A 72,089-nucleotide genomic window follows, 5' to 3' on the forward strand; every position below is an offset into this window, starting at 1 on the left:
TAGTAAAAGGTTGGGGTTTGTAAAGAAGAAAAAAAAAGAATAATAATCTAGAACTTTGTTCAATTCATATTACAAATATAAATGTTTTAACCAATTAATATAACATTGTAATAAAAATGATGGTTACATTAGAATACAGTAATAAAAAAGGAAAATACCAAAAATATGCGCTTTTTTACGAAGATGGAATGGTAAATTAGGCGCATATCTAATAATATAGTTGAGATTTATCATTCATACGCCGCATCTCAACTTTGGAAAACAGCGGTATAATACGACCAGTTTTTTGATAAATATTGGGGCACAGGTGCGCCTCACAGAGGGCGAGCTGCGGAGAACTTATAGGAGAACTGAAAGTCGGATTTCTCCAAATAATGATAAATGGAGCCCTAAGAGTGTGTGTATATATATATACAGTATATATATATTTACAGTATATATATATATATATATATATATATATATAAATCAATGTAAAGATTTGCATAGGAAATTAGCACAACTAGGCAAGAATCCTCGCTTACTTTTCCCCAGAAATACCTCATATACAACGTCACCAATGCACAACAGAATTCTGGGTAAGTTATGCAAATTAGATATGCAAATTCTCATTTTTTTTGCTTCAAAAATACTGTTTTAACATAGCTATCCTTTTAACAGGATTATTGCAGCAAATCAGAAATCACTCACTAGACAGCCTGTTTCGTTCTATTTGGAACTCATCAGTAGGAGATAGATTTCTGGTTGCTGCATTGATAAAGCTATTTTCAAGGTTAAACCAAAATTCATTAAAATTATGGGGGGAGATAAAAAACTGAAATTAAAATCCCCTATGTCTCAAAATTAAATCAATGTAAATATTTGCATAGGAAATTAGCACATCTAGGCAAGAATCCCCGCTTGCTTTTCCCCAGAAATACCTCATATACAATGTTACCAATGCACAAGAGAATTCTGGGTAAGTTATGCAAATTAGATATGCAAATTCTCAGTTTTTTTGCTTCAAAAATACTGTTTTAACACAGCTATCCTTTTAACAGGATTATTGCAGCAAATCAGAAATCAGAAATCACTCACTAGACAGCCTGTTTTGTTCTATTTGGAACTCATCAGTAGGAGATAGATTTCTGGTTGCTGCATTGATAAAGCTATTTTCAAGGTTAAACCAAAATTCATTAAAATTATGGGGTTGATAAAAATATATATATACTGTATATATAGATGTGTGTGTGTATATATATATGATGTGTGTGTGTGTATATATATATATATATATATATATATATATATGTGTGTGTGTTTGTGGTGTGTGTATATGAATGTTGGTGTGTGAGTGTGTTTGTGTTTTTCCATTTTCCAAACAGGCTTATTACCTAAGATAAGACTTTAAATGTAACCATATTTGTTTTTTTGCCTATGACCTATTTATTTCCCTTAAGGGTTTATTTATGTTGTGTATGGTCTAAATGCAGATTTGTTATTGTATTTTACCTCTGGAACGTTTTCCCGTTCACTTTATATATTATTAAATAAAAAAAATAAAAAAAATAAAAACGATTGTATCAGAAATATTTATCTTGTTAGAATAAACATACTATATTGTTTCTAGACAGTGGGGCGTAGTTAGTATATTTGTTCCAGTTGCAGCTGGTTAATACAATGTTATGCAATTTGAGTACAATCTGATGTCCCTAAACTTCATTATCATTTACTCAATTGACAACTCTATGCCTGGGGAAATGTTTCCACAAAAATGTCCTCAATTATCAAGAGTCAAAAATAACTGCAGTATATTAGTAAGGCAAAAAGGAAAACTTACACAGCCTTGCTGGCATCAGAAACATTTTCTGCTCTGAATATTACATACTTAATTAAGATTATTTATTTGCTCTTTTGTGTATGTGTGTGTAATGTATGTGTGTGTATATATATATATATAATTATGTGTGTGTGTGTGCATGTATGTATGTATGCACAGTATATGTGTGTGTATGTATATGTGTGTATGAGTGTGTATATATATATATATATATATATATATATATGTGTGTGTGTGTGTGTGTATGTATATATATATATATATATATATATATATATAAACTTCAAAGATGATGCACTCACAGGTCTTTGTGAAAAAAAAGCTTCAGTTTAATGAAACGTTTTCGGGGACAACCTCCCCTTTATCAGCATAACAGCAAGTGATTGAATTTAAACTTAAATACCTAAGTGAACAAACAAACAATAATACACACCTGTGGTGAAACTCAGTGTTAACAACATTACCTCGTGTGAACCGCACGCCATGCGTGTCATTAGCATACCCCAACCGGAAGTAATTACATATTCACTTACTTACGACCTCTATCTGTGATTAGCCTGTCCCAACCGGAAGTGAATTCCTATTCACCCACTTCCGGTACTCGTCTGTGTACTTTGCTATTTAAAATAAATTACCCCAAACAATGTGTGTCATCCCCACAAAATAAAATGTGAATAAAGTCAGCATGTGTTCAGGGATATTCCCCATCGTGTACTCACTAGAGCCACTATTGTGTCCTGCACCACATTTGGTATGTCTACCTTCACGTTCCAAACTGAGAGATTTCCGGTAGTGACGTAATACGTCACTTCCGGTTTCGGGCACAATATACTTAATGTAATTAATATATAAAATTAACCCCATGGACCTGCCAGATGCGTTCACCTCAATTTTTATGCCTGGTGTGACAAATCCCATCTTGTGAGTTATCTGTGTGTGTGTCACGTCTAAGCAATACCTGTAAACGTCTACCGTGAATATATAGTGCTGAGTTCTAACATTTAACCCCTTTGTGAGGTATCCCTAAAACAATACCTTTACATCTCAAATTAAAATACACACATTGATATAGGAAAAGGATTTAGGTATTTTGTATTGCAACTCAGTTGCTACTATGTAGTAAGTAACTATTCCTTTATGTATACATTTTATGGGGTGTACCGCTAAGGTGACATTGTTACAGTTGCCAAACGTATCCGATATACAACTGTAATATTTTAATTTGAGATGTAAAGGTATTGTTTTAGGGATACCTCACGAAGGGGTTAAATGTTAGAACTCAGCACTATATATTCACGGTAGACGTTTACAGGTATTGCTTAGACGATGGGATTTGTCACACCAGGCATAGAAATTGAGGTGAACGCATCTGGCAGCTCCATGGGGTTAATTTTATATATTAATTACATTAAGTATATTGTGCCCAAAACCGGAAGTGACGTATTACGTCACTTCCGGAAATCTCTCAATTTGGAACGTGAAGGTAGACATACCAAATGTGGTGCAGGACACAATAGTGGCTCTAGTGAGTACGCGATGGGGAATATCCCTTAACATATACTGACTTTATTCGCATTTTATTTTGTGGGGATGACACACATTGTTTGGGGTAATTTATTTTAAACAGCAAAGTACACAGAAGAGTACCGGAAGTGGGTGAATAGGAATTCACTTCCGGTTGGGACAGGCTATTGTTTGTTTGTTCACTTAGATATTTAAGTTTGAATTCAATCAAAGTAAACCGCAACACATCATACGTGGTACAACAGGTCAGATAAATCCTACGCGTTTCATGCCCGCAGGCACTTCGTCAGGAATAGTGAGAACACTCCTCCTCCTTTACTTTATACATTAGAAACACTCCACAATTACATTCAGGTGGTGTAGTGATTATACATTAAAGTGATACATACGCTAAATTAATATCGACCATAAGTGCCATTATTTCTACTATTATTACACTGTACTACACTACTAGTACAGAGATACAAAGTTGCCATGAACTGAATAAAAATGATTGCTATCCTTAGTCACACTTATATCGCAATGTATTATATTATATAGCAGTGTGATACATATTCACCCATCTTATATTTTTAGTATATGTAATTAAAATTTGTATATTGGGGGGGAACTTCCGGGCGGCAGGCCATGATAGGTCGTGTTGTTGTGAGCTGCTCCAGTATTCCCATAATATCTACAAATTATCTCTGGAACCAGCAGCCATCCAGGCTTTAATCAGCAGATATTTGTTTATAGATAAACACAGCACCTAAATGATGTTCTTTTATTAGGGTTTGCTGCCTGCTTCAACAATCCGGAGCTAACTCTGAGGTTACGGCCTCATTCTAAACCCCCCCAGTGGTATACCCTCGGGATACTGCTGCTGCATAGGGCCTGAGTGCTCTACAATCACCTAAGATTCTACACACAGCTAACTTCTTCTCAACAGTCACAGCCAGCATAGAGGTACAGTTTCTTAGAGAACTAGAGAATCTCCTACACTATCATCTCACTCGAATTGACGATCATCTAAGTGGATCTATGTTTGAGGTCTCTCACAAAACCTCACACGCCATTTCTAATCCGGCGGCACACGCAAGCGATCTTGAGGTGAAACCAGCTGATTTACCCTCAAATCGCTCACCACAGAGGACCCCTCCGAAAAAAGATTACCCAGTCTCAGATCCAATCGCTGGAAGTGAGACGGAGACAATCCTCTGCCGCGACGCATCCGCAACCAGTTCCAGCATAGTAAGCCGTGAAAGTGAGGATCCACCCAATGACCCGACACCTGCTATAAGGGAAAAACCCGGAGCCGCTTACACTCGACAGGTCTCCACACACTTCCCAGGCCCAGAAGTAGTGAAGCTCCGGTCTGCAGTAAAAGCTTTTTTATGTCAGCCCTCCACTAGCATCTACGGATGCCGCTATATCTGCTGCTCCTTACCTCTACACCCTTGAGAAGGGCTCCATCTGCAACGCTCCTGAGTATCTGGGGGCAGCAACCAGCTTCCCGTTAGGCCATACAACCGGACTGGCGATCACAGCAATCTTCGGGGAATGCTACATTACTCCCCAGCCCTGTGGAGGACTAACTGCGAAAAGCATGCACACTACTCGCCAAAGTCAGGATCCAGTACATACCCCCAAGGCATGCACGCTACTCGCCAAAGTCAGGATCCAATACAGTCATCATTAAAATATATTGCTCCTTTTACTTTGAAGACAGGAGTGGGGTAAAGTGTGCCAGATTAATGAACGTTCTGGGTCTTGATTATTGCTATGTCTCTCCATATGACGATTGCTTTTGAATCTGAGAAACACTTGTGTACCCTACTGAGATAATTGCCCAAGTTTATATGTCCATTTCATTGTACATTTTATTTTTTTATTTTTTTTATGCTGAAAATTCTCTTCCTATTAGAACTTACAATATGGTCAGTGACTCTTATATTTTAGTCAATTGCTAGTTTTTTCAAGTGCTGTGAATCGTGGAGATAACTCTGTTTATTCAGTTTTGAGTTCACCCTCTACTACTATGTAAAAATGCTGAAGGTATTAGGGGATCTCATCCATATTTTTATATAATACTGCCTGTACATAATACCATGTGGGGTTCATAAATGTGCTAACTGTAATGTAGTGAGTCACCTCCCTACCTCTAGTTTTTCCTATACTGCCTACCCACAATGGAGTTGCCCTCTATCACTTAGATAGCTATATGACTGATTCTAGCTCCATGACATAACAATGTAAGTAAACGCACTCATTACTTAATTAGTTTTTACCAAATATGTAATGGTGCTATACTATATTTGGGTAACTCTAGAGGATTGCTTAATATCATAGGTTTACGGTTTGGGACTGAGGCTGTTATGACTTATAGAGTTAAGGCTCTTATTACATAGGGTTCCAGCAATTCATAGGTACGGTACCTAGTTGATATAACAAACTCACTCCAAACATGATGTGTCCTCTTAAGCCGTAATCAAAGCCCAGTAAGACATACTGTATGTGCTTATGTATGGGCTATAGCAGTGAGATACTCTTGAGCCTAACTCTCCAAGCTTATCATCATTGTCTTGTCTATCTAAATATAATATATTTTAGTGGTTGCTTCTATAAGTCTTAATATTGCCCACACACCGCAAATAGAAAAATAACTCGTACCCATTTCTGAGCCATCTTCACTATTTATGTAATATATATCCGGTATTAGCCCCCTAAGTCCTCCAATGTAATCTCTCTACTCCAATAGAGTGCCTTTGAAAGAGCTATGGCCCCCTAGGGGAGGCATTCCCTGTATTATTATTGCTGTTTCTTTGTTGGGGGATCCTCAGTTGTATTTCTTTAATTTTAAGTTAAGTATTAAGGTTTGTTAAGTTTGAGGCCCAAAAGTGGTCTCCTGAGGAGCATCCTGGTGAGCTTCCAATCTTATAATCCCTCCTCTGAATCATTTAAGCCTTTATGGGTCCATGAGTGGCCCTTTCAAGCTGTGGAGGTACATATATTCCTGACAATAAGAAAAAAGAAAAAAAAAAGAGGTTTCATTCATATTGTACATCAGCACTAAGGTAGATAGTGTTGCTCTGATTCTCAGATGTCTCATAGTTTTGTATATCTTCCTTTATTATATTGTATAAGCTTGTACTAACAAAACAATGGATGTACTCAGTGTATATAATATTGACAAATTGTTTACTGTGGATTTTATTTTGTTATTCTGAAACAACCTCAATAAAAAAGATTTCAAATTTTTTTTTTTGTATATTATAAAGTATCTCTTAAGTAAACATATACAACTGGTGAAACAATCTACAATTGCCAAATAAATTGCAAAACACGTGTGGTGAAACTAAACTGTGATACAAAGTAGCATTTTTTAAAAGATACACACTACTCTTGTTCAAAATTACATATGTATAATTATATATAAATATAAACCTTTGAAATGTATTTATCTTAAAGGACAAAAGATAGATACTTTCATTGTTCTAACAGGACTAGGAACTAATTTAAAATAGTTTATGTGTAGGTACATTGAGAAGAACGCATATAGCAATGATATATTAACTATCAACCTTTAACTATTTGTTTTCTGCAATATATAATATAATTTGCTGACATTTGTTAAGATTTATTATCATACGCTTTTCATTAGAGAACAAACACTGGTCCTAGATTGTACACATTAATGGCAACAAAACTAGATTATGGTAACGCTTAGGAAAGTGCAGGGCTGCAGATTAGCCAGGAACGTCTTAAGGGTTAAGGAAGCAGGGAGGAGGAGTGTATGTGGGCTGTGTGAGTGAGGTTTGCAACAATGTTGCAGGCTAAGGGAGGGATCTGTACTTACCAATAAAAAGGGGCTTCTGGGAGTTTCAGGCCCTCTTTTCTGTTCCTGGCCATTGCAGATCTTCTCGTGTAGAAGCTGTTTTGCTATCAATCGGTCACGCAGGTCTTCTTTGCCTCCTCTCCGGTTCAGAGACGTGGGCCCTCAGTGTGGACACATGGAACCTGCAGAAAAAGAGATGAGTGGCGTTGATATTATCCCCCCTTCCCCTGGGTCCCAGGGCCCAACCCTTAGGCTGGGCTGAAACACTCTGCAGGCTATTAGCTCAGGGGGGGGGGAGCGGGGGATGGTTTACACCCAGCAGAGGCCTCTGCAGGGGTTGAGGTGGGGCATAGGGAGAGTAGTAGGATGGGATTAGGAGGCAGGTTGGAGCAGCAGGGTGTGATTAAGGCGAATTTAGGCCTGGCTCAGGGCCAGGTTGAGACTGCGGCCTATGTGGGTGGTCGGGGGGGGGGGGGAGCGAGCTAGTGGGCCAGGTTGGGCACCTAGATGTTGCGGCTATTCCGCAGGGACAACTGGCGACCGTGTGGTCGCTAATCCAGTCCCTTTCAGCAGTATTGGGCCCTGTGTTAGGAGGGCAAGGGAACCCCTCCTTGTCTGCTGCTACATTCCCCCAGCAGCTTAGCGTGGGGCCGACCGCGACCGGGGGGGTTTCCCCTCCTACGCGGCCTCCCCTTCTACCGCCACACAGCCAGGGCCTACTGCCGGCCCGACACGTGGCCCATCCGCCAGCTTGGGTGGACCCGTTATGGCCGCAGGGCCTTCTACCGCCACACCACCTGGGCTTACTACCGGACCGCCACGTGGCCCATCCGTCTGCTTGGAGGGACCCGTGGCGGCTGCCGGGCCTTCTACCGCCACACCACCGGCGCTTACTACCGGACCGCCACGTGGCCCATCCGCTTGCTTGGAGGGACCTGTGGAGGCTGCCAGGACTTCTACCACCACACCACCTGCTCTAACCACCGGGCCGCCACGTGGCCCATCCGCCATCTTGGGTGGTCCCGTGGTGGCTGCATCCGGTGCAACTGAGGTTCAGGGTATCCCTCTTACCTCCGCGAGCAGTCCGGTTGACGCACCCGCCGAGTGTGGGCCAGGTCCATCAGGCCTCTCTAGGCCTCTGCAGGCCTTGGAGCCTGCCGTGATCACTGTGCGCGTGCCCGGAGCCCCGCCCCCTGACGTACATCTGGTGGGAGGGACTTTCGGTCGCGGGCACAGTCGGGCTACAAACGCAGCCAGGAGAGGAGCAAAACGGACAGATCTCTCTGCATCCCTCTCACCGGAAGGTAGGAGGGGGGTGCCGGCTGCGGGGGGGGGGACGGGATGGAGAGTGCGCGGCGAGGGGTTGATGCGCTCGCGAAGGGCCTCAGTGTGTAATGCATTGGGAGACAGGGGAGACGCATTTGTGGGGATGGGGGATGACATTGGGTTATACCACACTATGAGCCCTGGGCAGTTAGGCCCACGGGACAGGGGTGCACCTTGGTAGGAACAGCATAGGGAAGGGGTGCAATTAAGCAATGTACGGAGGAGTCAGCAGGGAAGGGAGCAACAGGCTGATTTTGTCACAGAGCCCCGTGAATGGGGGGCAGCAGGGGGAATGTATGATGGTGTTCCACATTTGATGCAGGGGAGGCAGCAGCAGAGGGCTGATAATTTAGGCTATGGGATGAATGCTGGGGGTGTGAATGGTGCCTTGCCTCCCCAGGCAGCCGGTACTCCTCTCCTCTCTCTCTTCCCACAGATGGAGTCGCAGCAGGTGTTAGTCCAAGGAGCAGGGATGCACTCAGACAACCCCAGGGCAGCAGCAACATCTTCAGTACCGCAGGCATTGTTGGCTGAGAGGGGCCAAGGAGGCGCAGATGCAGTTGAGCAGTCCCTTGCACCACAGACACTGGAGGAGGGGGACACTAGTTCTTTGGGGTCAGGGTCAGAAAGTGACACCAAGCTAGGCTTACATAAGAAGAGGGAGAAGCGCATGTACAAGATGCTAAGGACACTAATGGCAGATAGGAAAAAAGCGTGCAGCCAGGGCTCAGGGCCGCAAGCCGAAAGGGGCGGTAGTGAGGACATGGGTGTGACTGTGGACCCCGGGGCCAGCCAGGAGGGTAATAGAAAATCTGCCCTAGAAGGGGATTCTATCACGGTCAAGGTGCATTGCTTGCACGAGCACCTGAAGTAAAAAACAGTTAGGAAAATACATAACAGAAAATATGTGAACATATTTGAGCTCTCGGCTGAAAAAGCAGAAAGAAATGGCGGAGGATGGCACAGGCCCTAAGAAGTTAAAAAGGCCAGACACCTACGAAGAGTGGGTGAGCTGCTTTAGGGTGCTGGGGTCTTGTTTTTTGGCTAAATGGCCTACGCAAGGGGCGGATATCCTCAAATATTAGAGCACGATAGAGAGGATCTATAGATGTCATAAGGAGGGGATATGGAGGGATTATGATATCGCATATCGCAGGAAGATGGCGGCGGATCCCTCCTTGTTGTTTGGTTCCATTGAGTTACTCTTATGGAACAAACTCGGGCCAGAGGTGCAGGCGTCACCTACCGTGGCCTCAGGCAGCCAGCCCTTTCGGGCAGGCGCGCGGGCACGACGAAAGGGCTGGGAATGATGGAAATTCCAAGATAAACAGTGCGACAGGGAGCAAAGTTGTTCCTTTCGCCACGTGTGCTGCTACTGCGGCGGCCAGCACCCAGGAGTCGAATGCACCCGAAAGCGCGAGCAGGCAGGGGATCGCAGTGGTGGCAAGCTGCCACCAGCTGGGAAGGCAACCACCCCGCTGAGGGTGGACGCCCTTGAAAGATGGCTCGCAGTGTACCCGGACCGGATGGCGGCAGGCTTGCTGCTGTCTGGCCTGAGGGAGGGGTTTATCATACCCGTGCGGGGCGTGGTAACGGGGTCCATACTTTGGCGGAACTAAAAATCGCCAGATCAGTTCCCGGGGGTTGTCCGCGAAAAAATTGGGAAGGAGGTGCAGTATCAATCCTTTGAATCTGCGGTTGATATTGTATGAAAATCGGGGGTGGGATCGCTGATGGCGAAGCTGGATATTGAATCAGCATTCCGGCTACTCCCTATTAACCCGGTATCATTCAGGTTAATGGGCTGCTATTTAGAGGGAAACTACTACGTTGACAGGTGCCTCCCGATGGGTTGCTCCATTTCATGCGCATATTTCAAGGCATTCAGCACTTTCCTGCATTGGGCGTTGGCAAAGTTTGCACGATCGGAGTCGAATGCACCCGAAAGCGCGAGCAGGCAGGGGATCATAGTGGTGGCAAGCTGCCGCCAGCTGGGAAGGGCAACCACCCCGCTGAGGGTGGACGCCCTTGAAAGATGGCTCGCAGTGTACCCGGACTGGAGGGCAACAGGCTTGCTGCTGTCCGGCCTGAGGGAGGGGTTTATCATACCCGTGCGGGGCGTGGTAACGGGGTCCATACTTCGGCGGAACTAAAAATCGGCACGTGTGCTTCGCCACGTGTGCTTCTACTGCGGCGGCCAGCACCCAGGAGTCGAATGCACCCGAAAGCGCGAGCAGGCAGGGGATCGTAGTGGTGGCAAGCTGCCGCCAGCTGGGAAGGGCAACCACCCCGCTGAGGGTGGATGCCCTTGAAAGATGGCTCGCAGTGTACCCGGACTGGAGGGCAACAGGCTTGCTGCTGTCCGGGGGTGGGATCGCTGATGGCGAAGCTGGATATCGAATCGGCATTCCGGCTACTCCCTATTAACCCGGTATCGTTCAGGTTAATGGGCTGCTATTTCGAGGGAAACTACTACGTTGACAGGTGCCTCCCGATGGGTTGCTCCATTTCATGCGCATATTTCGAGGCATTGGGCGTTGGCAAAGTTTGCACGATCGGAGCGGATCGCCCATTACCTGGATGATTTCTTGCTTGTGGGGGAACCAGATTCCCCCAATGTAGGGAACTAATGCAGAGCATGACCTCCTTAATGGAGGCGTTTGGGGTCCCCCTGGCAGCCGATAAAACGGAGGGTCCCTGCACGCGTCTCACCTTTTTGGGGATAGAAATAGATTCAGTAGCGAAGCTGTGTCGGCTTCCGGAGGACAAGCTGAGATGCCTGCTGGACATGGTGCGGGGCACCAGATCTGCAAGATCTGTAAAGGTGAAGGAGCTTGCTTGGCCTCCTGAACTTCGCGGGGCGGGTCATCCCGATGGGGCGCGTTTTTAATCACAGATTGGAGGCGCAGCTGGGTGGCATTAAGCCACAGCGGACGAGGATATATATCTCAGAAGGGATGCGTGATGATCTGTGGGTTTGGGAGGAGTTCCTCGCAAACTTCAATGGGGTCTGTATATGGAGAACACCCGCGGAGTCCAATCAATCCATGCATCTGTTTACCGATGCAGCGGGCTCCGGGGGGTACGGAGCAATGCTAGGCTCAGAGTGGAGCGCAGAGGCATGGCCTACATCGTGGGCTCAGGCGGGTTTGACAAGGAACCTATGCTTCCTTGAACTATTCCCCATATTACCCATAATAGTGGCAGTTTAATTATGGGCATAGAGGTTGGTGAATCGAACGGTTATCTTTTGGTGCGACAATCAGAGAGTGGTTTTCTCCATCAACCACTTGTCAGCAACCTCGACGGTGGTAGTCAGGCTCCTTAGGCAGCTGGTCCTTAGATGCCTCCAACATAATATAAGGTTTTCAGCCAAGCATGTGCCAGGGGTTAAGAATATCATGGCCGATGCGCTGTCTAGAGGGAAATGGGAGGTGTTCAGGAAGGTTGCTCCTTGTGCTTCACCTCACGGCTTGCCCTGCCCGTCTTATATCTGGCAGCTGGCATTCCCTGGGAGTTCGTGTTCCCCTTAGTTAAAGCGTCATTTTCTCTGGCGACCTGGACATCATATGTGAGGCACTGGAACGAATGGCAGGCGCTCTGTGGGAGCAAGCATCTCTCTTACTACGACACTTCTCAGGTAACCCTGTTAGAGTGGATGAGGGACCTTGAGAGTAGGGGTACCAGAAAATCTCTGGTGCAGGGTAAGCTGGCAGCCCTATCTTTCTTTAGCAAACTATTTAGGGTGCGAGACTTCACGTGTACTTTCCTCGTTAAGCAATCTATGCGGGGTTGGGGTCGCAGGGAGCCCCCTAGGGCAGACATGAGGGAACCCATTACAGTGGCGCGACTGGTAGATCTGATGCACGCCTTAGAGTCGGTATGTGCGGGGAAATACGAAGTAGCGCTATTTAGAGCGGCATTCGCGCTGGCGTTTCACGGGGCTCTGCGAGTAAGCGAATTAGTACCGCCATCCAAAAATTGTCCGCTGTCGGGTGTTCAGGCGCACCATGTAAGATGGATTAGGGATGCGGTGTTGTTGCTTATCCCAGGTCCAAGACGGACCAGGAGGGGAAAGGGGTATGGTTACATCTACCAAAGGTAGGGGATGCCAGGATTTGCCCCGTTTCGTTGTTGACAGGTTTTGAGGGTTTATGCCCTCAAGGGACAGGCCCGTATCTGATACATCAGGATGGGTCGGTGCTCTCCAGATTCCAATTCCGCAGGGTTTTGGCAAGGGCAGCGGTGCAGGCTGGCTTGGACGCATCACGCATAGCGCCGCATTCCTTTCGGGTGGGAGCAGCAACCAGCGTGGCGGCGTTGGGGTGGTCAGCAGACAGAATCAAAGCGCTGGGGCGATGGAGTTCGCAGCGCTATAGGACGTATGTTAGACCTTCTGGGAAACCGGGGAATTGAGTAAGAAGGGGTGCGTAGGATTGGGGGGGTGGCTCCCTCACATGAGGTAGGGGGTCACTGGGGAGATCATGTATCTCTTTTGCAAAGTTTAACGATGTGTTGTGTTTTTTCAGGAAGGGACCGAGGTTCTTGTAAAGTCTGGATTGTCGGGCACTCTTTCGTACACTGGGCCTCCATCCGAGCGTCAGCACTCCCGGCTGGGAGCCGCATGGGCTTTCACCCATCCCGGGCGCAGAGGCCTATGTTGGCACAATATGCCCACGCTTATACAGGAGGCCTACCGAAGGTGGGGTCGTCCTGATGTGATAGTTCTACATCTGGGGGGCAACGATCTAGGTGCAATGCCTACCCTAGAGTTAATTCAGGTTATGTGCGCTGACATTAGGTGGTTGCACGCATGGTTGCCTGGGGTAAGAGTAGGGTGGTCACAGGTGATTCCCAGGTTACATTGGCGGCATATGGTCTGTCACAAGGCCGCCTTTGGGGTAAGGAAGAAAGTCAACAGGGACATAGGAAAGGTAATTTGGGAATTGGGAGGTTTTGTGGTGAGGTACCCCGACATCTCGGCAGGGGACAGGAGCTTATATCTGCAAGATGGGGTCCATTTAACGGACCTAGGGCTAGACAGGTTTATAGAGAATATACAGAAAGGGTTGACAGCTATAGTGTAGTAGGTTGTGAGGTAGTTAGTACTATGATTGGCGGCAAGAATCAGGTAGTTAGGATGTTTCTTGTGGTGGGCAGTAGCGTCCCAGGCGTCAGATAGAAAGCGGGGAGGAGTGACGGCCATTGCAGGAGGAGTGACGTAGTCAGGCGCGTGCCTGGGGAAAGCTCCTCCTGGTTTGCGGTGGGCCGAACAGCTCCAGTTAAAACCTTCTTTCCGTACTGCATTGTAGCTGGGCTCCGCTCTGTGTCAGCTGCCTGGGCCTGCTTCCCGCTTCATATGAGTTAGCTAGTTAGACAATTCCGCTTAATGTTCGTTCAAGTTAAAAGTTAGAGCATTTACATGTAACCATGTAAATGAGTTAGAGTTAAAGTTGAAGAAAGGCCCTGATGTTTTCTTTAAAATAAACATGCAGGGGTGCCTCGTGTTAATAAATGACTCAAAGGGTCTTTAAATCCCAACTGTTGTTGTGTCATTATTTATTCACTTAAAGTAGATGGTTAAGTGGGGAGGGGGTTTTTTCTTTCAGGTACGCACGACATTGCTCCTTTAATCCCATAGGAAAGTGCAGGGCTGCAGATTAGCCAGGAACGTCTTAAGGGTTAAGGAAGCAGGGAGGAGGAGTGTATGTGGGCTGTGTGAGTGAGGTTTGCAACAATGTTGCAGGCTAAGGGAGGGATCTGTACTTACCAATAAAAAGGGGCTTCTGGGAGTTTCAGGCCCTCTTTTCTGTTCCTGGCCATTGCAGATCTTCTCCCACCCCTCCCACCCTGATAGCGGCAATTTTGATTAAGGTGGTAGAATTAGCCTCCCCCTGGCTCCAGGCAGGGTTAGTCGACTTATAGCCCGTTGGTCAGTCCAGGGCATTAATTTTTCAGCTACTTCCGGAATTTGCAGGGTGTTCGCCTGGCGAATCCGGAGGACCACTAAGGTTTGAGCGGTGATAACACTCTAAAGGGTGGGCGGTAGCGTCCCAGGCGTCAGAAAGATGGGAGGAGTGACGGCCATTGCAGGAGGAGTGACTTAGTCAGGCGCGTGCCTGGGGAAAGCTCCTCCTGGTTTGCGGTGGGCCGAACAGCTCGAGTTAAAACCTTCTATCCGTACTCCGTTGTAGCCGGGCTCCGCTTTGTGTCAGCTGCCTGGGCCTGCTTCCCGCTTCATATGAGTTAGCTAGTTAGACAATGCCACTTAATTTTCATTCAAGTTAAAAGTTAGAGCATTTACATGTAACCATGTAAATGAGTTAGAGTTAAAGTTGAAGAAAGGCCCTGATGTTTTCGTTAAAATAAACATGCAGGGGTGCCTCGTGTTAATAAATGACCCAAAGGGTCTTTAAATCCCAACTGTTGTCGTGTCATTATTTATTCACTTAAAGTAGATGGTTAAGTGGGGAGGGGGTTTTTTCTTTCAGGTACGCACAACATTGCTCCTTTAATCCCTTATATACATGAAGTCAAATATTTTCATTAATTTTCACCTATAAGATTAATGTGTTCTTTTTATACCAACATAGCACTCTATTCTAACTATATTGTGTTAGGGTGAACATTAGTAAACAAACACAGATGTACCCCATATGCGTCTACAATCAACAATATTGTGATACATACTCATAACAATTAAGTGTATATGTAATGTTTGGTAAAACACAAACAAATTGAGCTATGACTCAACTATCTCATCTATTTTTAAGATATGTCAATATTCACAATGTGATCAAGCTATATATTGGATCTCATTACATATTTCAATGAAACTATGTGTATATTGAAGACTATAGTTTACACACCAGTATAGGTCTTTAAGTCCCATATCATAATCATCTTATGGCTAGGGGAGTCCCTGTCTGGAGCACATAGATCCAGTAAGCTTCTTTTTGATTAAGCTTAACTAGTCTATCCCCTCCCCTGATATCGTTAGGAACACAATCTATGGCTGGAAACGAAAACATATTATTCATACTGACCCCACTATGCGTTGCAAAATACTTGGCAACTGGAGTTTTGGGGGGGGTCCGCACCTATTGAATTAATGTGTTCTCTGATACAGTCTTTTAAAAGGCGAGTGGTATGCCCTGTGTACTGTTTTAAACATATCTTACACCTTTTCAAATATACTACAAACTTCGAATTACAAGTTAGATGAAAAGGGTTTTTGTATGACTTTCCTGTTACACTAGATTTAAATTCTTCTCCCTTGGAAACATATTCACAGCTCTTACAAGGGCGAGTCCCACATTTGAAAAAACCTTTTTCAGGTTTTAACCAGCTTCTATCAGATCTAATGGGAGTGCTAACATTTATTTGAAGAACTGTCTCCAAAGTTTTGGCTTTCCTGGAAACACACTGTATGCCTTTCTCTGATATTAATTTACCTATAAGTTGGTCTTTCTCAAGAATAGGCAGCGCTCTCTGAACAATATTACAAATCTGTCTATATTGTTTGCTGTATGATGTGATAAACCTGAAGGTATCTTTCGAATCTTGTTTCTGTGGTTTCATTCTATCTTTTAGTAAAGTAGACCTGTCTATTTGGTTAGCCTCCTCTCCTATGTTGCCTAGTGTATCTTGATCAAAAACTCTAGTCTTTAGTCTTTCTATTAAATCACCATCCTGCTTATTGTAAACCTCATGTCCTGTACAGTTCCATATTAAGAGAATAAATTGCCCTTTTGGGATTGCTCTTCTAAGGTGTGTAGGGTGATGTGAATTAGCTCTCAGGATAGTGTTTCCTGATATCTTTGTCCTGTCCTGTGACGACTGTCCCTGTGTCTGCCTCCATTGAGATCACTAGATCTAAGAAAGGAATCTCTTTATCTGAAAACTCAAATGTGAACTTAAGATTCTTGTCATTGTTATTCAGATATGCGACAAAATCAGAGATCTTAGCCTTATCACCACTCCAAATAAGAAGCAAATCATCTATATAGCTTGAGTAAAATTTGATTTTGTCTTTGTATGGGTTTGTGGAAGTGAACAATTTTTCTATTTCGAAGGCATTTAGGTACAAATTTGCATATGAAGTTGCAAATTTTGCACCCATTGCCGTGCCACATTGTTGTACATAGAATTGACCTTCGAAGGAGAAAAAATTATGAGTAAGTAAAAACTGTACAGAGCCACACATTAATTTAATATAGAACTCATCAGTTACTATAGAAAACCAACATCTGTTCAAATGCCTCCATACCATGGTTATGTTGTATACAGGAATAGAGTGACGAAACGTCTGTAGTGAGAAAAATATCCTTTTCCTGGATAACCATGTCTTGTAGCATAGACAAAAGAAGTTTGATATCTCTGATATACCCTGGTTATTGTTTTACAATTGGTTGCAGTATTGAATCCACATAAGCCCCTAGTTTTTCACCCAGTGAACCAACCCCCGAGATAATGGGTCTCCCGGGAGGTGATACAGTGGTCTTATGTATTTTCGGTAAATGCTTAAACACCGGGACTTGCGGATTATGAACCATGAGAAATTCTGCAGTTTTTTGTGTAATGAGATATTCATCTTTAGCATAAGATAGAAACACTTTTAACTCTTTCTTGTATTTCCCTGTCGGATTAAAGGTGATTCGTTTGTATGTATTCTTGTCCTCTAGTTGCCTTTTGGCCTCATTGACGTATTGGGATCTATCCTGAACAACAATGTAACCACCTTTATCAGATTTGGAAATCACAAGATTCTTTTTATTTTGTAAATTTTTCAAAGCCTTTATTTGTTCTTTAGTCATATTTGATCTGTTGTTTTTGGTCTTGATTTCGAGAGTAACAGATTCAGCAAGTGCAAAGAGATCTTTTTCTATAATCTTGTTTAATGTATCCACAAAATCACCCCTCATTTGTATAGGGTAAAAACTCTTATTAGGCCCTTTAAGTGTGCATGTAGGAATTTCAAGACTTTCTGATTCATACCTAGTACTCTCGCTTTCTAAAATATGTAATGAAATTATACTGCATTGTTCGTCAAACTTCATTGTTTGAAAAGCATCTGTCCTTACATTACTGTCTGGGGTTAATGTTAAAGACTGACATGTCACTGAATCACTGTCAATTTCAGTTATTTCTTTACTATGTGCAAAATGCCTCTTTCGACTAAGTGCACGTGCCAGCTTATTAACATCAACCAACGTGTCAAAAACCTTAAAGTCTGTTGTAGGTGCAAAACCTAAACCAAAGGATAATACTTCTGTTTCAATTCTGGATAGTTTAGTATCAGACAGGTTAACAATGTTAATGTCCAAAGCCATAGTATTATGCATTTGTTCTAGTCTTAGGTTAGACTTGGGTTCTGTATTTATTGCTTTTTGTTGTCTGATTGACCCCTTGCCTTCTTTAAGCCTCTGCTTGGGTATCTGGCTGGGGGAACCCCTTCTCCTAAGTTTTTTTGGAAGCGAGGGGGTATCAGACTGCAAATTTCTTTCTTCATATGACTTGTTAGTATTAATTGCTCCTATTCTACTTCTAATAGGCTGATGTGAAGCTCCTATCTTGGGTTTGGCCCCCCAGATATATCTTGGTCATCACTGGTTAATGGTGTAACTGGTGTAGATGCTCTAGGTGTATCCATAGAGTTACTGGTTTCAAAGCTAGAAAACGTAACTTTTCTCTTGTTATTATTTTTTTCTATGTTCTTTCTTATTGCCTTGTTTAGATCTAGTATTCCAGCTATATACAATATTGAGCTCATAATCCTTACAATCTCTATCATATTTTTTCATCTTAAACTCGGTTAACTCATTGTCCACTTTAATAAGAGTGTCCTCTAGTTGTTTTTGGTAATCACCAAATTTAGCATAATTTTCAAAGTGAGTTATTTTAGACTTTAACTCTTGAATTTCGAGTAATATGCTCTTGTGGTCCAGAAAGGACCTTCTCTTCATTGATATAAAGTTGCAAAAACTCAATGTCCCACCATAATCTTAACTCTTTTATTTCCAATTTTTCTCTTTGTGAGAATAGACTTCCTAAGTCCTGATTAAAATTACTGTTGCTGACATTCAAAAATAGAAGTGAATGGGGCGGAGCCAACAGCCGAGGTGATCAGACGTGTGTCTCCTGAGCTCCTGGGCCATGCCTAAATAAAGTAACTATTTACGGAAACTGAATAAGCTAAATTCATATGTAGATATCTACCAACTGATCTATAATGGAAAGACACTCTGCCTGAGTCAATTTTTGTTACTAACTCCGTGTTTAGTAACCCCTATTGGAGGGAGCTGTTGTACTGCGAGTGGCGAGATACTAGGACCTACCTCCACTACTATTAGTCTACAGGCCTGAGCCTGAAACTGCTCTCAAAATGGAGGAGTCTCAGGAGTTACTTTACACCCTATTACAAGGTCTGGATCGGCAGATCACCAGCTGCTTTACTGATTTTACAGATACACTGAGAGCAGCAATGCGAGGAATGACCAAAAGTGCACGTGATGGTGAGGAGTCCGGAGATACATGGAAAGAACTTCCATTAGAAGACCCCTTGATAACACGATGCCAATTGCCACTATGTCACATTGGCAATGAAGATCTAGATTACCCATCGCAAGACCAATATGGTCTGCTGCTAGCTGATCATACAACAGCCACGGTGAGTACTGCAGAAGCACCAGAACGGATCTCACAGAGGGAGGAGCTGTGGCAGCCACTGGACCCCAAGCCGTCCCTTACAACAACAGAGATGCCTCGCTTCCTTTCGGCTTTTATCAGAGAAGAAGTGTCTACTTACTACAATGGGGATTTCCAGCTTACCCTACTGTCGCTTGCACAAGATTGGCATAGGCTCTTGACCGTGCTTTCGCGGAAGGGGAGACCTCATGCCTAAAATCCACAAGCATTGTTCTGTACAGACTTGGTGTCGGATAGGACAGAACTTGAATATATGCCTGAGCCCCTAATTTCTGGCATTAGACAAATGACTGGTACGACTTCTCACCACATATGAGATAACTGATCCATATACCAATTTCTCCAGTTCATGCAGCTATTCCCTTAATGCTTTCTTCAAGTGTGTTGGACAATATATCACAGTCCCATAGTGTCTTGTCGTGGTAGACTAGAAATAATGTAATTTATTAGACCCATAGCGGTAGTTTTTAGTTTGGGATGTGTTATCAGAGTACATATATCGTACAGCAGGGGTTTATATTGCTGCCGTTTTTTGTCCATATTTCTATGCCACTCTGTGTTTAGCATAAGAGATAGATTGGCTCCCATCACAAAGCAAATAGAGGTTCTAGCCCTATTCGTTAATCTACTTAATTGGTCCAGAGATAACGCTGCCATAGTAATAGTATTGTCATTAGAACACCCTGTTCAGCACTTCTACTATGTATTATTTGAGTATTCAGATATTCATCTACTAAACCACATGCAAGGGAGCTATGGTATCTGCACAGTCCTTTTAGCTGGCTGTAATTGTTTTCAATCTATGCTTTCCTGCACTTAGCCCTCTTTACTGACGGAAGTTGATGTGCTGGCTGCTGCTTATACAGTGTTTAATGGCTTAGAAGCTCATTTACAATGCAAACTGGTTCCCTATGTGTGTTTTCTAGCACTTCCTAATAGGCACTGTCACCATCCTGGATGAATGGGAAATTTTAGCATCACTACAATAGCCTATATTAGATTCACCAGGGGTTTACCCCCTAGAACTAGAATATATTGACCTGTTTGATGTACTTTTTCTTTCCACATATACTTAACGGTAGTCACCTGTGCACCATTATCACACTGTTATACAGCCTATCTTATGAGAACTTATAATGAAGATTTTGTTTTTCTAGTCATCAATCACCTAATTTGCTCTACAGCTAAGCATACTGAAGGTCAGCTTCTTACACAAGGTATATTATTGATAGTTCGCACTTAGCTAAACCCAATCTACCCACTATAATGGGTCTCAGGAACTAATTTAATCCTACAACCAAGTTTGGTTCACAATCCTTGCACTGTTTTTATGTTTTTATTTTTTATGTGACCTGGATGTCTGTTATACAGTTTTCGGAAAGCATTGCTTCTAGCATATTATTATATTACACCCTGTTATCCTCACTTGTAGTTTATATGTATAAGGGTGTATTCACTTCAGGGTTTTATCTAGAAGAGCCTAATGGTACACAGTTGTTGTTATTTTTATACTACTCCTCCCTTCACTCCATGTTTGAAACCTAGAGGTTCCACCCGTCAGCGTAACTTCAATAGTACTATGTTGTTCCTTATATTGTTCTGTTTGTTCTACTGTTGTTCATATTATAGTCTGGAGATATGTCTTACTATCTTACCTCCTCTAGTGCATATTTTATCTCAACTCAATAGTTTTATTGTGAATGTAAGAATACTGAGCAGGGCAAACAATATTATATACTGAACTGCTGTCATCATAGTAAGTTTTAATACGGCTCTTCGGATATTACATGTCATTTAGTTTATAGTTGTAACATAGCCTCTGAATGCTGGACCTTGGTAAATCTGAAGTGAATTATATATAGATTACATGGCCCTAAGTAACCTGGTTAAGCTCCTTTACTTTTCACTGAGGAATTTTCATATAGCTAGCTAGTTTAGGTCTAATAACCTATATTGCTTTGTCCTATTCTTGAAGCCTACATATACTATTCAGAACGGTAGCAGTGGGCATAACATTATTATACTGCCATAGTCTTTTCATGCGAGGTATACTTTGCTGCTAGCTTTAGGTTCTATATAATATATAATACTCAACAGAGATGGAGGGGGCTTAGTAATTGAAGCCTCAAGCTGCATGTATATACACTCTAGACTTACCCTGGTGTTGTAGCTATTTTTTTTTATAATTCACACGCCTAACATATATAATGATATACTAGAGGGTCAGTGGCTGCATCCTCAGAGTATTATCATCTAACTCATGTAGCTCAATATTTGATAGACTTAACAGTGAAATAATTCAGCCGCTACGCACCATATGGAGCATTACACATCATATCTAAATAGACTCTAAAACACAGTTCTGTACAGGTCTTTCTTGAAATATCATATGTAATAGATATTCCTCATTCCGTTCATTATTAGACACGGAGCAAACTAAGCCACTTCCTAATAATTAAATAAACAACAGTCTGTTCCTTTGAAGTCTACCCCTCTGATTATATCATAAGATCTCTGCTTACCCCTTGCATCTTACTATTTTGGTTCCCTATAAGGCTCCACCCTCCCATCCCCTTCCCCACTCCACTTAGAGCGGCTCTCGCCCGCTGATCTTCCTTTCCCCCTCCCCGCTAACTTGGTCCAAAAGTGGCCAAACAAAATCTAATCCTCACTTGTCCATAATTTTATTTCTTTTAGATTAAATAACTACATGAATGGCAATGTGGAGACCATACTTAGTATTTATATAATATAAAAATGAGGTTTCATTATCCTTTAATGTTATACTGGTTACGCATATCTTACAATATTACTTTCTTTTCTGTGAATTTCTTTACCTACAATACTTGCAATATGAATGCCAGACACAGCTCTGTGTTACATAGTTATTGTTTTTATGCTCTTCCTGGGACACACAGAATCCACGCCCAGAATGATTATATCTCTACTTCTTTGTTACGTTTTTGGGTATACAATATATGTTCCGATGTTATATTCTCATTGTCACTGGATGAATATTTTATGTAATGCTTTAATAACCTCAATAAAAATTATATTTAAAAAAAAAAAAAAATTACTGTTGCTGACCTGCTGACCTTGTATGAGAGCATTAAACTTAGCTCTTCTAGTGTCAAAACCCCCATATTTAAAGTTGCCTTTGTGGACAGATATATAGAACCACAGTCTGTTAGACAAAATGTTTATCTACTGCTTGGTAAGGGAACTGGGTTTTATTCACACAGTTCAAAGTCTTGTAGTGTACTCTGGTTGAGCCTTGCAGTACATAGACACTGTGCAACTGTAGTAGTATAACGTTTCTGTTTAGTCTATAATGTAAGTTGCTTCTGCGGTAAAGATACCTAATGCGGAACTTCTCCCGTGACTTACTGTGTAAGTATTATGTAATGCCTCCGAGCTCCACTTCGTTGCAGAAGACGCCGACAGCCCCACCCGGGCTCCTCCTACCAGCGCTTTACTCGGTTTCGGTCCTGTGACCTGTCCGGAAGTGTTGTTTGTCAATATGAACAACGGCAGATACAAACTCATTAAGAAAGGCATCCCAGCCTTCAATCAATTCTTGATACTCAATGAAACAAAAATGGTTGTGTGGTCATCAAGCTGTGCAATTTATTTCGCAAAGTAAACAGCAACACATCATACGCGGTATAACAGGTCAGATAAATCCTACGCATTTCATGCCCGCAGGCAACCTACTTGTAATTCGAAGTTTGTGGTATATTTGATCACGTGTAAGATATGTTTAAAACAGTACACAGGGCATACCATGCACCTTTTAAAAGACCGTATCAGAGAACACATTAATTCAATAGGTGCTGACCCCCCAAAACTCCAATTGCCAAGCATTTTGCAACACATAGGCCTAGATTTGGAGTTTTGTCGGTAACGACCCGAAAAACTAACGCCGGCTTTTTTCTGGCCGCACCATAAAAATAACTCTGGTATTGAGAGTCCACATAAAGGCTGCGTTAGGCTCCAAAAAAGGAGCGTAGAGCATTTTTAACACAGCTTCAACTCTCGATACCAGAGTTGCTTACGGACGCGGCCAGCCTCAAAAACGTGCTCGTGCACGATTCCCCCATAGGAAACAATGGGGCTGTTTGAGCTGAAAAAAAAACTAACACCTGCAAAAAAGCCGCGTTCAGCTCCTAACGCAGCCCCATTGTTTGCTATGCGGTAACCCTTCCTACGTCTGCACTTAACACTCTAACATGTACCCCGAGTCTAAACACCCTAACCTTACACTTATTAACCCCTAATCTGCCACCCCCGCTATCGCTGACCCCTGCATATTATTATTAACCCCTAATCTGCCGCTCCGTAAACCGCCGCTACTTACATTATCCTTATGTACCCCTAATCTGCTGCCCTAACATCGCCGACCCCTATATTATATTTATTAACCCCTAATCTGCCCCCCACAACGTCGCCTCCACCTGCCTACACTTATTAACCCCTAATCTGCCGAGCGGACCTGAGCGCTACTATAATAAAGTTATTAACCCCTAATCCGCCTCACTAACCCTATAATAAATAGTATTAACCCCTAATCTGCCCTCCCTAACATCGCCGACACCTAACTTCAATTATTAACCCCTAATCTGCCGACCGGAGCTCACCGCTATTCTAATAAATGTATTAACCCCTAAAGCTAAGTCTAACCCTAACACTAACACCCCCCTAAATTAAATATAATTTTAATCTAACGAAATTAATTATCTCTTATTAAAAAAATTATTCCTATTTAAATCTAAATACTTACCTGTAAAATAAATCCTAATATAGCTACAATATAAATTATAATTATATTATAGCTATTTTAGGATTAATATTTATTTTACAGGTAACTTTGTATTTATTTTAACCAGGTACAATAGCTATTAAATAGTTAAGAACTATTTAATAGCTAAAATAGTTAAAATAATTACAAATTTACCTGTAAAAGAAATCCTAACCTAAGTTACAATTAAAACTAACACTATACTATCAATAAATTAATTAAATAAACTACCTACAATTACCTACAATTAACCTAACACTACACTATCAATAAATTAATTAAATACAATTCCTACAAATAAATACAATTAAATAAACTTGCTAAAGTACAAAAAATAAAAAAGAACTAAGTTACAAAAAATAAAAAAATATTTACAAACATCAGAAAAATATTACAACAATTTTAAACTAATTACACCTACTCTAAGCCCCCTAATAAAATAACAAAGCCCCCCAAAATAACAAAATGCCCTACCCTATTCTAAATAACTAAAGTTCAAAGCTCTTTTACCTTACCAGCCCTGAACAGGGCCCTTTGCGGGGCATGCCCCAAGAAGTTCAGCTCTTTTGCCTTTTAAAGAAAACATACAATACCCAAGCCCCCCAACATTACAACCCACCACCCACATACCCCTAATCTAACCCAAACCCCCCTTAAATAAACCTAACACTAAGCCCCTGAAGATCTTCCTACCTTGTCTTCACCATACCAGGTTCACTGATCCATCCTGAAGAGCTCCTCCGATGTCCTAATCCAAGCCCAAGCGGGGGGCTGAAGAGGTCCATGATCCGGATGAAGTCTTCATCCAAGCGGGAGCTGAAGAGTTCCATGATCCGGATGAAGTCTTCTATCAACGGCATCTTCAATCTTCTTTCTTCCGGATCCATCTTGCAGACCTCCGACGCGGAACATCCTGCTGGCCCGACGGACTAACGACGAATGACGCTTCCTTTAAGGGACGTCATCCAAGATGGCGTCCCTCGAATTCCGATTGGCTGATAGGATTCTATCAGCCAATCGGAATTAAGGTAGGAAAATTCTGATTGGCTGATGGAATCAGCCAATCAGATTCAAGTTCAATCCGATTGGCTGATTCAATCAGCCAATCAGATTGAGCTCGCAATCTATTGGCTGTTCCGATCAGCCAATAGAATGCGAGCTCAATCTGATTGGCTGATTGAATCAGCCAATCGGATTGAACTTGAATCTGATTGGCTGATTCCATCAGCCAATCAGAATATTCCTACCTTAATTCCGATTGGCTGATAGAATCCTATCAGCCAATCGGAATTCGAGGGACGCCATCTTGGATGACGTCCCTTAAAGGAACCGTCATTCGTCGTTAGTCCGTCGGGCCAGCAGGATGTTCCGCGTCGGAGGTCTGCAAGATGGATCCGGAAGAAAGAAGATTGAAGATGCCGTTGATAGAAGACTTCATCCGGATCATGGACCTCTTCAGCTCCCGCTTGGATGAAGACTTCATCCGGATCATGGACCTCTTCAGCCCCCCGCTTGGGCTTGGATTAGGACATCGGAGGAGCTCTTCAGGACGGATCGGTGAACCTGGTATGGTGAAGACAAGGTAGGAAGATCTTCAGGGGCTTAGTGTTAGGTTTATTTAAGGGGGGTTTGGGTTAGATTAGGGGTATGTGGGTGGTGGGTTGTAATGTTGGGGGGCTTGGGTATTGTATGTTTTCTTTAAAAGGCAAAAGAGCTGAACTTCTTGGGGCATGCCCCGCAAAGGGCCCTGTTCAGGGCTGGTAAGGTAAAAGAGCTTTGAACTTTAGTTATTTAGAATAGCGTAGGGCATTTTGTTATTTTGGGGGGCTTTGTTATTTTATTAGGGGGCTTAGAGTAGGTGTAATTAGTTTAAAATTGTTGTAATATTTTTCTGATGTTTGTAAATATTTTTTTATTTTTTGTAACTTAGTTCTTTTTTATTTTTTGTACTTTAGCAAGTTTATTTAATTGTATTTATTTGTAGGAATTGTATTTAATTAATTTATTGATAGTGTAGTGTTAGGTTAATTGTAGGTAATTGTAGGTAGTTTATTTAATTAATTTATTGATAGTATAGTGTTAGTTTTAATTGTAACTTAGGTTAGGATTTCTTTTACAGGTAAATTTGTAATTATTTTAACTATTTTAGCTATTAAATAGTTCTTAACTGTTTAATAGCTATTGTACCTGGTTAAAATAAAAACAAAGTTACCTGTAAAATAAATATTAATCCTAAAATAGCTATAATATAAATATAATTTATATTGTAGCTATATTAGGATTTATTTTACAGGTAAGTATTTAGCTTTAAATAGGAATAATTTATTTAATAAGAGTTAATTTATTTAGTTAGATAAAAATGATATTTAGGTTCAAGGATTAGCAGCACTCCAAAAGGTAGAGTAAAACACAGTCTTTTATTCTTAAGGCTTAAAAATTCAAAAAGATACACACAAGAAATAGTGCAATGCAGCACAGCACAGCACATCAGCAAAAAAGGTTACATGGAAGGGGAGCGAGGTCCTGACATGTTTCGTGCTATTCAGCACTTAATCATAGGATGATTCCCCACCTGTGTAATGCTCCATTTAACTGGTTGTTAACCAATCACAATTTTTCAAAAATATACACACCCTCAAAAGAAAAGAGAGCTAATATAAATGGTGCATTATAGAGGAAGACAAGAACAATGAAGCAAAAAATAATAAACTAACAATGATAAAAATGACACAACAGTATAGTTATAAAAGAATAAATGATAAGAAAAAATATATGTATGAAAAAACATTGTTGTTAATTCCTATTATTGCAACATAAATATAATTTTAGATTTAATAGGTTTATGAACTCTTCATAGATAAATACTTAATATTTAATTTTTTAAATTTCTTAAATATTAATTTTCACATACTTTGATGTATAGTGAGTGTCAATAATAGGAACTTTGTTTGCTTGATTCTACAAATCGCCTCATATTAAATTAATTCGTATTAGACATAAAATATCTATAAATACCATTCTTATAATGGTTGATGGAATGATGTGCATCGTAACTCTCTGTCTGTGGGATCACAACGACAGATGTCTTAAATCACAGATGTTACAAAAAACAAAAAACATAACCATTAATCATAAAGTATTAAAGCAGATGATAACATTATTATCAGACCTCTGGTCATGGTATAAGAGCAAACATACAAATGGGTGATAGAATAAAACTAATACCTTAATGACCTGTTAATGTGAAAACATATACAATAAATGCAGGTATTAGATGTACATTTGCACTGGCTACTATGCCAAAGGGGATTACAGGATAATAACACCAGAAGATCAATGATCTGAAAGGAAATCAATTTAGATAAATATTTCCCTGTACTAGCTTAGGAATCAACAAAGAAACTTATATCCCACTCCTTATTGAGGCCATGTGGTGTCCTTGTATTAAGCTTCCATATCCAATACAGCTCTTTTTTGGAAAGGATAGAGTTAATATTACCTCCTCGAATGGGTCTTTTGGCTACATCAATTACTTTAACTGTAAATTTGGATTGATCTGTGAAATGTATGCCATTAAAGTGTCTTGCTACACTGGAATCTTTGTTATAGTTTTTTATGTCTCTCTTATGTTCCCCTATTCTAGACCTGAGGGCACGTGAAGTTTGACCAACGTACTGTTCTGAGCATAAAGAACATTCTAGGAGATAAACTACAAATGTAGTGCCACAGTTGGCATAATGGTCAATCTTAAAATTGCCTTTATTTGAGTAACTATTGAAGTTTATTCCCATAGAAATATGCTGGCAGGTGTGACAGTTCCGTGACAAGCATTTAAAAGTTCCTTTCTTATTAAGCCATTGTACACTTTTCTCTCTGACATTATCATTAACCATACTAGGTGAAAGCTTTTTGCCCAATGTAGGTGCTTTTTTTGACACAAATTTAATCTTGTCTACAACATTGGCCAAAGCACTGTCCCCTTTAAGTATGGGTAGGTTCTTTTTGATTATATTACACAGGTCATTAAACTGCAAGGAAAATTCCGTAGAAAATATCACTACATCTTTATCAAAAGCATCCTTCTTACCCTTACTAGATGAAGGGATAAAATTCCTTTTAACATCTTCCAATGACCTATGTAATGTATCAGGATTATAGCCCCTGGCAATTAGTCTGTCCGTTAGTTTTTTGGCTTGATGGTTAAACAAATCATCAGAATTTGTGTTCCTTCGAAGCCTTAGAAACTGGCTTTTCGGAATTGATTGAATTAAATGCTTAGGATGACAAGAGGTAGCGTGCAAGATCGTATTTCCTGATGTTGGCTTCCTGAATGTATCTGTAATGATCCTATTTGTTTCTACTGAGCCATGTAAAGTAAGGTCCAAGAAATGTATTTCTTTATCCTGAATCTCCCCAGTAAACTTCAATTTGAGGTCATTATTGTTAACATATTTCAAAAATTCCTCAAAGACGAAGTCACCCTTGACCACAAAGATGAGATCGTCAATAAATCTCATATATGTGCGAATATTATCAAAAAATGGATTGTTGCTGCTGTAGAGACTGCCGAGTTCCCACCATCCCACAAATAAATTCGCGAATGAGGGCGCAAACTTCGCCCCCATCGTGGTACCACATATTTGTAGATAATATTCGCCATTAAACATAAAGTAATTGTGGGATAGTAGAAACTCAACAGTCTCACAGAAGAACAATTTAAACTCTCTTGAATAATTGGTGTAATTATCCAAGAAGAAACGGACAGCCTGTATACCCAAAGCATGTGGTATACATGAGTACAGTGACACCGCATCTATCACCACCCACCTAAAGTCAGCATCCCATTTAATATTATCAATTATTGTGAGTAGATGGGAGGAATCCCTTAAGTAGCTACTCAAACCTTTAACCAAAGGTTGCAAGACCGAGTCAACCCACTCAGATAAAGGCTCAAATAATGAGCCAATCCCAGAAATTATTGGGCGACCTGGTGGGTTGACTGGATCCTTATGCATTTTAGGTAGGTGGTGAAAAACGGGTGTCACTGGATGGAGTGGTATCAATGAAGTGTACTCCTCCTTAGATATAAAACCCAATGCTAATGCCTCATCAAGCAATCTATCAAGCTTCCTAGAAAATTCTCTTTCTGGATTAGACGCTAACTTTCTATATGTAATTCCATCATTTAGTTGTCTATATGCCTCTTTGATATATTGTTGCTTCCTCATTACTACTATATTACCACCTTTGTCAGATGTACGAATAACCAGATCTTGTTGGCTTTCTAATTGTTTAACTGCTGCCTTTTGCTTTATTGTAAGGGTGTCATGAGTATTGGTGTATGTCTTCTGGTTGTGTAATTGGACAATTTCTTTCTCTACTTGTTTCTGAAATAGGTTAATATGTTGACCTCTTGATTGAGTGGGATAAAAATTGGATCTCAACTTTTTTGGTTTTGGTATGCACAAATCATTGAATTCAGTGCCATTTTCTCCCAGAATTTTTAAATGTTCTAAGGTACAAATATCCTTAAAGTCAAAATTCAAAATTGAACTTGAATTTATATCAGGTCCAATGGCACTGAGATCAAAAGAAGTAGGATGTGCTTCTCTATCCTCAAACAATATATCATCATCACTTTCATTACAATGATCAGAGTTATGGAAGTGTTTGTGCAAAGTTAACTTCCTTACAAATTTGTTAACATCAAGTAGTGTGTTGAAAACTGAAAAATTGTAAGTTGGGGCAAAACCTAAGCCTTTGGATAAGACATTTATGTGGTCATCAGTAAGTTGGAAGTCCGATAAATTAATAACAGAAAGTGCTATTTCTTCTTTGACCCCCTCTTTGAAACTCTTCTTCCTTCTCCTGGATCCAGCTCTGCGCGTCCTTTTTCCTTTCCTAAAGGGATCTCTTGTTTTCTTTGTTTGGGACGGACATCATTATCCTTCCTTCCTTGATCTTCACGTGATGATTCCTGCAACGAGAGTAAGGGAGGGGCAGACAAAGAGGAAGAGGAAGAGGAAGAAGAGGAAGATGATGATGAGCTATCATCTGAGGAGACTGAATCTTGGTCAGATGTATCCAATTCGGTAGATGAAAACACCACTTTTTTGTTTTTCTTCTTTTTATGTTTTTTCTTCAAAATGGATTTTGGTTCAGGCAAGGATATTGAAGCACTCGCTAGATGTGACTTAATCTTATGCTTGTTCTCATTCTTATTCTTATTCTTGTGCTTATTCTTGTTTTTGTTTCTGTTCCTGTTTTTGTTGGAGTTTAGGCTCTCACCATCTGTATCTGTATTTGCACTAGAATTGTAGTCCCTCTGATTAACAGAAAACCTACGTTGTCGTGTGGTAAATCTGGACCAATCATATACATTATTCTTTAAGTAGTCATCTTGATCTCGGTTAAATTTTCTTCCTTTGAGTGAGGCCAATTCAGTGTCAAATTTCCGTACTCTTTTTTTCATGTTGGATTTCAATTCAGGATATTCCTCGTCTTGTTTGTAGTTCTTTAACTCCTGCTTGATATTACTGATCTGTACCTTTAAGGAATCCCTTTTTATGTTTTTGCTCCTTATAAGAATATCAATGATTGTTAAAGAACAGGTGGTGAGTGCTTCTTTCCACTCAGTTGTGAGATCTTCATTATTTAAATCAAAAGAAGGACATTTTTTAATCCTTAGTCCTCTAGGTATTCTTTTATATTGAAGATAGTGTTCAAAGGCTACCACATCCCACATCAAACGAAGGTCCGTCAGGAGTAGTCTTTCAAGTTGGTTAAATAGACTTTTTATATCTTTATCAATGAATTCTTTGTCTCCTAATGAAAAAATTGTCTGAAAATAAGTTTGTCTGCTTTGCACATCAAAAATGGATTTATTGAGGCTGATTGCCTCCCCCTCCATGGTACTATAAAACACTGATATGCTGAATTATAAAATTACAATTGCAAAACAAGTGCTGTGCTGCAACTCTGTTATATCGCCCAAGTACAATTAACTGTATGTCATTATTTTATGGCTTTTACTTTGATACTCAAGACACAAAGAATGAGCATATGTTTAGAGCAAAGCAATTGGTATATGGGCTATTATCAGATCATACAGTGCTGTTGGTCAGAGAAATATAATCATAAAAGGTTATATGCAAATGGGGTTAATAATATCCAAAAATAGTGGTTATAACTGCAGGTTTGATTAAAAAAAATGAAGTAAATTCCACCACTGAAAGTTGACCCTATTTGCGTAACTAAACACATAGATTATAATATCAAAAATGACTCAAAACCAATTGGCTCCAGGATTGGACATCATGCACACATTAGGATTGACGTTTACTTTTCTTTAGATACGATCAGAATTACGTCTTATTATTAGCTGTATATTGACATCAGCTGCTGATCATACAATATTAAACAATGGACAACTTTCTGACTCGTATTTTATAGTTAGATACTAATCCACCGCAAACCTCTGTGTCGCTTTTACAAAATAGTGTTACACTCTTTATAGCCGGTTTATTAGCACTTGCCGTGTTTTGCTTTTATTTGAAAACTTTAAACAGCTTCCCTGCTCACGGGTATTACTAATCCGGGCTCATCAGTGTAAGTTACTGCAGCGCTTGCAAACAGAAGGTAGTTAGTTCCGGGAATTACCCAGCAGTAGAATTTGCAAATCAAAGTTACAACAATCCCATAGCAACTGACTATGTTTTATCGTTGCATGTTTTTCAAGCTGTCAGAGTTCTCAAAGATTGTAACAGTACACATGTCCAGATGGCAGATAAGTCCCATGTATTTAAATAGTTAGCATTTCACGTTTGCACATTAAAAGTTGAAATACAAAACGCACTTACTAGAAGCTCCTTACAAGTCGTCCTTAGCGAGCAGCGTCTGTAGCTCTGGTAGAATCGGTGCATGGGGGATGACGTAGCTACAGCTTAGGAGGTGTGTAGGTAGCTAGCCAATTGCAGTCCTCAAAAGGCCGGTCTGAAGAAATGTACTTGTGGCGGGGTGCCAGCTGAAGGAAGCCGAGCAGGCTTCGTAGAATACAGGTTCAAGGATTAGCAGCACTCCAAAAGGTAGAGTAAAACACAGTCTTTTATTCTTAAGGCTTAAAAATTCAAAAAGATACACACAAGAAATAGTGCAATGCAGCACAGCACAGCACATCAGCAAAAAAGGTTACATGGAAGGGGAGCGAGGTCCTGACATGTTTCGTGCTATTCAGCACTTAATCATAGGATGATTCCCCACCTGTGTAATGCTCCATTTAACTGGTTGTTAACCAATCACAATTTTTCAAAAATATACACACCCTCAAAAGAAAAGAGAGCTAATATAAATGGTGCATTATAGAGGAAGACAAGAACAATGAAGCAAAAAATAATAAACTAACAATGATAAAAATGACACAACAGTATAGTTATAAAAGAATAAATGATAAGAAAAAATATATGTATGAAAAAACATTGTTGTTAATTCCTATTATTGCAACATAAATATAATTTTAGATTTAATAGGTTTATGAACTCTTCATAGATAAATACTTAATATTTAATTTTTTAAATTTCTTAAATATTAATTTTCACATACTTTGATGTATAGTGAGTGTCAATAATAGGAACTTTGTTTGCTTGATTCTACAAATCGCCTCATATTAAATTAATTCGTATTAGACATAAAATATCTATAAATACCATTCTTATAATGGTTGATGGAATGATGTGCATCGTAACTCTCTGTCTGTGGGATCACAACGACAGATGTCTTAAATCACAGATGTTACAAAAAACAAAAAACATAACCATTAATCATAAAGTATTAAAGCAGATGATAACATTATTATCAGACCTCTGGTCATGGTATAAGAGCAAACATACAAATGGGTGATAGAATAAAACTAATACCTTAATGACCTGTTAATGTGAAAACATATACAATAAATGCAGGTATTAGATGTACATTTGCACTGGCTACTATGCCAAAGGGGATTACAGGATAATAACACCAGAAGATCAATGATCTGAAAGGAAATCAATTTAGATAAATATTTCCCTGTACTAGCTTAGGAATCAACAAAGAAACTTATATCCCACTCCTTATTGAGGCCATGTGGTGTCCTTGTATTAAGCTTCCATATCCAATACAGCTCTTTTTTGGAAAGGATAGAGTTAATATTACCTCCTCGAATGGGTCTTTTGGCTACATCAATTACTTTAACTGTAAATTTGGATTGATCTGTGAAATGTATGCCATTAAAGTGTCTTGCTACACTGGAATCTTTGTTATAGTTTTTTATGTCTCTCTTATGTTCCCCTATTCTAGACCTGAGGGCACGTGAAGTTTGACCAACGTACTGTTCTGAGCATAAAGAACATTCTAGGAGATAAACTACAAATGTAGTGCCACAGTTGGCATAATGGTCAATCTTAAAATTGCCTTTATTTGAGTAACTATTGAAGTTTATTCCCATAGAAATATGCTGGCAGGTGTGACAGTTCCGTGACAAGCATTTAAAAGTTAGTTAGTGGATATGGAAGCTTAATACAAGGACACCACATGGCCTCAATAAGGAGTGGGATATAAGTTTCTTTGTTGATTCCTAAGCTAGTACAGGGAAATATTTATCTAAATTGATTTCCTTTCAGATCATTGATCTTCTGGTGTTATTATCCTGTAATCCCCTTTGGCATAGTAGCCAGTGCAAATGTACATCTAATACCTGCATTTATTGTATATGTTTTCACATTAACAGGTCATTAAGGTATTAGTTTTATTCTATCACCCATTTGTATGTTTGCTCTTATACCATGACCAGAGGTCTGATAATAATGTTATCATCTGCTTTAATACTTTATGATTAATGGTTATGTTTTTTGTTTTTTGTAACATCTGTGATTTAAGACATCTGTCGTTGTGATCCCACAGACAGAGAGTTACGATGCACATCATTCCATCAACCATTATAAGAATGGTATTTATAGATATTTTATGTCTAATACGAATTAATTTAATATGAGGCGATTTGTAGAATCAAGCAAACAAAGTTCCTATTATTGACACTCACTATACATCAAAGTATGTGAAAATTAATATTTAAGAAATTTAAAAAATTAAATATTAAGTATTTATCTATGAAGAGTTCATAAACCTATTAAATCTAAAATTATATTTATGTTGCAATAATAGGAATTAACAACAATGTTTTTTCATACATATATTTTTTCTTATCATTTATTCTTTTATAACTATACTGTTGTGTCATTTTTATCATTGTTAGTTTATTATTTTTTGCTTCATTGTTCTTGTCTTCCTCTATAATGCACCATTTATATTAGCTCTCTTTTCTTTTGAGGGTGTGTATATTTTTGAAAAATTGTGATTGGTTAACAACCAGTTAAATGGAGCATTACACAGGTGGGGAATCATCCTATGATTAAGTGCTGAATAGCACGAAACATGTCAGGACCTCGCTCCCCTTCCATGTAACCTTTTTTGCTGATGTGCTGTGCTGTGCTGCATTGCACTATTTCTTGTGTGTATCTTTTTGAATTTTTAAACCTTAAGAATAAAAGACTGTGTTTTACTCTACCTTTTGGAGTGCTGCTAATCCTTGAACCTGTATTCTACGAAGCCTGCTCGGCTTCCTTCAGCTGGCACCCCGCCACAAGTACATTTCTTCAGACCGGCCTTTTGAGGACTGCAATTGGCTAGCTACCTACACACCTCCTAAGCTGTAGCTACGTCATCCCCCAAAAAATGATATTTAACTTAGGGGGGTGTTAGTGTTAGTGTTAGACTTAGCTTTAGGGGTTAATACATTTATTAGAATAGCGGTGAGCTCCGGTTGGCAGATTAGGGGTTAATAATTGAAGTTAGGTGTCGGCGATGTTAGGGAGGGCAGATTAGGGGTTAATACTATTTATTATAGGGTTAGTGAGGCGGATTAGGGGTTAATAACTTTATTATAGTAGCGCTCAGGTCCGGTCGGCAGATTAGGGGTTAATAAGTGTAGGCATGTGGAGGCGACGTTGAGGGGGGCAGATTAGGGGTTAATAAATATAATACAGGGGTCGGCGGTGTTATGGGCAGCAGATTAGGGGTACATAAGGATAACGTAGGTGGCGGCGCTTTGCGGTCGGCAGATTAGGGGTTAATAAGTGTAGGTAGGTGGAGGCGACGTTGTGGGGGGCAGGTTAGGGGTTAATAAATATAATACAGGGGTCGGCAGTGTTAGGGGCAGCAGATTAGGGGTACATAAGGATAACGTAGGTGGCGGTCGGCAGATTAGGGGTTAAAAAAAATTATTCGAGTGTCGGCGATGTGGGGGGACCTCGGTTTAGGGGTACATAGGTAGTTTATGGGTGTTAGTGTACTTTAGAGCACAGTAGATAAGAGCTTTATAAACCGGCGTTAGCCCAGAAAGCTCTTAACTACTGACTTTTTTCCTGCGGCTGGAGTTTTGTCGTTAGATGTCTAACTGTCATGTTTCATTGCTGTAGACTTTCCCTTTAAGCTTTCTACTCCTCCCTCTTCAATCCTCAATAAAAGGATCACCATTCCCACAATACATTGCTTGATTATTGAATGTAGATTGAGTGAAATAACTTCAGCTCTTTCATATTGATACTAGCCTGGAAATTTCTTTGTGTCATTCTGCACGAAGTGATACGCTAAATAAGCTCATTAACAATATTCTCTTTTCCTAATTCAAATCTATAATAATATTGGAATTCCTACCATTTAAGAATTATAGATTTAATTCTACTTTGTTTTCAACTTTGCTTATATCACCTCAAGACTGCTTCAGATATATGTAAGTAATTTCGCTAACTCCGGTGACGTCACCCGAAGCCGACAGCAGCAGGACACAGCACGCTGAGCTCAGAGGACGCTAAGGCCTAAACAAACGAACTCTCTCTGGTAATTAAACTCAGTATTACAATTAACAAAAAAGGAAAGGTATGTGGACTTAAATCCCCTAATGGATATCAAATGTATGTTGTTATAAGGATTACTTTACCTGAACTATTACCGGACAATTTACCAAACACTTTCAATATAATATTCCTCTCTTGTTATCAACTCCGGTTACTATAACTTGTTTCTCCACTACTCACAATTATCTGTTATATCTAAAATCATGTTTCTCCATCTCCTGGGTCAAATCGAAGCTTTAAACTACTCTAAAGTTATTTCATTTTGTTATTAATTCACTCATTCCCTTTATTGAAATAATATGTTATCATACTGCAGCTTGTGAATAGATTTCCTTGCTGCGCAATCCCTTTATTTTACCTTAGTAAATATATTCCATTTTATTTATAGCTAATATTATTATAACTATTATTTCATATAAGAAATTGCTTCTTTTCTGTTTACCCTTTTTACTAAAGAATGTTTCTTGGGTTATTTAGGAAGCATACAAACATATTAATTGAAGATTTATTTATCTAAGATGTATACTCAGTTAAAACATAGTGTTAGTTATTTACTTAATGTAAATATATATCACAGAATAATCAAGCCTATAAAAAATTATCTAATTCCTACTACTAAACCTATTTCAGATTTCATTATGGATCCTCTGGAATTAAATAACCAGATTGCTTCTCTAAATCAAAAAGTGGAGATACTAGCTCAAGGTTTGAATGAGGTGAAAAATGAGAATAACACCCTAAAAAGGATTCTTAATGATTATGCTACACAAAGATCAAATGAGTTGCCAGAACCTCAAGTTAATACACCCAATCCCTTTAATGGAGATCGATCTAAATTCCGTGAATATAAGAATGCCTGTATGTTGATGTTCTCTTTGAAACCTAGGACTTATCGTACAGATAGAATCAAAGTCTGTACTGCTATTTCCTTCCTCTCTGGAGAACCTAGATCATGGGCAGACAGATTCTTTGAGACAGAAGACCCTATTCTTAATTCATTAGAAAATTTCTTCTCAACAATGGCAATATTATATGATGATACTAATAAACAGCAAACTGCTGAACAAAAATTAAGGGCATTAAAACAAGGAAAAAGGGCTGTGGAAGATTACATCGCTGACTTCCAGCTATGGGCCACAGATTCTCAATGGAATTCAATCAGCCTCAGAAATCAATTTCGTTTGGGTTTATCTGAACATCTAAAAGATGAACTTTCTAGAGTTGAATTCCCTGAATCCTTGGAAGCTCTGATCAAACTCAGTATATCTATGGATAGGAGATATAGAGAGAGAAAATATGAGAAACACCAATTTGAAACCTATCCTAAGAGAATATACCAAACTGTTCATGAAAGAACTATTCCTCAAGCCGTACCAATGGAAATAGGAACTATTCGTGGTCCCTTGAGTCAAGAAGAAAAACAGAGAAGACGTTTATCTAACCTGTGTCTGTATTGTGCCAACAAGGACCATGATGTAGCCTCATGTCCCATACTCTCACGCCAAAAGAAGGGTAAGTCCTTTGATGTGAGTTCTAAAGATAACACCAAAACTCAATTACATTTACCTATTATGTTATCTTTACAGTGGGACCAACATCAGATAAAGAACGAAGCCATAATTGACTCAGGTGCTGATGGAAATTTCATAGATGAGTCAATTGTTAAACTAAATAAAATCCCAATTGTACAAAAAACCTTGCCTGTTATTGTTCGTGTTATAGATGGTTCACAATTTCTAAAGGGTCCTATCACTCACAGCACCATTCCCATTTTAACTATTACATCTACAGGACATAAGGAGTTCATATCATATGATGTAATTCCTAGCTCCCTCCATCCAATAATCCTAGGTTATCTTTGGTTAAACAAACATAACCCATCTATAGATTGGTCACAAAACAATGTAACATTTTCATCACAGTATTGTATAGATACTTGCTTTCCTTATGTAACAGTAGCACATATGGCTTCTTTATTACCTGAAGAATATAAAGATTTCAGCGATGTTTTCAATTTAAAAAATGCTGAAACTCTTCCTCCACATAGGCATTTTGATTGCCCTATAGATACCAAACCAGGGGTTGAGATACCATCAGGCAGAATTTTTCCTCTATCTCAGAAGGAATTGATACATCTAAGGGAATACTTGGATGAGAACCTCAGGAAGGGATTTATAACACCTTCTTCCTCTCCAGTTGCTTCCGCTATTTTTTTTGTTACCAACAAAGATGGTTCAATCAGACCTATTATCGATTATAGAGCCCTTAACTCAGTCACAATAAAAAATCGATACCCATTACCTCTCATACCGGAACTCATAGAACGCCTCAATGGAGCGACCATTTTTACTAAGCTCGACTTAAAAGGTGCATACAACTTAATACGTATGCGATCTGGAGATGAGTGGAAGACTGCCTTCAAAACCCGATATGGGTTGTTTCAGTACAACGTAATGCCTTTCGGATTAACAAATGCACCCGCTACATTCCAATTCTTCATTAATGAAATCTTTAAAGAACTCATGGATGTATGCGTCATAGTATATTTGGATGATATACTTATATATTCCAAAAGTTTGAGTGAACACAAGAAACATGTACGATGGGTATTAGCTACCCTTAGAGATCATCAGCTATATGCTAAGATGGAAAAGTGTCAATTCCACAAAGACACAATTAAATTCTTAGGGTATATTATTTCCCCTAAAGGTGTACAAATGGATCAAGATAAATTGAAAGCAATAAATGATTGGCCTATTCCAACATCAGTAAAATCTCTACAAAGATTTTTGGGATTTACCAATTTTTACAGAAAATTTATTAATCACTTCTCTAGTATTGTTCAACCACTAACTAAATTAACTGGAAAACTTAAATTCCATTGGGATGAAGAGGCCAATCGAGCTTTTCTTTTACTTAAGAAAGCATTCACAACTGCTCCCATACTCCATATTCCTGATCCTAATTTATCATACACTCTTGAGGTTGATGCCTCCAATGTAGGTATTGGAGCTATTCTATCCCAACCAGAAAAAGACTCCAGTCAACTACATCCCATCGCATATTTCTCCAGGAGGTTAACCCCAGCTGAAAGAAACTATTCAGTCGGAGATAAAGAACTATTAGCTATGAAAGCAGCCATGGAACATTGGAGACATTTACTGGAAGGAACATCTAAACCATTCCAGATATATACTGATCACAAAAATTTACAGTATTTAAAAAGGAATAAAACATTATCCTCCAGACAGGTTCGGTGGGCTTTATTTTTGGATCGTTTTAATTTCACCATCACGCATATTCAAGGATCAAAAAATATTAAGGCTGATGCTTTATCCAGATCCTTTGAAAATATAGAAGAGTCTAACGAGAAAACTCAAATCATACCTTCATACAAAATCATTGCTGCCTTAACGATAACAAAGTCAAACATACACCGAGCTCAACTATTGGATAAAGAAATACCTAATAATTGTAAAAAAGACCCTATCAGTAGAATATTCTATTACAAAGATAGAATATATGTTCCTTCATCTTACAGACAACAATTAATTCAACAACACCACGACACTCCTTTGGCGGGACATCCAGGAATAATAAAAACTATGGAACTAATTGGAAGAACATATTGGTGGCCGTTAATGGAGAAGAGTGTGCGAACACATATTAATAATTGTCACAAATGTGCTACTAAGAAAAAGGAACACCATAAACCATATGGACTTCTTACACCATTGCCTCTTCCAGAAAAGCCTTGGGATATGATATCTATGGACTTTATAGTAGATTTACCGTTATCCAACTCCCACAATACCATTATGGTTGTAGTTGATCATCTCACAAAATTGGCACACTTCATACCCTTAAAGAAAATTCCAACAGCTTCATATACTGCAACAGTTTTTATCAATAATATTGTAAAATTACATGGTTTACCTACATCAATCATTTCGGATCGAGGTTCTCAATTTACCTCAAAATTCTGGAAATTTTTATGTAAAACCTTAAAGATATCTCTTAGACTTTCAACAGCTTTCCATCCACAATCAAATGGTCTCACAGAACGTTTAAATCAAACACTCGAACAATACCTGAGGTGTTTTGTTTCAACACGACAAAACGATTGGTTTGATTGGTTACCAATGGCTGAATTTGCATACAATAATGCGATGAATAGTTCAACTAAAATTTCTCCATTCTTCGCAACTTACGGTTTTCATCCCCGTACCTTTCCAAATTCAGTTTCATGCAACCCATCTCCATCTGTTTCTGATTATACTAACTCCATAAAGGAGACCTTAAAATCATTGCGAACCACTCTTACTGATGCAAAAACAACTCAGAAAAAATATTATGATCGAAAACATATAATCCCACCTGCTTATAAAGTCAACGATTTAGTCTGGTTGTCCACAAAAAATATTAAACTAAAAGTTCCTAGTAAAAAATTGGCTGATCAATTTATAGGTCCTTTTCCCATTGTTAAGGTTATCAATGATAATGCTGTTATTCTGAAATTGCCAAAAGAATTAACCATACATCCCTCATTTCATGTCTCACTCTTGAAACCTTATTTGGGATCAGATGTACCTCTTCCAGATTTATCCTCAGTTTCCTTAACAGATCAAGTGGATTATGAAGTTGATTATATTTTGGACTCCAGATATAGAAGAAATATTCTGGAGTATTTGGTCCATTGGAAAGGATACAGCAATGAGGAGAATTCATGGATTGCCTTCCGAGATATCAATGCACCTCTTCTACTCAAATCATTTCATTTGGCTAATCCCCAGAAACCTGGTCCTACTTGTTCTGGGGACCCCTCTTGACGAGGGGGATCTGTCATGTTTCATTGCTGTAGACTTTCCCTTTAAGCTTTCTACTCCTCCCTCTTCAATCCTCAATAAAAGGATCACCATTCCCACAATACATTGCTTGATTATTGAATGTAGATTGAGTGAAATAACTTCAGCTCTTTCATATTGATACTAGCCTGGAAATTTCTTTGTGTCATTCTGCACGAAGTGATACGCTAAATAAGCTCATTAACAATATTCTCTTTTCCTAATTCAAATCTATAATAATATTGGAATTCCTACCATTTAAGAATTATAGATTTAATTCTACTTTGTTTTCAACTTTGCTTATATCACCTCAAGACTGCTTCAGATATATGTAAGTAATTTCGCTAACTCCGGTGACGTCACCCGAAGCCGACAGCAGCAGGACACAGCACGCTGAGCTCAGAGGACGCTAAGGCCTAAACAAACGAACTCTCTCTGGTAATTAAACTCAGTATTACAATTAACAAAAAAGGAAAGGTATGTGGACTTAAATCCCCTAATGGATATCAAATGTATGTTGTTATAAGGATTACTTTACCTGAACTATTACCGGACAATTTACCAAACACTTTCAATATAATATTCCTCTCTTGTTATCAACTCCGGTTACTATAACTTGTTTCTCCACTACTCACAATTATCTGTTATATCTAAAATCATGTTTCTCCATCTCCTGGGTCAAATCGAAGCTTTAAACTACTCTAAAGTTATTTCATTTTGTTATTAATTCACTCATTCCCTTTATTGAAATAATATGTTATCATACTGCAGCTTGTGAATAGATTTCCTTGCTGCGCAATCCCTTTATTTTACCTTAGTAAATATATTCCATTTTATTTATAGCTAATATTATTATAACTATTATTTCATATAAGAAATTGCTTCTTTTCTGTTTACCCTTTTTACTAAAGAATGTTTCTTGGGTTATTTAGGAAGCATACAAACATATTAATTGAAGATTTATTTATCTAAGATGTATACTCAGTTAAAACATAGTGTTAGTTATTTACTTAATGTAAATATATATCACACTAACGCTCACTTCAGAAACGACTCTAAATACCGGAGTTAGAAATATCCCATTGAAAAGATAGGATACGCAATTGACGTAAGGGGATCTGCGGTATGGAAAAGTCGCGGCTGAAAAGTGAGCGTTAGACCCTATTTTGAGTGACTCCAAATACCGGCGGTAGCCTCAAACCAGCGTTAGGAGCCTCTAACGTTGGTTTTCACGGCTAACGCCAAACTCTAAATCTAGGCCATAGTGGGGTCAGTATGAATAATATGTTTTCGTTTCAAGCCATAGATTGTGTTCCTAACAATATCAGGGGAGGGGATAGACTAGTTAAGCTTAATCGAAAAGAAGCTTACTGGATCTATGTGCTTCAGACAGGGCTTCCCCTAGGCATCAATATGATATGGGACTTAAAGACCTATACTGGTGTGTAAACTATAGTCTTCAATATACACATAGTTTAATTGAAATATGTAATAAGATCCAATTTATAGCTTGATCACATTGTGAATATTGACATATCTTAAGAGTAGATGAGATAGTTGAGTCATAGCTCAATTTGTTTGTGTTTTACCAAACATTACATATACACTTTATTGTTATGCATATGTATCACAATATTGTTGATTGTAGACACATTGTAGACGCATATCGGGTACATCTGTGTTTTTTTTACTAATGTTCACCCAAACACAATATAGTCAGAATAGAGTGCTATGTTGGTATAAAAAGAACACATTAATCTTATAGGCGAAAATTAATCAAAATATATAACTTCATGTACATTAAAGTTGCCATAATTTAGTTATGTTGCCATTAATGTGTACAATCTAGGACCAGTGTTTGTTCTCTGAAGAAAAGCGTATGATAATAAGTCTTAACAAATGTCAGCAAATTATATTGCGGAAAACAAATAGTTAAAGGTTTATAGTTGCTATATGTACCTATACATAAACTATTTTAAATTAGTTCCTAGTCCTGTTAGAACAACGGAAGTATCTATCCTTTGTCCTTTAAGATAAATACATTTGAAAGGTTTATATTTATTTATAATTATACATATGTAATTTTGAACAAGAGTAGTGTGTATCTTTAAAAAAAGGCTACTTTGTTTCACAGTTTAGTTTCACCACACGTGTTTTGCAATTTATTTGGCAATTGTTTCACCAGTTGTATATGTTTCCTTAAGAGATACTTTATAATATATTTTAGAGATACTTTATAATATACAAATTTTAATTACATATACTAAAATTATAAGATGGGTGAATATGTATCACACTGCCATATAATATAATACATTGCGATATTAGTGTGACTAAGGATAGCAATAATTTTTAATTCAGTTCATGGCAACTTTGTATCTCTGCACTAGTAGTGTAGTACAGTGTAATAATAGTAGTAATAATGGCACTTATGTTCGATATTAATTTAGCGTATGTATCACTTTAATGTATAATCACTACAGCACTTGAATGTAATTGTGGAGTGTTTCTAATGTATAAAGTAAAGGAGGAGGAGTGTTCTCACTATCCCTGACGAAGTGCCTGCGGGCATGAAACGCGTTGGATTTATCTGACCTGTTGTACCACGTATGATGTGTTGCTGTTTACTTTGCGAAATAAATTGTTCATACCTGATAAACGACACTTCTGGACAGGTCACGGGACCGCAACCGAGTGAAGCGCTGGTAGGATGAGCCTAGGTGGGGCTGTCTGCGTCTTCTGCAATGAAGTGGAGCTCGGAGGCATTACACAATACTTACACAGTAAGTCATGGGAGAAGTTCCGCATCAAGTATCTTTACTGTAGAAGCATAACGACAACTTCAATTATATATTAAACAGAAACATTATACTACTACAGTTGCACAGTGTCTATGCAAGGGTTGTCTATATACTGCAAGGCTCAACCAGAGTACACTACAAGGCTTTGAACTGTGTGAATAAAACCCAGTTCCCTTACCAAGCAGTAGATAAACATTTCGTCTAACAGACTGTGGTTTTATATATATATATATATATATATATATATATATATATATATATATATATATTGATATGATAGCAGATGAAGAGCACTCTGACTTAAATCCAACTGCCAGGGTGCAAACAGTAAATCAATAATTATAAGCAATGGAATGCACTCACTGGTCTTTTAAACAAACGTGTAGTTTAATGTAACGTTTCAGGGACTATATCCCCTTCCTCAGACAGTGACACACAGTGACCAACAAACTTTTATAACACACATATCCATTAAAACACAAACCCCATCCCCAATTAGAGCAACAAAAAAAAACGCCAAAAGGTAGTCATGACAACCATGATAAACAACTCAGTGTCATGTAATTTACATAGATTCACAATCGTGTTGCTAAACTAAGTAATAAGATCCTCAAGTGACTATTGAGGAAACATAAGTGTTACTGTGACAAGTGCACATAAAATATCATATAGGAGTGCCCAAAACAACACATAAATGACCAGATTATTGAAAAAACATTTAAAACGTGTGTAAACACAAATGCATCATTTGCAGCAACTGAGAACCACATACCATGAAACATTAACACGAGCTGTATGTCATATAACCTAAACTGTTCGCTGTACCCAATCTATATCGGCTCAAACAGGAGAGTGACATATGTTGTAGCATACTTTGTAACAGAACAGGCACATATGGGGATGGATTTTACTTTACCGGGAAATATCAGCAGATACAAACACTGCATTCCACCATCGGGTACATGCACTGAAAGAGCATGTCGCATCAAGCATGCGTGTGACGTCACTCCCGACTACCAGCTGTGTAAACAAACAGCAGCTGATCCGCTTGTTGCGGCGTGCACTGTCAGTGCAGGAGACATCAAAACGGAGCCAAACACAAAACTGTACTATGTCACAATATAAACATTGAAAGAATATACAGGGAAAAGATGACAAGAGTAAAAAGATAAATCTAAATACAAGAAACATAAGACATGAGACAAAATATAAAATGCGAAACAGAAAAAAACAAACAGAACGCACAATGTAGCAAACAACATCAGGACCCCGGACACCAGGCCAAAGAAACATCGTAGTTGAGCAATAGGAAGAACTAATAAAGTGACCAAACACATATGAAATAAAATAAAATGAAAAATGAAGATAAATACACTAAATGAATGGAGTGAGGAAAAACAATAAATGAGATAAAATAACATAAAATAAAATAAGATACAATAAGAGTAAGTAGGAACAAGTAAGAATGAATTAGAATGAATAAGATGAAGAAATATGGAATGAATGTGAGGATCAGTGAAACAGCAAAATCACGACCAAGCAGAGACGGAAACAACAAGATGAATATGCCACCAACACTACAGATACAATATGGAACAAACTAAAGATAGCGACAGCAACAAACAAACACCAAAACACCCACAGTGAGCTAAACGTAGCAAAACAAAAAAACAAAAACACGAAAGACAAAAATAATAATGATAAAAAACAACAAAAACGTAAACAGGCATAAAATAACAACCACACAAAAAATAAACAAACAAACAAACAACCAGACAAACAGAGCAACAAAACCAATAACAAAATACACAGACACAGATTAAATTGGACATAGGACTCTCATATCATGGTAAGAGGTATATAATCTCTTTAGAGGAAACAGTGCCAGTCCAACATGGAATTAAGCCCTTGTGGATATATCGTGTTCAGGCAATGTGTCCATCTAGCTTCGATTTGGAGGAGAATCTTGTTCCTATCGCCTCCCCGTCTAAGTGGAGGAACATGGTCAATCAGGACAAAGCGGAGATCGGTGGGGTTGTGACCAGCTTCTAAGAAATGTTCTTTGCAGCCCTTATCAAGGATCTGTGATTAGCCATTCTAATTCGGGCATCGTCAGTTGTTTTGCCTACATAGAATTTGGCACAGCTATTATATGATATGATATTTTATGTGCACTTGTCACAGTAACACTTATGTTTCCTCAATAGTCAAGTGAGGATCTTATTACTTTGTTTAGCAACACGATTGTGAATCTATGTAAATTACATGACACTGAGTTGTTTATCATGGTTTCCATGACTACCTTTTGGCGTTTTTTGTTGTTGCTATAATTGGGGGTATTGTTTGTGTCTTAATGGAGGATGTGTGTGTTATAAAAGTATGTTGGTCACTGTGTGTCACTGTCTGAGGAAGGGGATACGGTCCCTGAAACGTTACATTAAACTACACGTTTGTTTAAAAGACCAGTGAGTGCATTCCATTGCTTATAATTTTATATATATATATATATATATATATATATATATATATATATATATATGTGTGTGTGTGTGTGTGTGTGTATGTATGTATGTAAGTATGTATGTACAGTATATGTGTATGTATGTATATGTGTGCATGATTGTTCAAATAACACATACTCAGCACACCAAATAGATCAAGTTATATGATATTTAATGATATCATGAATCCTAAACAGAATAATAAAGTGAAAGGTACCAGTCTATCCCCCATTCAGACCTGCATCCAGCACAAACACACTCCAAACAAACGCATACATTTCCCTTAGGTGTCCCTAGGGAAAAGAAAAAAGGTGCCATTTCCAAACTTAGCACAGTTCAGCAAAAGAAAGTACAGGGGAAAAAGAACCTTTGTAATCCACTTGTACACATTATTTTGATTGAAGTTATAACAACGTTAGATCCCCAGCTGCTACAGTGTCTCTTCTCCTCCTAAACCTCGCACACCATCTGTTTACGGGTGCATAACAGAGCAATGTTAATATGGAATACTCCAAATACTAGGGTATACGATATATCCATACATGTGTAATCTGAGTAACAGTGTCCCAGTTTTGTAAGACAACCTCTGTTACGGCTCGTGTGGATGTGATGTATAGCTCCAATGTCAGATGTATCAGCTAAATTATCAGACCAGCCCTTAAGAGCCTAAACTTGCCATTTAAGTAGTACGGCCCATACAATTACAAGAGGGTGTTCAAATGATACTTGCGATTCCGTGCGTTGATTAACTGCACCGGTCAGTCCGATTCCTTAAGCTGCGAAAGTCACCAAGTTTTGATCCGTGACCGTACACTCTATGAGCGTGATGCTATACATCAGCAAACCATTCCGCAAGCAGGTTCAGCTGTCTGGATACCAAATCCCGGTGAGAGGGACATGAAACTTGAGCTGACCACCTCGGTAACACACTCCGACGCGAGTTGCGGGGCTCCTCCCTTTTTCAAGGAGTATACTACAACTCAGTGTACACCCCTTCATATATGGCATATGCATGATTTGATTGTGTTTGTGTGTGTTAGAGAGAATGTGTGTAGGTGTGTGATAGAGAATGTGTTATGTGTGTGAAAGACTGTGTGTGTGTGAGAGAGAGAGCAAGAGTGTGTGTGTGAGAAAGAGAGTCTGTGTGCGATAGAGCGTGTGTGTATGAGTGTGAGAGAGAGTGTGTGAATGTGTATAACAGTGTGTGTGTGAGAGAGAGTTGTGTGTGAGAGTAGAGAGAGTGTGTATGAGATTATGTGTATGTGTGAGTGAAAGCATGTGTATGTATGCATGTGCGTGAGAGAGATAGACAGGGCTGGACTGGGAATAAAAAGCAGCCCTGGAAAAATATAAAACCCTATTTTTGAGTCTGTAGAATGCACACGCCCCATTTTTCTCATATGGGATTACTGGGATTACTCCTTCCACCAATATTTGTTTTAAGAATTAAATTATATTATTGTGTATTAAATAAAAGTGCCAGATTGTTGTTATATAGGCACCCCACAACCCAATTGCATCCATTAATCACCCCTTTAAATTGTAGCTTTCCAGCCCCAGCTGCTGCAGCCTACCAGGAAATCTCATGATTATACTGGTAGGTATATCTGGCCTTGGAGATAGAGCAAGTGTGTGTGTGTGAGAGGGAGAGAATGTGTGATTAAGAGTGTGTACTCAAGAAAGAGTATGTGTACGTGTGAGAGATAGTGTGTGTGCATATGAGAAAGAGTGTGTAAAAGAGAGTGTGAGTTAGTGTGTGTACATATGAGAGTGTGTGTGTGAGAGAGAAATTGTGTGAGAGCATGTGTGTTACTCTAAAGCAGTGTAAACATGTTCTCTGGAGTGATGATCAACAAATCTGGATGGATGCAGGAGATCTCTACCTACCAGAATTAATAGTGCCTATTGTAATATTGGTGGAGGAGGGATAAAGGTCTGGGGCTGTTTTTCTGGGTTTGGGCTATTACCTATCATTCCATTTAAGAGTCATTTTAATACAGGTTACAAGACATTTTAGACAATTGGGTTCTTTCAACTTTGTGGCAATAGTTTTGGGAAGGCCCTTTACTGTTCCAGCATGACTGTTCCCCATGTGGAAAAAGCAAGGTACATGAATACATGGTTTGACAAGGTTGATGTGGAGGAACTTGAGTGGCCTGCACACAGGTTAGATTTTTAAAGAGTTATGTTGTCTTATACTGTAAATATATATATATATATATATATATATACACACACAAATACACATTCTTGTGACATTTTGACGGTCTTGCAAGTGTTGAGAGATTGTGCTTAAGTCACACGCATATTGAGCAAGCACAATTATTGTATTGGAATATCTTATTTATCTGGGAATAAGAAGAAGTATTGAGCAAGCACAATTATTGTATTGGAATAACTTATTTATCTGGGAATAAGCTATAGAAAGAATGACACTATCCAGTATACACAATTTCCTTGTTGTTTGCACATGCGTGTATGTTTTTTGCCTTTAAGTTTCCATGTGTTTTATTTTTATATACAGTATATATATATATATATATATATATATATATCCAAAAGTAGACAATGGCAACAGCACTTTTCTTTAAAACACTTCTTCTTTATTAAAGTAACATTAGGATAAAAACACAGCGACGTTTCGAGCCTCTTGGGCCCTTCCTCATGATAGCATGAGGAAGGGCCCAAGAGGCTCGAAACGTCGCTGTGTTTTTATCCTAATGTTACTTTAATAAAGAAGAAGTGTTTTAAAGAAAAGTGCTGTTGCCATTGTCTACTTTTGGAATTATATATGGGAGCATGGCAGGCCTCCCAGGCAAACGTGCACTGCAAAGGTAAACCTGCTAGAAGCTATACCCAGTGAAGGGTTTCCCAAGAAAGTGCTGGACTTACTATTACATTTGGTTATATATATATACAGCAAAATTAATAAAATATAGGGGTGCACAATTTTCCTCAAATTCCAATGCTTACACAACCGTGCTAGCTGTCCCAAATAATATACATTACTACTCAGTTAGAAAGGATTGATCAAACATAATTGTCAATCAAAGAAGGACACAGGCTGCACAGAGTTATAAAAAGCTTTATTACTATATGGGTATGACTAGTCAGACCAGACCGTCTATCCTCCACCCTAATTCCAAGCTGCAAATCCTTACATAAAATCAATACAAACACCACAGGATATGTGAGCTTACAGGGAAATTATCTATTTCACAGTACGTCCTAGGCTAAATGATATGCATATAGGTGTACCATTCTGTACTCACAAATACTGGTGTCTAACCATATTATTCATATTGAGCATAGGATCAATTGTACCAATAAACAATTTATAGTGTGGGGCCCCAGCACTGTTACTAGAACAGCCGTACAATCTTTGTAACCAGGCTCTTAAGTGTTAATACATGCACTGGTATAGTCGCTCATGTCAGGTGTTAGTAAAGTCCTGCTGTATAGCGTCAGTCTTAATGACTTTTTTCCTGCTTCCAGTTAATGAATCTGTACAGTATGACTCCACAGTTGTGAATAGGCAAAAGTACTGTTATTGCAGATGTCCCTGCAGGGGGAGCGCAATGTGTGCAGTATGAAAACAGATCCAGGCTGTACATTAATTAATTCAAGCAAGACTTTCAAGCCCAACCAACTTTCAACATCCCAGGTACATTTACATACAAGCGGTCCGGTATGGAAGTCCTTTATATAGGCTGGCTTCTTCGCCTGCTCACAAAAAACTGCACTTCAGCATCCTCCTTACATGGGGTGTACACAACCTGTTAGTTAGCTGTTACGTCACATGAATCCTCAGTCATGATGTGTTTCTCCCCTCCCACAAAGGGCTGAGTATCGGGCCTTGTCAGATGTGTTCCTAAGGGGGTGTGTAACGGACTTTATACATTCATTGGTTTTTAAGTCCGCCCCTTTCTTCTACGATCTCAGAGTAGCAGCTGTTTTCTGGTGCTAGAAAAGATCCCTATGCAGTTTTACAACATATGGAACTGATTGCTAAGTACTATATTATTTACAATATTTACATTTACGCAGTAATGGTGATTTATACTTAATGTCAGCACGTTTCTCAAAATTTTATTATTAGCATTACACAGTCTGGTTAGGATTATAGGTTTTATATCCATACCATTTTATCTTCGAATCATGTTTCTTTCTACTTATATCAAAAAGCTCCTCAACAGCTTTTTAAAGAAGCCCTTATTCCCTAATAAATGGCATATTTATCATCCATATCAACCATCCACTCATAACTGGTCATGTGCATTATTTACACAGACATATTGCTAATGCGCTATGTGTCATCTAGACCAGTGATTTTCAACCTTTTTTTTGTTGTGGCACACTTTTTTACATTAAAAAATCCTGCGGCACACCACCATCCCAAAGTTTTACAAAATAACACATTGTAGCTTAATACAGTGTATATATATATATATATATATATATATATATATATATATATATATATATATATATATATACACATACATACATACACACACACTGTACTTTACTGTCATGCCATGCCTCCTACAAACTATACATGACATATTGACATTCAGTCACAAACAATCATAATGATTGTCTGTGAATGAATGTCAATATGTCATGGTTGTAAATGACGCCTGATGAGCCTGTCACATACCTCCCAATATTTCAAAATTTTAAATAGGGACACCACCGCACTGGGAAAAGTCCCCTCCCCCCATCAGTCATCATCTCACTCAAACTAAAAAAATGGCCCAGAATAAAAAACAAGCAAAATTTAAAAAATATGTCAGATTGTTGTCAGTCTGCCGCGGCACACCTGAGGATCTCTCACGGCACACTAGTGTGCTACGGCACACTGGTTGAAAAACACTGATCTAGACGTTACTTCCCTAAATATACAATTTAAATTTACATACTTAGATGGGTTCTATGTTCCTCCTCCATGATATTTACGTACCACTTTCTAAGTAATTCTATAGAGAGCATACATATTCAATTTCTCTCATTCAGACCTGATATTTACGTACCACTTTCTAAATCATTCTATAGAAAGCATACATATTCAATTTTCTCATTCAAACCTATAGGACTTAAAGTGTTTAACCTATAAAACCATCTTGATTCATGTTGCAAAATTATTCTGTCTAAATTTCCACCCCGTTTTGTTTTAGCTGCTCTATACCCATAATTTTTAATTTTGTATGATCTGAGTTGTGATGGGATTTAAAGTGTCTTGCTACTGGGCTGTCCATGTCCTTATTCTTAATGTCATCCCTGTGCTCACGTATTCTGCTTTTTTTATCTTGAAAAATAATATATTTTCTTTTGATGGCAAACTCTTTAGACAGGTACGCGGAACAGCCATGGGTGCAACATGCGCACCAACATACGCATGTTTGCACCTAGGCTTCTGGGAGATTAAGAATGTATTTCATGAACTTTCAGATTGGGTAGAGAAATATGTCGTCCTCTGGCTACGGTTTGTGGATGACATATTGATCCTATGGAAGGGTGATGAGAAATCTGTGGCAGATTTTGTAGACATTCTAAATAAAAATGATCGCAATTTGTTTCTCACATACAATGTCAGCATGGAGAAAGTGACTTTTAAACATCATAAAATAGAATAATGAAATACATACAAATGTTCATCGCAAAAAAAAACGGCAACCAACAGCCTGCTCCATGCGAAAAGTCACCACCCTGAGTCCCAAAAAAATGGTGTACCCAATGGCCAGTTTCTAATGCTAAAAAGGTGCTGTTCATCAACAAAAGTGTTTGAGGAACAAGCCCAACTAATGTCTGAAAGATTCATAGCCAGGGGCTATTCAAGAAAAGTAGTAAAAAAAGCATGGATTAGAGTGCGCAAAACAGCAAGAAGTGACTTGCTGTATAACAGAAGAAGTGCATCAAATAATGATACACAAGCGAAAATGGTCACTCAATACAACTCGCACTGGAATAAATTGAGGTATATTCTTAATGCTCACTGGCACATTTTATCTGAAGATGCATCACTTCAGGGCTGCATCTCAGAATACCCCTTACTAACAGCCAAGAGGGCACCAAGCATTAGAGATATGCTGGTACATAGCGAATTCAAAAGACAAGTGACTAAAAACTGGTTAACAGCAGTGCAACACCAGGTAGGCAGTGTACCTTGTGGGCACTGTGTATATTGTACATATGTGAAGAGATCTGTCTCATTTTGTACACCTACTAGGAGCAAGCCATATTATGTGAGGGACAGGATATCCTGCACCTCTAAAAATGTTATATATTTGCTTAATTGCCCGTGTCCCAGATTTTATGTAGGAAAAACGACCAGGGAGCTAAAAAGCAGAATACGTGAGCACAGGGATGACATTAAGAATGAGGACATGGACAGCCCAGTAGCAAGACACTTTAAATTCCGTCACAACTCAGATCATACAAAATTAAAAATTATGGGTATAGAGCAGCTAAAACAAAACAGACGGGGTGGAAATTTAGACAGAATAATTCTGCAACATGAATCAAGATGGATTTATAGGTTAAACACTTTGGATCCTATAGGTTTGAATGAGAAAATTGAATATGTATGCTTTCTATAGAATGATTTAGAAAGTGGTACGTAAATATCAGGTCTGAATGAGAGAAATTGAATATGTATGCTCTCTATAGAATTACTTAGAAAGTGGTACGTAAATATCAAGGAGGAGGTACATAGAACCCATCTAAGTATGTATCTTTAAATTGTAAATTTAGGGAAGTAACATCTAGATGACACATAGCGCATTAGCAATCTGTCTGTGTAAATAATGTACATGACCAGTTATGAGTGGATGGTTGATATGGATGATAAATATGCCATTTGTTAGGGAATAAGGGCTTCTTTAAAAAGCTGTTGAGGAGCTTTTTGATATAAGTAGAAAGAAACATGATTTGAAGATAAAATGGTATGGATATAAAACCTATAATCCTAACCAGACTGTGTAATGCTAATAATAAAATTTTGAGAAACGTGATGACATTAAGTATAAATCACCATTACTGCGTAAATGTAAATATTGTAAATAATATAGTACTTAGCAATCAGTTCCATATGTTGTAAAACTGCATAGGGATCTTTTCTAGCACCAGAAAACAGCTGCTACTCTGAGATCGTAGAAGAAAGGGGCAGACGTAAGAAACAATGAATGTATAAAGTCTGTTACACACCCCCTTAGGAAATCATCTGACGAGGCCCCGATACTCAGCCCTTTGTGGGAGGGGAGAAGCGCGTCATGACTGAGGATTCATGTGACGTAAAAGCTAACAGGTTGTGTACACGCCGTGTAAGGAGGACGCTGAAGTGCAGTCTTTTGTGAGCAAGTGAAGAAGCCAGCCTATATAAAGGACTTCCAAACCGGACCGCTTGTATGTAAAGGTACCTGGGATGTTGAAAGTTGGTTGGGCTTGAAAGTCTTGCATGAATTAATGTACAGCCTGGATCTGTTTTCATACTGCACACATTGCGCTCCCCCTGCAGGGACATCTGTAATAACAGTACTTTTGCCTATTCACAACTGTGGAGTCATACTGTACAGATTCATTAACTGGAAGCCGGAAAAAAGTCATTAAGACTGACGCTATACAGCAGGACTTTACTAACACCTGACACAAGCGACTATACCAGTGCGTGTATTAACACTTAAGAGCCTGGTTACAAAGATTGTACGGCTGTTCTAGTAACATTGTTGGGGCCCCACACTATAAAATTGTTTATTGGTACAATTAATCCTATGCTCAATATGAATAATATGGTTAGACACCAGTATTTGTGAGTACAGAATGGTACACCTATATGCATATCATTTAGCCTAGGACGTACTGTGAAATAGATAATTTCCCTGTAAGCTCACATAGCCTGTGGTGTTTGTATTGATTTTATGTAAGGATTTGCAGCTTGGAATTAGGGTGGAGGATAGACGTTCTTGTCTGACTAGTCATACCCATATAGTAATAAAGCTTTTTATAACTCTGTGCAGCCTGTGTCCTTCTTTGATTGACAATTATGTTTGATCAATCCTTTCTAACTAAGTAGTAATGTATATTATTTGGGACAGCTAGCACGGTTGTGTAAGCATTGGAATTTGAGGAAAAGTGTGCACCCCTACAGTTTATTATTTTTGCTGTATATATATATATATATATATATATATATATATATATATATATATATAAAAAGAAAACACATGGAAACTCAAAGGCAAAAAACATACACGCATGTGCAAACAACAAGGAAATTGTGTATACTGGATAGTGTCATTCTTTCTATAGCTTATTCCCAGATAAATTAGTTATTCCAATAGAATAATTGTGCTTGCTCAATACTTCTTCTTATTCCCAGATAAATAAGTTATTCCAAAACAATAATTGTGCTTGCTCAATATGCGTGTGACTTAAGCACAATCTCTCAACACTTGCAAGACCGTCAAAATGTCACAAGAATGTGTATTTGTGTGTATATAATATATATTTACAGTATAAGACAACATAACTCTTTAAAAATCTAACCTGCTTACTGTGTGTAATATATAGGTGTACACATTTATATTCATGCACACGCACAAAAACAATATGAAATTATTACTCTTATTGATCTCTTCCTCTTTTTTGTTCAAGTGGCAACTAGACACCGCTATTTCCTTTTACATTGTTACATTCTAGGCTACATTTGTCCTAGACCCAGTTGTCCCCTTCCACCCATTTTTTAACATCTCATCCCTCACATTTACTTCCTTCATTTCTTTTCTAAACAATAAAAACAGTACGTATGTTCTCATTGTTATTTTCAACCTTGACAAATTTTATTCAATCTTTTGATTGTTAAAAAGGTTGGATATGCATTTACATTCTTGTGTTAAATACAGTTCCCTTGGCATTGTTATCTGAATGCTTCAGCAATTATTATTCTCTGATGACTGTTGGCCATTCAGCTTATTTTATTATACATTTTAAAATCATTTTTTAAAGAATATACAGGGAGTGCAGAATTATTAGGCAAATGAGTATTTTGACCACATCATCCTCTTTATGCATGTTGTCTTACTCCAAGCTGTATAGGCTCGAAAGCCTACTACCAATTAAGCATATTAGGTGATGTGCATCTCTGTAATGAGAAGGGGTGTGGTCTAATGACATCAACACCCTTTATCAGGTGTGCATAATTATTAGGCAACTTCCTTTCCTTTGGCAAAATGGGTCAAAAGAAGGACTTGACAGGCTCAGAAAAGTAAAAAATAGTGAGATATCTTGCAGAGGGATGCAGCACTCTTAAAATTGCAAAGCTTCTGAAGCGTGATCATCGAACAATCAAGCGTTTCATTCAAAATAGTCAACAGGGTCGCAAGAAGCGTGTGGAAAAACCAAGGCGCAAAATAACTGCCCATGAACTGAGAAAAGTCAAGCGTTGTTAGGTATCTATTTATTTAGGAATTTAAAGTCCTTGAAATTGATATTGCTGCAATAACCTGAATCACAGCTGCAGACTTATGGAGAAGCAGTGAGAGAAGTAAGAGCTGCTGATTTTAGTGAATCAGAAAGTTCTTTTAATATTAATTGGTTACAGGAGAGTGTCCTGTGTAGAACTTGTATCAAGATGAGGTATCAGAGATGAGATGGTATCAAATGATGATAGAATGAATATTTGCACAATATGACTCAATACTTAATTGCAAGGAAAACTGACTTACTCTGTTTGTGCAGCGTTACACTTGAAGCTGCAGTGACGTCACAGGTGGGCGAGACCGATACACGCTGCAGAGAGGAGCAAGCTTGTCAATCTTAGTGACGCAACAAGCAGCGGTGTGAGATAGTTATCTGTTAACCGGTAATAACAAACTTCCAATCGGTCTTACCGGATCCAAAGTAACAACTTGATTATAGGTAGTTTAGTTCCAATGGCATTAGATCTTGATACTGGCAATACCGAAGGTTTTAACTCTTAGGAGTAGGTGAACAGTCCTTTTCGGTTAGTTTACCGTTTGCAGTAACGGAATTAATCTGTAGTGTTGAAAGGCGCAGTAATCTGGTGATGCACTGAATACGTGGAACGTTCTGGAAGAAAGTACACAGCTCCGGTAAGTAGTAATTGTAGTTGCGGTTTAAAACAACCGTAGCAATCCAGGAAAGTTCTTTAGTACAAAAGTCTCTTGCTGATATAGAAACAAGTTATAGTTTGTACTTTTAGGAGCTTGAAGGTAGTTATAAATTCCTTGTAGATATGAAGAGAAAGCTTCTTTAGCGTGTGAGCTGTAGCAAATGCCACATCTAACTGCATTAATTAGCACCTGCTGCTGGGAGAGACAGGCTTTTAACAGAAAGATTTAAAGGGACATACAGCAGAGAACAAATACCTGACATGTCCCCCCCTCTAAGGAGCTGCACTGCAGCTTAAAGGTCCAGGTCTATCCGGGTTAGCATGATGGAAACGTGATATCAATCTCTCCGCTTGCAGATTCTCAGAGGGCTCCCATGAATCCTCATCTGAGGAGTAACCTTTCCACCTAACAAGATATTGAAGACGACCCCTAACAATTCTGGAGTCCAAAATGCGGTTGATTTCATAAATTTCTTCATCAGTTTGAATCAAGTTGGATGGAGTAGGAGATGGAGGAGTACGGGTAGGAGCGTATGGTTTTAGAACAGACACATGGAATGTGGGATGAATACGAAGATCCAATGGTAGATCTAGAGTGACAGCATTTTCATTAACAACCTTATTAATGACGTAAGGACCAATGAAAGTTTTAGAGAACTTCTTACATGGTGTCTTTAACTTTAAGTTCTTGGTAAAAAGCCAAACTTTATCACCTATCTGATAAGGAGGCGGTATTTTCCTTCTAGTGTCATACTGATGTTTCTGTTTAAGTTGAGCGGATTCCATACTATTCTTTACAAATTGATGTATTTCGGATAGGTTAGTAATTAGATCATTGATACAAGGAGAGTTGATCTCAGCCTGAGGGTGGAAATGAAATGTAGGATGGAACCCATAGTTAGAGAAAAATGGAGAAGTTGTAGTAGAAGAGTTTTGTGAATTATTGTACGCATATTCAGCCATGAAGATGTTTTGAAACCATTTGTCCTGCTGATGCGAACAATAACAGCGAATATACTGTTCCAGACATTGATTCACCCTCTCCGTCTGCCCATTGGTCTGGGGATGAAAGGCTGTGCTGTATCTATGATCAATTTGTAGAAGCTTACATAGTTGCCTCCAAAATCTTGAGGTAAATTGCGAACCCCTATCTGATACAATGACAGATGGAATTCCATGTAATCGTACTATTTCAGTGAGGAAGAGATCAGCGGTTTCAGCAGCTGAAGGCAACTTTTTGTAGGGAAGGAAGTGAGCCATTTTGGTCAAAAGATCAACAATCACAAGCACTGTGTTACAACAGTTAGATTTGGGAAGTTCGACAATGAAGTCCATTCCGACTGTATGCCATGGTCTAGGTGGTATGGGCAAAGGTTTGAGCAATCCATACGGTTTTGAGGAAGCCTTCTTTGAGGTGGTACAAATCAAACAAGAAGTTATATAATCCTTTACTGTTTGTTCCATATTTGGCCACCAATAGTTCCTACGTAACAATTCAATCATTTTGCGGATACCAGGATGTCCCAGTAAGGGTGGATCATGGTGATCGTGTAACAACTGATTCCTTAATGATGGAGGAATATAAAGCTTTTGTTTGAAGTAGTAGAGGCCATCTTTTAGAAATAATTTTTTCTTTGGAAGAGAAGTGTCTTGCTCTTGTTCCACACGTAGAGTGTCTTGGGGTTTGGATACAATTCCAATGAAATGTTCAGGAGATATTATACTTTGTGAAACATTTAAGGCTGGAGGTTTATTGATATTCCTGGTCAAGGCATCAGCCTTCCCATTCTTCGATCCGGGTCTGTATGTGATGTGGAAATTGAACCTGGTAAAAAACAAACTCCAGCGGAGTTGTCTTGCTGAGAGGGTTTTGCTGGACTGTAAATACTCCAAATTACGGTGATCAGTATAAATAAGTATGGGAATTTTTGTGCCCTCTAACAGATGCCGCCAGTGTTCCAATGCTGACTTGATTACTAGAAGCTCCTTCTCACCAATAGGGTAGTTTAGCTCTGGTGGTGTCATCAATCGGGAGTAGAAGGCAACAGGATGTAAAGGCTTTGACATTGATTCCTTTTGAGAGAGTATGGCTCCTATAGCATATTCTGAGGCATCAACCTCAAGAATATACTGCAGATCTGGGTTAGGAAACCGAAGAATTGGTGCTGATGAGAAAGAATCTTTTAAGAAATTGAAAGCCTTTTCAGCTGTAGAGTCCCATGTGAAGTTGGTGTTAGTACCAGTGAGTTTACTAAGTGGTTTGGTGATTCCAGAGAAGCCTTTAATAAACTTTCGATAGAAGTTGGCGAAGCCAAGGAACCGCTGTACATCCTTCCTGCATTTAGGGGTTGGCCAGTTCTTAATAGCTTCTACCTTGTTGTCTTCCATTCGTACACTTGATGGGGATATGTGGTATCCTAGAAATGTGATCTCAGAGGTGTGGAAAATGCACTTTTCTAACTTGGCGTATAATTGGTGTGTTCTTAAACGGCCTAAAACCCACTTGACATGTTTCTGGTGTTCCTCTATATTGTCGGAGTATATAAGTATATCGTCCAGATATACCACCATGCATACGTCCAGTAAATCCCTGAAGATGTCATTTATTAAGTACTGGAAAGTTGCTGGGGCATTACAGAGCCCGAATGGCATCACAGTGTACTCATACAGTCCGTATCGAGTCCTGAAAGCTGTGAGCCATTCGTCCCCTTCTTTGATCCTGACCAGATTATAGGCACCTCTGAGATCAAGTTTTGTAAAAATCTTGGCTTTGCTGAGACGTTCTACTAACTCTGGAATCAAGGGCAAAGGATACCTGTTTTTTATCGTCCTCTTATTCAACTGTCGGTAATCTATGATTGGTCTTAAAGAACCATCTTTGTTCTTCACGAAAAAGATACCTGCCCCTGCAGGTGAGGTAGAGGGTCTAATGAAGCCTTTTCTAAGATTCTCCTCAAGGTAAGACTTCAAAAATTCAAGTTCTGGTTGTGACAGAGGGTATATGTGTCCAACAGGGATGGAGGACCCTGGAAGGAGTTGGATAGGACAATCATACAACCGGTGAGGAGGTAGAGCCTCTGCTTCTTTCTTGCTAAAAACATCTGTGAATTCAGAATATTCCTGTGGTATATCAGATGATGACATTTGTAATAAAAACTGTTGAGGTGAACAATTTGCTTTGCAGAAAGAGGAATCAAAATCCAATTTAAGTGTACCCCATTTAATGCTTGGTTGATGAAGTTGAAGCCAAGATAACCCTAGAATAACAGGGAATAGAGGAGATGGTAGTACATCAAAAGAAAGATATTCAATGTGCCCCCTACCAGTTGTTACTTTCAAAGGGATGGTTTGATGAGTAACTGGCCCTGAAATAACTTGTGAACCATCAATGACTCTGACAAAGACGGGTTTTGCTTTTAACACAAGTGGTATTTTATTTTTTTTAGTAAGTGTTACATCAATAATACTGGAGTATGCTCCTGAGTCCACGATGGCTTCAGTACGAACTTGATGTTGATCCCACTGTAGGGAGAGAGAAAGAGTACAGTAAGCTGGACTAATAACTTTGGTTGTGAAAAAACTTGTAACAGGCTGTAACTTACTCTTCCTTTGACGTAGGAGTAAAGGACAGTCCTTCACGGTATGATCAGGAGAAGCACAGTACATGCAGAGATTTTTAAGTCTCCTACGGCTCCTTTCTTCTGGTTGCAGAGGACCTTTTACAACCCCAAGTTCCATAGGGACTGAAGTTTCTTTAGCTGATGCTGAGGCAGTATATGGAGATTGGTATTTAAATGAACTCTCTGGCTGCTGGCGTTCTGCACGTCTCTCACGAAGGCGACGGTCGATCTGGATTGATAGATTAATGAGACCTTCCAATGTTCTGGGAAGTTGTGTACGGGCCAACTCATCTTTGAGCGAATCAGACAAACCCAGCCTGAACTGGTTGCGTAGAGCAATCTCACTCCATTCAGAGTCTGCTATATATAGTTTGAACTCAGTAACATATTCTTCAACAGGCTTACGTCCCTGCCTGAGTGAGCGCATCTTAGCTTCAGCAGAGAGCTGTTTTTGAGTATCTTCATAGAGAAGACTCATTTCTGTGAAGAACCCTGTAAGAGAACCTAAGATAGGGTCATCATTTTCAAACAGTAGATCTGCCCAAGTTCTAGCTTCACCTCTTAGAAAAGAAATGACTGTCATAACCTTGATTCTTTCTGTGTTGTAGGTCTTGGGTCTCATTAAGAACAATAAGTGGCAAGCATTCTTAAATTGCCTGTAAGTTGACCTGTCTCCTGTAAATTTTTCAGGGAGAGAAACCTGTGGCTCTGGGGTATTATCTTTCATCATTTCCTTTAAGCTATCGTTTTGCACCTGTAGATCCCTTAAGCCCTGTGTGAGCTGATTTACTTGTTGAGTTAGGTTATACACCACAGTAGGCAAGTCTGCTGGATCCATATTCTGTTTTTTAGGCTAATTAATATGTTAGGTATCTATTTATTTAGGAATTTAAAGTCCTTGAAATTGATATTGCTGCAATAACCTGAATCACAGCTGCAGACTTATGGAGAAGCAGTGAGAGAAGTAAGAGCTGCTGATTTTAGTGAATCAGAAAGTTCTTTTAATATTAATTGGTTACAGGAGAGTGTCCTGTGTAGAACTTGTATCAAGATGAGGTATCAGTGATGAGATGGTATCAAATGATGATAGAATGAATATTTGCACAATATGACTCAATACTTAATTGCAAGGAAAACTGACTTACTCTGTTTGTGCAGCGTTACACTTGAAGCTGCAGTGACGTCACAGGTGGGCGAGACCGATACACGCTGCAGAGAGGAGCAAGCTTGTCAATCTTAGTGACGCAACAAGCAGCGGTGTGAGATAGTTATCTGTTAACCGGTAATAACAAACTTCCAATCGGTCTTACCGGATCCAAAGTAACAACTTGATTATAGGTAGTTTAGTTCCAATGGCATTAGATCTTGATACTGGCAATACCGAAGGTTTTAACTCTTAGGAGTAGGTGAACAGTCCTTTTCGGTTAGTTTACCATTTGCAGTAACGGAATTAATCTGTAGTGTTGAAAGGCGCAGTAATCTGGTGATGCACTGAATACGTGGAACGTTCTGGAAGAAAGTACACAGCTCCGGTAAGTAGTAATTGTAGTTGCGGTTTAAAACAACCGTAGCAATCCAGGAAAGTTCTTTAGTACAAAAGTCTCTTGCTGATATAGAAACAAGTTATAGTTTGTACTTTTAGGAGCTTGAAGGTAGTTATAAATTCCTTGTAGATATGAAGAGAAAGCTTCTTTAGCGTGTGAGCTGTAGCAAATGCCACATCTAACTGCATTAATTAGCACCTGCTGCTGGGAGAGACAGGCTTTTAACAGAAAGATTTAAAGGGACATACAGCAGAGAACAAATACCTGACAAGCGTGCAGCTGCCAAGATGCCCCTTGCCACCAGTTTGGCCATATTTCAGAGCTGCAACATCACTGGAGTGCCCAAAAGCACAAGGTGTGCAATACTCAGAGACATGGCCAAGGTAAGAAAGGCTGAAAGACGACCACCACTGAACAAGACACACAAGCTGAAACGTCAAGACTGGGCCAAGAAATCTCTCAAGACTGATTTTTCTAAGGTTTTATGGACTGATGAAATGAGAGTGAGTCTTGATGGGCCAGATGGATGGGCCCGTGGCTGGATTGGTAAAGGGCAGAGAGCTCCAGTCCGACTCAGACGCCAGCAAGGTGGAGGTTTAGTACTGGTTTGGGCTGGTATCATCAAAGATGAGCTTGTGGGGCCTTTTCGGGTTGAGGATGGAGTCAAGCTCAACTCCCAGTCCTACTGCCAGTTTCTGGAAGACACCTTCTTCAAGCAGTGGTACAGGAAGAAGTCTGCATACTTCAAGAAAAACATGATTTTCATGCAGGACAATGCTCCATCACACGCGTCCAAGTACTTCACAGCGTGGCTGGCAAGAAAGGGTGTAAAAGAAGAAAATCTAATGACATGGCCTCCTTGTTCACCTGATCTGAACCCCATTGAGAACCTGTGGTCCATCATCAAATGTGAGATTTACTAGGAGGGAAAACAGTACACCTCTCTGAACAGTGTCTGGGAGGCTGTGGTTGCTGCTGCACGCAATGTTGATGGTGAACAGATCAAAACACTGACAGAATCCATGGATGGCAGGCTTTTGAGTGTCCTTGCAAAGAAAGGTGGCTATATTCGTCACTGATTTGTTTTTGTTTTGTTTTTGAATGTCAGAAATGTATATTTGTGAATGTTGAGATGTTATATTGGTTTCACTGGTAAAAATAAATAATTGAAATGGGTATATATTTGTTTTTTGTTAAGTTGCCTAATAATTATGCACAGTAATAGTCACCTGCACACACAGATATCCACCTAAAATAGCTATAACTAAAAACAAACTAAAAACTACTTCCAAAACTATTCAGCTTTGATATTAATGAGTTTTTTGGGTTCATTGAGAACATGGTTGTTGTTCAATAATAAAATTAATCCTCAAAAATACAACTTGCCTAATAATTCTGCACTCCCTGTATATATATATATATATATATATATATATATATAATTTACCAGGGGCAAGTAAGCTATTAAGCTGAATTTAAAAGTTCCAAAAAGTCTATACCAAATAATATTATTGAATCCCTGTCCACTCCATGCAAAAAGTTCATTTTAACTCTTTGAGGCCTACTTATCAAGCCGTCAACTTTCTTGCATTCAACGGCACCAATACACTTGCCTGACATCGCCTAACATCGCGGCCGCAGACCTGAATACGCTCTCCATATTTATTAAAAAAGCTGTCAAAAAGCAGCGGACTGTTGTTAACTAACAATCATCAATCTCGCTGCTATTCTGCTTTTTCCCAGCTTTATTTATACCCTGTCACTAAACACTGCCACTATGCTAAAATGTTTAACCCCTATCCCGCCGCTCCCAGACCCCGCTGCAACTAAATAAAGTTATTAACCCCTATCCCGCTGCTCCTGGAGGCCACCGCAACTCTAATAAACTTATTAACCCCTTTTCCGCCTCTCCCGGGCCCCTCCGCAACTAGCTAAATGTATTAACCCCTATCCCTCCGGTCCCGGAGCTCACTGCAACTCTAATAAAGGTATTAACCCCTATCCCTCCCCTCCCGGAGCCCACCGCAACTAAATAAATGTTTTAACCACTAAACCCCTGGCCTCCCACATCACTACCACTTACTAAACCTATTAACCCCTAAACCGCCAGCCCCCCACATTGCCATAAAGTAAATTAAGCTATTAACCCCTAAACCTAACAACCTGCTAACTTTACATTAGATATTAACTCATCCCTATCTTATAATAAATTTAAACTTACCTTTAGAATTAAATTAAACTATTAAACTGCTAATTAACCTACCCTATTATACTAAAATTACATTAAACTATATTAAACTATTAATTAACCTACCCTATTATACTAAAATTACATTAAACTATATTAAACTATTAATTAACCTACCCTAACTATTATACTAAAATTACATTAAACTATATTAAACTATTAATTAATCTACCCTATTATACTAAAATTACAGTAAACTACAAATTAAATTAAATATATTATATAGTTAAAAACCTAACCCTAGGATTGAGCTCGCATTCTATTGGCTGATTGGATAGGATTTTTTTCAACCTTATTTCAACCTTATTTCCGATTGGCTGATAGAAAGCTAAGGGACGCCATCTTGGATGACGTCATTTAAAGGGAAACGTCATTCGGAAGAAGACGTTGATTGAAGAGGATGCTCCGCTGCAGATGTCTTGAAGATGGAGCCGCTCCGCAATGGATGGATGAAGATAGAAGATGCCGTCTGGATGAAGACTTCTGCCGGCTTGGATGAAGACTTTGGCCCGCTTGGATGAAGACTTCTGCCGGCTTCGATGAGGACTTCTGCCGCTTCGTTGAGGATGGATGTCCGGTCTTCAAAACTGTAAGTGGATCTTCGGGGGTTAGTGTTAGGTTTTTTTAAAGGTTTATTGGGTGGGTTTTAATTTTAGATTAGGGGTTTTGGCTGAAAAAGAGCTAAATGCCCTTTTAAGGGCAATGCCCATCCAAATGCCCTTTTCAGGGCAATGGGGAGCTTAGGTTTTTTATTAGGTTTTTATTTGGGGGGTTGGTTGTGTGGGTGGTGGGTTTTACTGTTGGCAATGCCCCGCAAAAGGCCCTTATAAGGGCCATTGGTAGTTTATTGTAGGCTAGGTTTTTGTTTTATTTTGGGGGGGGGGGGCTTTTTTATTTTCATAGGGCTCTTAGATTAGGTGTAATTAGTTTAAATATTTGATCATTTATTTTTTATTTTGTGTAACAGTGTTTATTTTTTTTTGTAACTTAGTGTTTGTTATTTTGTGTAACTTAGTTGTTAGTTTTTTGTAACTTTGTAATTTTTAATAGTAGATTTAAATAACTTGAGTAGGGTTATATTTTTAACTATATAATATATTTAATTTAATTTGTAGTTTAATGCAGTTTTAGTATAATAGTTAGGGTAGATTAATTAATAGTTTAATATAGTTTAATTTAAATCTAAAGGTAAGTTTAAATTTATTATAAGATAGTGATGATGTAATTTTAATGTACAGTTAGCGGGTTGTTAGGTTTAGGGGTTAATAGGTTAATTTAGTTTATGGCGATGTGGGGGGCTGGCGGTTTAGGGGTTAATAGGTTTAGTAAGTGGTAGTGATGTGGTAGGCCAGGGGTTTAGGGGTTAATACATTTATTTAGTTGCGGCGGGGTCCGGGAGTGGCGGAATAGGGGTTAATAACATTATGTAGGTGGCAGCGATTTTAGGGGAGCGGCGGGATAGGGGTTAATAACATTATGTAGGTGGCGGCGGGACCCGGGAGCGGTGGAATAGGGGTTAATAACATTATGTAGGTGGCGGCAATATTGGATTGCAGATTAGGGGTGTTTAGACTCAGGGTTTATGTTAGGGTGTTAGGTGTAAATATAACTTTTAGGGCAACAGCGAACATTAGCTTTCGTTGCTTTCAGACTCCCATTGATTCCTATGGCATTCGCGGCCTCCAGGGCGGTGGATTGAAAAGCAGGTACGCTGGGCCGAAATAGTGGCAAGCGTACCTGTTAGGAGTTTGATATCTTGCAAAAGTCAGATAGTGCCGAATTTGTATTCGGAACATCTGTAATGACGTAAGCATCGATCTGTGTTGGACTGAGACCGGCGGATCGTATGTTACGTCACAGATTTCAACTTTGCCGGTCTGTAGGCTTTGATAAATGAGGCAAATCATGCTCGCCACAATTACGCTGCGGAATTCCAGCATATTTGCAGTTGACGGATTGATAAATGGCCTTTTTAATTTCAAGTCATTTTAAAAAGTGAATAATTTGTGGATTGTATGAACACATGGGTCTATGTATAAAATAGGATCATAATTGTAATTAAATTGTAATGACTTTGTTAATTAATATGGCAATTTAAATATTTTATGATGTTTCTTATGAGAAATAAAAGCAGAGCTTTCTATGTTAATGTGCTATTTAAGTAAATAGATAGATGATAGACAGATAGATAGATTATAGACAGATAGATTAGTAAATAGTGTTACTTCCACATAAATTCATCTTCATGGAAAGGTAAAAAAAAGAGTTGCTCTATAAATTCACCTGACTTATTTTAATCTATTCCATTAAGTCCGGCCTGGAATGACCATCACTCAAATTGGGAAATTGGCGTTAAGGGAAAAGAGTTTATTAACCCCTTAATGACCGAGGACGTGCAGGGTACGTCCTCAAAAAAAAAGGCAGTTAACGCCTGAGGACGTACCCTGCATGTCCTCGGTGTGGAAAGCAGCTGGAAGCGATCCGGCTCGCTTCCAGCTGCTTTCCGGTTATTGCAGTGATGCCTCGATATCGAGGCATCCTGCAATAACCATTTGTAGCCATCCGGTGCAGAGAGAGCCACTCTGTGGCCCTCTCTGCACCGGACATTAACGGCTACGTTCGTTGGTGGGTGGGAGCCGGTGTGGGAGGTGGGTGGCGGCCATCGATGGCCTTTGTGATGCGGAGGGGGGCGGGATCGGGGGCGGGGATGACCGGGGGGACGTGCACGGACGCGCGCACGTGCACGGGGAGGCCGGGCGGGGGCGTGCACGGGGAGGGAGCGGGTGGGAACCACTACGCTACAGAAATTTTTTTTGTTAGAAGTGGGGATCAAAGGGGTTAATATGTTTATTTTGGTGATCGGTTTGGCTGGTGGGGTATTGGACTGTGGGGGGGAAGCTACACTACAGAAACAAATAATAAAAAATTAAAAAAAAACATTTTTATTTGCAAACTGGGTACTGGCAGACAGCTGCCAGTACCCAAGATGGCCCCAATAAGGCAGAGGGGGAGGGTTAGGGAGCTATTTTGGGGGGATCAGGGAGGTTGGGGGCTAAGGGGGGACCCTACATAGCAGCATATGTAAATATGCTTAAAAAAATATTATTTTTTTTTTATACCTTTTATTTTAGTACTGGCAGACTTTCTGCCAGTACTTAAGATGGCGGGGACAATTGTGGGGTGGGGGAGGGAAGAGTGCTGTTTGGGAGGGATCAGGGGGTGGGATGTGTCAGGTGGGAGTCTGATCTCTACACTAAAGCTAAAATTAACCCTGCAAGCTCCCTACAAACTACCTAATTAACCCCTTCACTGCTGGCCATAATACACATGTGATGCGCAGCAGCATTTAGCGGCCTTATAATTACCAAAAAGCAACGCCAAAGCCATATATGTCTGCTATTTATGAACAAAGGGGATCCCAGAGAAGCATTTAAAACCATTTGTGCCATAATTGCACAAGCTGTTTGTAAATAATTTTAGTGAAAAACCTAAAGTTTGAAAAAGTGAACAATTTTTTTTTATTTGATTGCTTTTGGCGGTGAAATGGTGGCATGAAATATACCAAAATGGGCCTAGATCAATACTTGGGGTTGTCTACTACACTACACTAGAGCTAAAATTAACCCTAGAAGCTCCCTACATGCTCCCTAATTAACCCATTCACTGCTGGGCATAATACACGGTTGGTGCGCAGTGGCATTTAGCAGCCTTCTAATTACCAAAAAGCAAAGCCAAAGCCATATATGTCTGCTATTTATGAACAAAGGGAATCCCAGAGAAGCATTTACAACCATTTATTCCATAATTTCATGAGTTGTTTGTAAATAATTTCAGTGAGAAACCTAAAGTTTGTGAAAAAATTTGTGAAAAAGTAAAATAATTTTTTTATTTGATCGCATTCGGCGGTGAAATGGTGGCATGAAATATACCAAAATGGGCCTAGATCAATACTTTGGGATGTCTTCTAAAAAAAAAAATATACATGTCAATGGATATTCAGAGATTCCTGAAAGATATTAGTGTCCCAATGTAACTAGCGCTAATTTTGAAAAAAAGTGGTTTGGAAATGGCAAAGTGCTACTTGTATTTATGGCTCTATAACTTGCAAAAAAAGCAAAGAACATGTAAACATTGGGTATTTCTAAACTCAGGACAAAATTTAGAAACTATTTAGCATGGGTGTTTTTTGGTGGTTGTAGATGTGTAACAGATTTTGGGGGTCAAAGTTAGAAAAAGTGTGTTTTTTTCCATTTTTTCCTCATATTTTATAATATTTTTTATAGTAAATTATAAGATATGATGAAAATAATGGTATATTTTGAAAGTCCATTTAATGGCGAGAAAAACGGTATATAATATGTGTGGGTACAGTAAATGAGTAAGAGGAAAATTACAGCTAAACACAAACACCACAAAAATGTAAAAATAGCCTTGGTCCCAAACGGACAGAAAATGGAAAAGTGCTGTGGTCATTAAGGGGTTAAAGCTCCTTCCACTCTCTGTTAAAGTGATAGTAAATTCTAGTGTTTGTGAAACGCTAGGATTTATCAGTGCAACAAATAAAGGGGACTTTCAGTCATAAAGTATAAAATATTTCATGCTGAAAGTTCCTTTATTTGTCTGAAGCATTTGCTGTGCTGAGTGCCTCAGGCCGCCAGCAGCAGAATGCAATTTTTCAATGAGGTGACGTTTCCACCTCTTAGCCAATAGCCTTGCGGGCCATCTGGCATTATGCTAGATAGCTAGCATGCTATTGGCTAAGATCACCTCACTGCAAAATAGTGTTCTGACGTGGGTGACCTGAGGCTCTAAGCACAGCAAATGCTGCAGACAAATAAAGGAACTTTCAGCATGAAGTATTTTAAACTTCTCGACTGAAAGTCCCCTTTATTTGTTGCACTGGTAAATTCTAGCGTTTCACAAATGCTAGGATTTACTATCACTTTAATATGGGTGGTGATGGACCAGCTATTGACAGCCCATTTTGGAGAGCAGCAGTGGCGGTTCTAGAACTTAATATATGGGGCTCTAACAAAGGTGGTGAAGAAGTTGAAAGACATAGCACTCATAATATATGGAGTCATTTGCAGCTAATGTGGGTGCTACACGTGTGTCTGGAGGTGCATAGTATACCTCAGCTACCCCATCGAACCGTCATTAAATAGCAGGTTGCTCCTTTTCTTCCTGATTGCCAGGCAGTGCAACATTCACAACTAGCAGTACATCAGTACTGAACCCAAATGTTTTCTTTTGTGATTCAGATAGATCATGCAATTTTAGGCAACTTTCTAATTTACTTCTATTATCAATTTTTCATCATTCTCTTGGTATCTTTATTTCAAAAGCAGAAATGTAAGCTTACGAGCCGGACCATTTTTGGTTTAGCACCCTTGATAGCGCTTGCTGGTTGGTGGCTGCATTTAGCCACCAATCAGCAAGTGCTAACCAGGTGCTGAAAGAAAGTTGGGCCGGCTCGTACGCTTACATTCCTGCTTTTTTTAAGTAAAGATACCAAGAGAACGAAGAAAAATTGATAATAGGAGTAAATTATAAAGTTGTTTAAAATTGCATGATCTATCTGAATCACAAAAGAGAAAATTTGGGTTCAGTGTCACTTTATGCAGAGGGAAAAGGGAAAGGGCTGCAGTACCAGGGTTCTAATTCGAGGTTTGATGTAGACATTTAGTTCACAAATGTGGAAGGGGAAGGAGTATCAGAAAGTCCTGTCTAATTACAGCATCTGGCAGACACCAAGGCTCTAGTCTTATTAGGGTATGAGGTTGACAGAGGAGTAGCAGGGCCATAGGTTTGATGCTAGCTGTTTGGCCTTTAAATGCCTTGACCTATTTTGAATCCCATACCATCCCTGCTTGGTGTGAAAAATAAGGATAATTGCAGCCATAATTTTGAGTTGAAAGAACATTCTGTGCATTTTCAAGGCATTTGGAATAGTTAAATCTAGACACAATTTGTTAGTTTAATTTGGACTTTAAGTTACCACAAAGCCTGTAAAGTACATCCCTCTGATCTTGTAGCAATTCTTAGTCTTCTCACCTGGGTGTAACTTATCTCCCTGTCTCCAACCAATTAAACTCAGCTGTCTGCTGTAGCCTTATAAATTTAGGACCAGTTAGGGGAGAGCGTTTGCTGGGGCCTGAGCGTTTGCAGAGTATTCCATCTCTCTAAGCTCCCATGTGTCTAAGTGACCATCTTTAAGTGACAGCGCTGAGAATTGAACAAGATTTGAGGAAGATTTGAGGCAAGCTAAATATTTTCATTCAAAAATCTTTTGCACTTAACATTCTGCTATGTTTTCAGGACTGCTTTTTCTTTTATCAGTCTCATGTCTATTCCACAAGCAGGCTCAAATGCACATACCTTACCCTTCTCCACACGTAGTTTATATCGGCCCCTCTCTCCTTTCTTATCCTTACCTTAGCTCTTATAAACTACTTTCTATTTTAAAATCAACAAACTGCACCACCTCCCAGAAATACCCCCACTGCTATAAATCTCATTCTCACCTACTCTTACTTTCCATCTTGATGCTATTAGCATCAGGCGACATCTCTCCAAATCCTGGGCACACCCTCATTCCCACCATTACCAATCACGCACTCCTTATAGAAACTTTAATAAAAGCAACACAGATAACCTCATTTCCATCCAATGCATCCCACACGCACACAATCCTTTCACCTGCGCACTATGGAACTTGTTGCTCTGTCTGCAACAAACTTACAGCCATTCATGACCTGTTTATATCAAATGCTTTCACCCTTTTAGCAATTACAGAAACCTGGTTATCTCCTTCTGACACCGTTTCCATTGCTGCTCTCACACATGGTGGCCTTCACTTTAGCCATACACCTAGGCCAGGTGAGAAACGTGGCGTCAGTGTTGGCATCTTGCTCTCCCCCTCCTGCACTTATCAATACCTACCTCCAATCCCACCGCTCTCCTTCTCCTCCTTTGAAGTCCACTGTATTCGCCTGTTCTCCCCTCTCTCCCTCAAAGTGGCAGTCATCTATCGCCCTCCTGGAGCAACCTCCCAATTCTTTGACAACTTCGCTGCCTGACTTCCTCACTTTCTCTCTTCAAATATACCAACCCTAATTCTTGGGGACTTCAACATTCCCATTGACAACCCATCTACCACCGCTGCCTCTAAACTTCTTTCACTCACATCCTCCTTCGGTCTCTCACAATCCACCCTACTCCCGACTCACCGTGATGGACACTCCATCGACCTGGTATTTTCCTACCTCTGCTCTATATCTGACACCACCTGTTGCCCTTTTCCCATTTCAGACCATCACCTGGTCACCTATAATATTAATGCAAAAGCTAAACCCACTTCTCCATCCCACCCCCGCACCTGCAGAAATACACATGCTGTGGACCCGCTCCAATTGTCAAAAATCATTCAAAATCTCCTCCCTTACACTTCCACTATAACCTGCCCTGATCTCGCTACAGTCCACTATAACAAAACTCTCTCCTCTGCACTAGACACACTTGCCCCTCCCCAGCTGTGTAAAACACCACGCAGTCAGTTACAGCCCTGGCATGCTCAGCATACACGCTATTTGCAAAAATGCTCTCATACTGCTGAACGTGTCTGGAGGAAAACTCACTCTGAACCTGATTTCATACACTATAAGTTTATTCTTCGTTCATACACTTCTGGCCTTCACTTAGCCAAGCAAACCTACTTCTCTTCTCTCATATCTACTCTTTCCTCAAACCCTAAATTACTCTTTTGCACCTTTAACTCTCTTCTCTACCCACCTGCTCCACCACCCCCGTCTGTCTTTAGTGCTCAAGCCCTGGCAGACTACTTTTTAAACAAAACACGTACTATCCGAAGCAACATCCCAACACCAACCTGCAATATTCCAAAAGGCCCAATTACTCCCTCTGCCACCCTCTCATCTTCCATCCAGCCACTGAGAATGAAGTTTCTTCCTTACTATCTTCCTCAAGCCTCACTACCTGCCCACTCGACCCTATCCCTTCCCATCTAATACCCTCCCTTTCTTCCACCCTCACTCCTGCTCTTACCCACATCTTCAACCTATCTCTCTCTACCGGCTCATTCCCATCTTCTTTCAAACACGCAAAAGTCACTCCCATACTCAAAAAACCCTCCCTCGACCCTAATTCTCCCGAAAGCTACCGCCCCATATCACTGCTTCCACTAACATCAAAACTCCTTGAAAAACTAGTTTACAATCACCTAACCCACTTCCTGTCCACCAACTCCTTGCTTGACCCACTGCAATCCAGATTCCGCCCAAAACATTCAACTGAGACTGCCCTTACCAAGGTTACAAACAATCTTCTCTCTGCAAAAAATATTGGCCACTACTCTATACTAATCTTACTCGACCTCTCAGCTGCCTTTGACGCAGTTGACAACCCCCTCCTCCTACAGACCCTTAGCTCTTTTGGCCTCTGTGACACTGC

The sequence above is a fragment of the Bombina bombina genome, chromosome 3, assembly GCF_027579735.1.
Source record: "Bombina bombina isolate aBomBom1 chromosome 3, aBomBom1.pri, whole genome shotgun sequence".
Lineage (NCBI taxonomy): Eukaryota > Metazoa > Chordata > Amphibia > Anura > Bombinatoridae > Bombina > Bombina bombina.